Source organism: Oncorhynchus mykiss, unplaced genomic scaffold (genome assembly GCF_013265735.2).
Source record: "Oncorhynchus mykiss isolate Arlee unplaced genomic scaffold, USDA_OmykA_1.1 un_scaffold_189, whole genome shotgun sequence".
Lineage (NCBI taxonomy): Eukaryota > Metazoa > Chordata > Actinopteri > Salmoniformes > Salmonidae > Oncorhynchus > Oncorhynchus mykiss.
The window spans coordinates 445,517-507,880 of record NW_023493675.1 but is presented as its reverse complement, the minus strand read 5'-3'; the positions used below and the strand labels follow the sequence as shown (position 1 = coordinate 507,880).

The following is a 62,364-nucleotide window of genomic DNA, read 5'->3' as shown; positions in this document are numbered from 1 at the left end:
TGTATATAGCCTCCACATTGACTCTGTTCCGGTACCTCCTGTATATACCCTCCACATTGACTCTGTACCGGTACCTCCTGTATATACCCTCCACATCGATTCTGTTCCGGTACCTCCTGTATATAGCCTCCACATTGACTCTGTTCCGGTACCTCCTGTATATAGCCTCCACATTGACTCTGTACTGGTACCTCCTGTATATATCCTCCACATTGACTCTGTACTGGTAATACCTGTCTACAGCCTCCACATTGACTCTGTACTGGTAATACCTGCATACAGCCTCCACATTGACTCTGTACTGGTAATACCTGCATACAGCCTCCACATTGACTCTGTACTGGTAATACCTGCATACAGCCTCCACATTGACTCTGTACTGGTAATACCTGTCTACAGCCTCCACATTGACTCTGTACTGGTAATACCTTGTATACAGCCTCCACATTGACTCTGTACTGGTAATACCTGTATATAGCCTCCACATTGACTCTGTACTGGTAATACCTGTATATAGCCTCCACATTGACTCTGTACTGGTAATACCTGTATACAGCCTCCACATTGACTCTGTACTGGTAATACCTTGTATACAGCCTCCACATTGACTCTGTACTGGTAATACCTGTCTACAGCCTCCACATTGACTCTGTACTGGTAATACCTGTCTACAGCCTCCACATTGACTCTGTACTGGTAATACCTGTATATAGCCTCCACATTGACTCTGTACTGGTAATACCTGTCTACAGCCTCCACATTGACTCTGTACTGGTAATACCTGTCTACAGCCTCCACATTGACTCTGTACTGGTAATACCTGTCTACAGCCTCCACATTAACTCTGTACTGGTAATACCTGTCTACAGCCTCGCTACTGTTATTTTACTGCTGCTCTTTAATATTAATTATTTGTATTTTTATACATAACACTTATTTTTCTTAACTGCATTGTTGGTTAATTAAGGGCTTGTATGTAAGTATTTCATTTTTGATCGTTTGTTAACTTGGCTTTTGAAGATTTTAGAAATGTTGGGCAGGATGGATATAGGTCTATAACAGTTTGGGTCTAGAGTGTCTCCCCCTTTGAAGAGGGGGTTGACCACAGCAGCTTTCAAATCTTTGGGGATCTCAGACGATACGAAAGAGAGGTTGAACAGGCTGGTAATAGGGATTGGAACACTCGGCAGATAATATTTAGAAAGACAGGGTCCAGATTGTCTGGTCCTGCTGATTTGTAGGGATCCAGATTTGTAGGCATCCAAAAAATCTAATGTATGTACCAACGACAGATTGACAATTAAACAATTCCTACAGTACTGAACAACATATTCAAGTGTAGAACTTCAGTAGAATGCCCCTTTAAAACCCCACATTAGTTCCACATTAGTTCAACAACAGTTTGTGCCCTTGTTTAAGACAGTACTCACTGGTGTTAATCTGATATTCTGTATCCTCCTCTTGCACTCCCAAAACGTCTTCCTCCTTCACTTTTATTGAGACAGCATCCTCTTCCTCTCTAAAAGGTTCTTTCACGATAACAGCCACCTCTTCCATTCTGAAAGGTTCTTTCTCGTCTTTCACTGTAACACCGTATGGGAAAGGGAGAAGGAGGAAGGGGGGTTGGACCCCCACCACACCCCACCCCACTCCACTGGGTAGCACAGAGCAACACTTTAAGGGGCATTGCATTCATAATGGCGCTGACTAGGGAAACGCTCCCGCTGTTCTTAGAGCCTGTCTGCACGTTCAAACTAAAACAATGTAACTAATAATGGTGTGAAAAATGCCCCTTAGATAATAATTCGGAGGGCAGATATTATTCAATATTAAAGCAGTAGACCTCTCACTAAAGGCCTCAGTCAAAAGTTATACTTAAATTCGAACTGGATTTAACAAAAAATGATATGAAAAGTGCACATTTGTAAATCCCAAACTCTAAAAGCAATTGGAAAGGTAGATACAAATGATTTGTGACGTGGTTAAAATAAAGAATGTAAACAAGATGCTGGAGCGGCAGGGTAGCCTAGGTTAGAGCGTTGGACTAGTAACTGCAAGTTCAAACCCCCGAGCTGACAAGGTCGACAATCTGAATCTGTCGTTCTGCCCCTGAACAGGCAGTTAACCCACTGTTCCTAGGCCGTCATTGAAAATAAGAATTTGTTCTTAACTGACTTGCCTAGTTAAATAAAGGTAAAATAAAAAATGAAAATTACAGTAGTGGTGGCATTTTCAAAACAGGTTTTCAAACACTTGTAGCCCGATTAGCAGGACAATAGACTCTTTATATCCCGGCTACTGTAGGTGTGAACATCCCCCTACCTGCAATGCTTAAGTACTCTTAAGTGTTACATTTCTAACTCAAAACAGCAGTACAGTATATCTTCATCAACATATTTATGCTTTCTTTAATAAAGATAAAAATCCTCTTTCAAAATGCAGATGTTTATTTAGTTATGGATCCATAACGAATTACTATGGCAATAAATATCAATGAATGACAGAAATATTGGAACAAAGTTGTCTAATGAAGGTAAACAAATTGTTGCTAACTGGAAAACACTCTTTCAAAACACACACGGTCATGTCGTACAGCGCCATTATGGCTATTAGCAAGAAGCTGGACAATAGACTTGCCTAGAAAGAGGATAGGGGGAGACTTCTATCATCAAATGTATTTCTTAGTTAGGTTGGCTGTATCACAACCGGCCGTGATTGGTTGAAATTTCAGTTTAATCCACCAGAAAAGACCAAACAAATAATACAGCAAAAAGTATTGTTATGTATCACATCTGACTGTGATTGGGAGTCCCACAGGGCGGAGCACAACTGGCCCAGCGTTTCTCTCCCTCTAAAAACAGAAATACATGTTTTGGCCTTTATAAATATTATTTTGGCCTTTATTCAGATTACAATCACTCACTTTTGTTTTTTGAAAACAAAATAACCTCCAAAATATTGTTATATCCTATCAAGTTGATGGCACAGTCATATAGCCGCCACCTACAGTGCCTTGCGAAAGTATTCGGCCCCCTTGAACTTTGCGACCTTTTGCCACATTTCAGGCTTCAAACATAAAGATATAAAACTGTATTTTTTTGTGAAGAATCAACAACAAGTGGGACACAATCATGAAGTGGAACGACATTTATTGGATATTTCAAACTTTTTTAACAAATCAAAAACTGAAAAATTGGGCGTGCAAAATTATTCAGCCCCTTTACTTTCAGTGCAGCAAACTCTCTCCAGAAGTTCAGTGAGGATCGCTGAATGATCCAATGTTGACCTAAATGACTAATGATGATAAATACAATCCACCTGTGTGTAGTCAAGTCTCCGTATAAATGCACCTGCACTGTGATAGTCTCAGAGGTCCGTTAAAAGCGCAGAGAGCATCATGAAGAACAAGGAACACACCAGGAAGGTCCGAGATACTGTTGTGAAGAAGTTTAAAGCCGGATTTGGATACAAAAAGATTTCCCAAGCTTTAAACATCCCAAGGAGCACTGTGCAAGTGATTATATTGAAATGGAAGGAGTATCAGACCACTGCAAATCTACCAAGACCTGGCCGTCCCTCTAAACTTTCAGCTCATACAAGGAGAAGACTGATCAGAGATGCAGCCAAGAGGCCCATGATCACTCTGGATGAACTGCAGAGATCTACAGCTGAGGTGGGAGACTCTGTCCATAGGACAACAATCAGTCGTATATTGCACAAATCTGGCCTTTATGGAAGAGTGGCAAGAAGAAAGCCATTTAAAGATATCCATAAAAAGTGTTGTTTAAAGTTTGCCACAAGCCACCTGGGAGACACACCAAACATGTGGAAGAAGGTGCTCTGGTCAGATGAAACCAAAAATTGAACTTTTTGGCAACAATGCAAAACGTTATGTTTGGCGTAAAAGCAACACAGCTGAACACACCATCCCCACTGTCAAACATGGTGGTGGCAGCATCATGGTTTGGGCCTGCTTTTCTTCAGCAGGGACAGGGAAGATGGTTAAAATTGATGGGAAGATGGATGGAGCCAAATACAGGACCATTCTGGAAGAAAACCTGATGGAGTCTGCAAAAGACCTGAGACTGGGACGGAGATTTGTCTTCCAACAAGACAATGAATCAAAACATAAAGCAAAATCTACAATGGAATGGTTCAAAAATAAACATATCCAGGTGTTAGAATGGCCAAGTCAAAGTCCAGACCTGAATCCAATCGAGAATCTGTGGAAAGAACTGAAAACTGCTGTTCACAAATGCTCTCCATCCAACCTCACTGAGCTCGAGCTGTTTTGCAAGGAGGAATGGGAAATAATTTCAGTCTCTCGATGTGCAACACTGATAGAGACATACCCCAAGCGACTTACAGCTGTAATCGCAGCAAAAGGTGGCGCTACAAAGTATTAACTTAAGGGGGCTGAATAATTTTGCACGCCCAATTTTTCAGTTTTTGATTTGTTAAAAAATTTTGAAATATCCAATAAATGTCGTTCCACTTCATGATTGTGTCCCACTTGTTGTTGATTCTTCACAAAAAAATACAGTTTTATATCTTTATGTTTGAAGCCTGAAATGTGGCAAAAGGTCGCAAAGTTCAAGGGGGCCGAATACTTTCGCAAGGCACTGTACATATAGCTGAGTGACTCACTCATCCATGGCTTTGGATCAAAATAAATAAGTATCAACATTCTTTCTGATAGTCTTTAATAAAGAAATATTTTGGTTATCCTGACCTGGACACCACGTACAGTATTTTAATAGCCCATTATGTGCTATTATCAGGACAATATACCTTCACCAACACCTCTCTGATGCAGGTTCGATACCCGCGCCGGCCGTCACTGGGAGACCAATGCGGCGGCTTTTGGTTTTAATTTAGAATCCTCTATATGTAATTATTGGCGGAGAGTCAGGTCATATTTTTCAATTTACTGACATGAGTCTCACTAGTGTTGAGTAATGTGCTGTTTAAAGTGGTGTAGGTCTTATTTATTTAAAGAGCATATTGAAGCTAGAAGCAATAGGATTAGAACCAATAGGATTTGAAGCAAAAGCCTCCAACTATTTTAGCACTGTTTCGCGCTGCTCTGAGACAAGCATGGGGACTGGTCTTGATAAATGAATTAGATTGTTTTCTCCGTTTGGGTATTGGTTAGACTACAATTATACAATTATGGTGTAGAAATGTTATGTTCTTAGTGTAACCTTTATTTAACTAGGCAAGTCAGTTAAGAACAAATTCTTATTTACAAGAACAGCCTACTCCTTCCTCCCCGTCTGGGAATTGAACCTCGTTCTCCGGTGTGCCAGCACGACACAGGGATTCTTTAGTTAAATAGCCCAGTACTGTAGCCTACTCCAGACCGTCACGTTGTACAGGGCCATATTTTCCATCCTAACGGTAACCCAGAGGGTTTTTAGTTTTCTTTGTAATATAAACACCATAATATGAACTTCTTGGGATAGGGGGCAGCATTTTTCATTTTTGGATGAATAGAGTGAATAGAGTGCCCAGAGTGAACTGCCTCCTACTCAGTCCCAGATGCTAATATATGCATATTATTAGTATTGGATAGAAAACACTCTGAAGTTTCTAAAACTGTTTGAATGATGTCTGTGAGTATAACAGAACTCATATGGCAGGCAAAAACCTGAGAGAAAATCCAAACAGGAAGTGGGAAATCTGAGGTGTGTAGTTTTTGAACTCACCCCTATCGAATACACAGTGGGATATTGGTCATGTTGCTTCCACTAGATGTCAACCGCATCTAGAACCTTGTTTGATGCTTCTACTGTGAAGTGGGGCTGAATGAGAGGGGAATGAGTCAGAGGTCTGCCTGAGTCCCACGAGCTGACCACGCGCGTTCATGACAAAGTTAGCTTGCTTTCCATTGCTTTTCTACAGACAATGGAATTCTCCGGTTGGAACATTATTGAACATTTATGATAAAAACATCCTAAAGATTGATTCTGTACTTAGTTTGACAAGTTTCTTCGACCTGTAATATAACTTTTTGAACTTTTCGTCCGACTGGATTTGTTTACCAAACGCCCCAAGAAAAGAAGCTATTTGGTCATAAATGGACATAAATGATGGACATTAACAAACAAAGCATTTATTGTGGAACTGATCATCAAAGGTAAGTGAATATTTATAATGCTATTTATGACTAATGTTGACTACTCAACATGGCAGATATTTCTCTGGCTGGTTTGGGCTCTGAGCGCCGTTCTCAGATTATGCTTTTTCCGTAAAGTTTTTTTTAAATCTGACACAGCGGTTGCATTAAGAAGAAGTGTATCTAAAGTTCCATGCATTTTCATCAACATTTATAATGAGTATTTCTGTGAATTCATGTGTCTCTCTGTACAATCACCGCATGTTGGAACTACTGAACGTAACGCGCCAATGTAAAATGAGATTTTTTTAATAAATATGAACTTTATCAATCAAAACATACATATATTGTGTAACATAAAGTCCTATGATTGTCATCTGATGAAAATCATCAAAGGTTAGTGATTAATTTGTATCTCTATTTGTGCTTTTTGTGGCTCCTCTCTTTGGCTGGAAAAATGGCTGGGTTTTTCTGTTAGTTGGTGGTGACCTAACATAATCGTTTGTGGAGCTTTCGCTGTAAAGCATTTTTGAAATCAGACACTGTGGCTGGATTAACGAGAATTATATCTTACACTTGTATGTTTGAGAAATTTGATTTGTTGATTTTTATTTGGCTGAAATTTCATTGGCTGTTGGCGAGGGGTTCCGCTAGCGAAACTGGGTTCAGGTTAATCAAATTAATAAAGAAACATTTCTTGATATCAGTCCCATTTACATTGTTCTTACAAAAACAAGTTGTAAATTCTCTAGTACAGCCACTATTGAAGGCAATCAAATGCTTCTCAAAGATGCCCTCTGGTGGTCAAACTAGCACTTACTAGCATTATTGGTGACAGTGGTTGACACGTAAATAACATGCCATAGAATTCTGTGGCACCATGCAAGCTGTGCTGCAGTACGCTGCAACTTTTAAAGGACGAACCACTGTACTCCATATTCAATTCATGTTTTCTAATAAAAACACACAAATATATTTTTGAGTATACATTGTACAATTTAAATTCATATGGTATAAACAAGCAAACACATTCTCAGTCAACAATTAAAGACACTGGGAGCACTGTGTATGTTCTCTGATGCATTTTAAGAAGTCAAGGAGAAGTAATTATTCTCTCCTGTGTGAATTCTCACGTGCTTTTTCAGCTTTCCAGAATGGTTAAAACGCTTTCCACACTGGGAGCAGTGGTAAGGCTTCTCTCCTGTGTGTATTCGCTCATGAGCTTTCAGGGTTCCTACTTGGCCAAAACTCTTTCCACACTGGGAGCAGTGGTAAGGCTTCTCCCCTGTGTGTAGTCGCTGGTGAACTTTCAGGGTTCCTAAGTGACTAAAACTATTTCCACACTGGGAGCAGAGGTAAGGCTTCTCCCCTGTGTGGATTCTCACATGAATTTTAAGTGACTGTGAAGAGTAATAGGTCTTCCCACAGTCTGAGCATTTGTAAGGCTTCTCCCCTGTGTGCAGTCTCATGTGCTCTTTTAGGTTTCCTGAATAGTTAAAACTCTTTCCACACTGGGAGCAGTGGTAAGGCTTCTCCCCTGTGTGTATTCGCTCATGAGCTTTCATGTTTCCAAAGTGACTAAAACTCTTTCCACATAGGGAGCAGAGGTAAGGCTTCTCCCCTGTGTGAATTCTCATATGACTTTTAAGTGAGTGTGATGAGTAATATATCTTCCCACAGTCTGAGCATTTGTAAGGCTTCTCCCCTGTGTGTATACGCTCATGAGCTTTGAGGGTGTCTAACCGCTTAAAACTCTTCCCACACTGGGAGCAATGGAAAGGCTTCTCCCCTGTGTGTATACGCTCATGAGCTTTGAGGGTGAGTAACCGCTTAAAACTTTTCCCACATTGGGAGCAATGGAAAGGCTTCTCCACGGTGTGTATACGCTCATGAGCTTTGAGGGTGTCTAACCGCTTAAAACTCTTCTCACACTGAGAGCAGTGGAAAGGCTTCTCCCCTGTGTGAATTCTCATATGACTTTTAAGTGAGTGTGATGAGTAAAATGCCATCCCACAGTCTGAGCATTTGTAAGGCTTCTCCCCTGTGTGTATACGCTCATGAGCTTTGAGGGTGTCTAACCGCTTAAAACTCTTCTCACACTGGGAGCAATGGAAAGGCTTCTCCCCTGTGTGTATACGCTCATGAGCTTTGAGGGTGTCTAACCGCTTAAAACTCTTCCCACACTGGGAGCAAAGGAAGGGCTTCTGCCCTGTGTGTATTCCCTCATGTATTTTCAGGCTTCCTGACTTGGTAAAACTCTTTCCAATCTGGGAGTAGAGGTGTTGACTTGCTGGTTTGGACGTCTTTGGTTCGTCCAAGTTTGGTTTTCCTCCTGCCAAAGACAGAGTTTATTTTTAAGACAGAGCAGAATGAAATCTCCACATGATAAAACTGCCTTGCTATGAACTTTAAACCAAATCAGATCCCTCAATAACCTGAGGCCAGCTTTCAAACATTTCATCATTTAAAACCATTTTTGTGTGATTTTAAAACAAATGTTGTAGAGCATCCTGGTAATTACTGTTTACAAGACTTATTTGTATTTCTGTTTTACTAGTCAGAACACAAAACACTAGACAGTCCTATGACACTCAAGACACAGACATCGCTGGATTCCTATCAAGCAGGTGGTTGTAAATATATAACCTTCATAGCTGTATGATACAGAATGTGACCTACACACTTCCTTAAACATCAAATAACTAAAGAAGTAATTTTGTGTCCAAAACTTGTTTTTACGTCGAAGATACAAAGCACATCAGTAACATCTCCCCGTTGTTGAAAGGGTTCGACACATTCCTGTTAAAACCAATTTCTAATTTAGACGTTCACACATTTGAACTATCATTCATTTCATGATATTTTGGGAAAAGTAAAAAAGAATGTGAAATATTTGGGGTAGATGTTACAAAAACTATAAATATGTAAAGTGTTGGTCCCATGTTTCATGAGCTGAAATATCCCAGAATTCTTCCATACGCACTAAAGCTTATTTCTCTCAAATTCGGTGCAAAATGTGTTTATATCCCTGTTAGTTCAAATTTCTCCTTTGCCAAGATAATCCATTTACCTGACAGGTGTGGCCTAATGTTGAACACTTTTTAGGTTACTCTATGATTCCATAAGTGTTATTTCATAGATTTGATATATTCACTATTATTCTACAATGTAGAAAATAGTAAAAATAAAGAAAAACCCCTGAATGAGTAGTTTGACTGGTAGTGTATATGGTCGATTCCATGGGAAAGTCAACCTGAACATGTGTAACGGAGGTGAGAACGTGCCGTAAACTCACTCCACAGCTTGAAACGTCACAGATGGAGCTGTCCAACTGGTACCTTTTGTATCGCTCCAGCGGTTCATTGTCAAGGAGAACGGTCACATGTGATGAGAAGCAGATGATCACTAGTTTGAGTCCAGTATGGGGACAGTGGAGGAAACTAAACTGTAAGCAACAAAACTAAGTCATCAAAACTAGTTTTTCAACCACTCCACAAATGTCATATTTCACTTATAATTCACTGTATCACAACTCCAGTGGGTCAGGAGTTTACATACACTAAGTTGACTGTGCCTTTAAACAGCTTGGAAAATTCCCGAAAATTATTATGTTATGGCTTTAGAAGCTTCTGATAGGCTAATTGACATCAATTGAGCCAATTGGAGGTGTACCTGTGGATGTATTTCAAAGGCCTACCTTCAAACTCAGTGCCTCTTTGCTTGACATTATGGGAAAATCAAAAGAAATCAGCCAAGACATCAGAAAAGAAAATGTAGACCTCTACAAGTCTGGTTTATCCTTGGGAGCAATTTCCAAACGCCTGAAGGTACCATGTTTATCTGTACAAACAATAGTATGCAAGTATAAACACCATGGGACCACGCAGCTGTCATACCGCTCAGGAAGGAGACGCGTTCGGTCTCCTAGAGATGAAACGTTTGACCCAAGTTAAATCATTTAAAGGCAATGCTACCAAATACGAATTGAGTGTATGTAAACTTCTGACCCACTGGAAATGTGATGAAAGAAATAAAAGCTGAAATAAATCTCTCAACTATTATTCTGACATTTCACATTCTTAAAATAAAATGGTGAACTAACCTAAAACAGGGAAATTTTACTATGATTAAATGTCAGGAATTGTGAAACCGAGTATAAATGTATTTGGCTAAGGTGTATGTAAACGTCCGACTACAACTGTACATTTGCATGTTTAACACGTTCTGTAGATCAGACGTTAATGAAGCAATGCAGAACAAATTGAAGTGTCTGGAGTTTTGTCTGCCGCTTCAAAAGTCTTGGGGGGGGGGGGGGGGTTCACTGGGACAGGCAATGTCACATCCATAATGTTGTTAGGACAAGTTTTGTAAAATTTGCACCTTACATCAGATCATCTTGAGACTTTCCGTCTAAAGCTAACTTTTTATATGGTCTATTGGTTTCTCTCTTTTCATTGGCAGAATCCTTTTTCAGTGTTATGATATTCATAACATCCATATCCACCAGTCTATCTTCCTGTCAACTAACAGAACTCTGCTGGTTGTCCTGGTAACAGATACCAGTCTATCTTCCTGTCAACAAACAGAACTCTGCTGGTTGTCCTGGTAACAGATACCAGTGGGCAGATCTATTATATTTGTACAAACTAAACTACAGCACTTACTTCGGTGAGTCAAATCTGATCCTTTCTTCTCTTCTCCTCCTCCCACAGTTCCACTCAGCCCCGTTGTTTTCCTGCAGTCCACCAGCAGCACAGACAACCTCTTCATACCCAGCAGTAAGTTGCTACCGGGAGAGGCTCGACACGGGGACTCCGGGAGGGAGGAGGGGCTAGCGTTGTCCTGGTAACCATAAAGAGGGGACACAGACACATATCTTTATGGATGCTGATATCACTGTTGTCATAAAGTGTTTTACAGAAACCCAGCCCAGCCCTCGATAGAGCAAGCTGTATGCTAGACCAGACCAAGCTGTATGCTAGACCAGACCAAGCTGCATTCTAGACCAGACCAAGCTGTACCATCTGGTGTTCTGATCTGGAGAGACTCTTCTCTGCCTCGTCAGCATCAGGATATTGTTGAGGCTCCCCAGAGGATCCAGGATAGTCATGTCTCTCTCCTGTGTGGACGAGAACATCAAACCGATTGTAAACTTATGATCTTCTATTGCAATCATAGGGTCTTACAAGAGGCATTAATATGTCTAAAAGGACCTAAAATGGCCACTTTCATCATGATTTCCGAAAATATTGTTTGTGATGCAAATGTAAAAGGTTTGTTCCACAAATTGGTTGGCTTTTGCGTCCCATTGATCTTTTAAGTAGAAAATTTGCACCAATATTGAATTTTAAAAGACTGTTACATTAGATGAGGTGCACTTTAATGTAGACCACATGGAGAATTCAATACATCTAAATCTAAGTCCCCAAAATATATGTACCAAATGCAGATTTTACATTTAACAATTTATAGAGTACGAAACTTATTCAAGTGTAGAACTTCAGTAGAATGCCCTTAAAAACCCCACATTAGTTAAACAACGGCATAGTTTGTGCCCCTGTTTAAGACAGTACTCACTAGTGTTAATCTGATATTCTGTATCCTCCTCTTTCACTCCCAAAACGTCTTCCTCCTTCACCTTTACTGAGATAGAACCTTTTAGAGAGGAAGAGGATGCTATCTCTTCTTTCACTGTAACAGCCTCCTCTTCTTTTACTGTAACACACTCCTCTTCTTTCACTATAACAGCCTCCTCTTCTTTCACTATAACAGCCTCCTCTTCTTTCACTGTAACAGCCTCCTCTTCTTTCACTATAACAGCCTCCTCTTCTTTCACTATAACAGCCTCCTCTTCTTTCACTATAACAGCCTCCTCTTCTTTCACTGTAACAGCCTCCTCTTCTTTCACTGTAACAGCCTCCTCTTCTTTCACTATAACAGCCTCCTCTTCTTTCACTATAACAGCCTCCTCTTCTTTCACTGTAACACCCTCCTCTTCTTTCACTGTAACACCCTCCTCTTCTTTCACTGTAACACACTCCTCTTCTTTCACTGTAACACACTCCTCTTCTTTCACTGTAACACCCTCATCTTCCACGACAATGTTCAGTCCCAGAGCTTCTTTTTCCGTCCAGCAGACCACCTCTTCATTAGCAGGGGAGGAGTAGTTTAGTGAACTCATGGTCAGGGATGTTAGCTAGTTAGCATTAGCGACTAGCCTAGTGCTAACCTCAGTATCAATCTTTAACACGTTTTCAAATTTAACAAGAACATTAGGTTAAAAGTCATCAGATGATAAGTCAACAGAAATGCGTTTAAAACACTGAGATTAGCTAATGTACACAAACACGGTGTAAAGCGGCAATATATCGGTTTTATATTGGCTAGCAAGCTACCGAGGTGGTTGAAAGAGAAGCCGTTTTGTTGTTCCTGAAGAAGTGTCCCGTCCAGTCCATTATACGTCACACAAGAAGCATCACCTGAAAGACGTCCATCGCCATCTGCTGATTGGAGTGGGTAATGCAGTTTGGAAACAATAGTTACGACACGTTGTATTAGAAAGAACGTAATTTAACAATAAACTGATACATTTTCTCTTGCTTCTTACAAATGATACGTTCCTGTACACAGACGTAGATCTTAATATGAATATGTGGATGATGAATAAATACTTCTATGAATAGGTAGTGTGTTAATATACATTTTCTCTGTTCATTTTTCACATTCGTTTTTATTAGATGTGACCATACTTTTCCCTTAAAGCCACGCTCTATAAGATACAAATCGTCCTGTAAACAAAAGAACAAATGCATCACATGCAAATAGCACTTGATTATCTGTAGTGCTTTACACTGGGTAGACAAAACATTAAGAACACCTGCTCCTTCCATGACTTAGAAAGACTAGGTGAATCCAGGCTAAAGCTATGATCCCTTATTGATGTCACTACTTAAATCCACCTCAGTCAGTGTAGATGAAGGGGGGAGTCAGGTTAAATAAGGATTTTTAAGCCGTGAGACATGAGACATGGACTGTGCATGTGTGCCATTCAGAGGGTAAATGGGGAAGACAAAATATTTAAGTTACTTTGAACGGGGTATGGTAGTAGGTGCCAGGCGCCTCGGTTTGTGTCAAGAACTGCAACGCTGCTGGGTTTTTCAGCTCAACAGTTCCCATGTGTACCAAGAATGGTCCACCATCCAAACAGTGGTGGTCAGTGCCGTTTAAGATGAGGGAGGACGATTTGTTTTTTCATGGGCATGGCCTTATTTCTACTACAGCATGTTGGACGACTGTCATTCATATTCCGTTCACCCTGTTCAATGTAACAGTGGTAGGTTTAGGCTACAACATGATACTACCTAGCCTATGCCTACACCTAGCAACCTAGCTTATGAATGAAAGTTTAGAATGTAGGTTCACACAGGTCGAGAGAAAATTTTGAGGTGACAGACAGTGACACATTCAATATCGCCTTGCACACTCTCGCCTGCATCTAGCTGAAATAGAGGTTCTATTGGACAAATTCACGTATGTTTATCCTGGTTGTGTTCTGTTTAAGAAACGTTTGTCAACAGAATCGGCTGAATGAATACGCCCCTGATCATGCATAAACACAGTTCACTTTCATTACAGACACGTTCTATTCCTTCTTGCATCTATGTGCTCTCCTCTTATCACCTTCTCCCTTTGTTTCTGGACTTCAATTGCACAACACAACACAACACATTCCCTCAGAAGAGACTAATTGAGAGGCTCCTGCTGCCCTCAAGGGCACATTGACAGATTTTTCACCTAGTCCTCTCTAGGATTCAAACCAGGGATCTTTCAGTTACTGGCCCAACACCATTAACTGCTAGGCTACCTGCAGCAGGAGTCCCATGTTGACAGGAGAGCCCACCTTTATTTCTCCCTCATTATGAACATTCATATTGGTCAACAGTCCTACTGTGTGTATTGAACATTGATATTGGACTGTAGCAGCTAGCTAACTGGCTACTGATCAACCTATTGTGTGTATTGAACATTCATATTGGACTGTAGCAGCTAGCTAACTGGCTACTGATCAACCTATTGTGTGTATTGAACATTCATATTGGACAGCCTTACCTATAGAGTAGCACCACCACCCATCAGCCCGTTCTCTTCTTGATTTCAAAGCTGCAGTGTATTGTTGCTATAGGAGTTTTTGATGAATAATAATTCAAATTGTGAAAATAGAAGTGTACAATTTATATATATATTTTTAATCAACTTTAAAATACTGTTTGAGTCTATGCAGATGTATAATCTGAATAGGAAAATACATTATCAATAACTAGTTTACATCAACATACCGAGCCACAATCTGTAAAATGTGACCATACTATTCATTTAAAGCCCCTCTGTCAGATATAAATCATAAGAGTGGGAAACCAACTGACATGGAAACAATGGAGCAAATGTATCAATGCATCAAATGTATTATGACATCATATAGAACTACTCAGACATTCCAAATCAGGCTTCATCCATATCATGAAGGTGGATATTGATCCAACCATTTCCAAAGTAATGACCAGGCTGATGGAAACAGGATATGCTTTTACAATTTTATAAATGAAGACAGAGAATTTGTTGGTTTGTTTTACATGGTGGGTCTTTTTGTGTCAGTAAACATGAATGAGTGAGAAAAGGCAGTGGAAACTCCTTTATTTATATAATAACCATCATATCGAAGTTAACGTGGAGTCATGAGATGATATGTTGATTGGTCCTCCCACTATGACTTGGGAAACCATGCAGTTTATTAGGCTACAGATGAAATAAGTTATGAACTTCACAGGGTGGTGAAACTACATGTGATGAGCTTGATGCTCCTTCCAATACATTTTGATGGTCTTATTCTGGTGACATGATGATCGATGCTTGGTTGTCATTTGACAAATAAAATAATATCTCTCTTATCCATAATAATCTCATCATGTAGGTAGCCTACCAACACTGTACAGTTGTGGCCAAAAGTTTGGAGAATGACACAAATATACATTTTCACAAAGTCTGCTGCCTCAGTTTGTATGATGGCTATTTGCATATACTCCAGAATGTTATGAAGAGTGATCAGATGAATTGCAAATAATTGCAAAGTCCCTCTTTGCCATGCAATGAACTGAATCCCCAAAAAACATTTCCACTGCATTTCAGCCCTGCCACAAAAGGACCAGCTGACATCATGTCAGTGATTCTCTCGTTAACACAGGTGTGAGTGAGTTGACGAGGACAAGGCTGGAGATCACTCTGTCATGCTGATTGAGTTCGAATAACAGACTGGAAGCTTCAAAAGGAGGGTGGTGCTTGGAATCATTGTTCTTCCTCTGTCAACCATGGTTACCTGCAAGGAAACACGTGCTGTCATCATTACTTTGCACAAAAAGGGCTTCACAGGCAAGGATTTTGCTGCCAGTAAGATTGCAACTAAATCAACTGTTGTGTCTTTGGCTATGCCAGATTAAGTGATATGACATGCTATTCTATACTGTAGAGTTTATGTCATCTTATCATTGATGAGAATGTCTCAGATAACAACCGAACTGACATCATATTCATTAAGTACCACCACATATGTTCAACTGGTCGGATTACCAGAATATGGTTAATTTCCCCCCACCTTCTGATGTTCCCAGAATCTCTATGTTAACCAAGGGATTTACAAATGTCACATCAGTAGGGTAGAGAGAGGAAAAGGGGGGGGGGGGGGGGGGGTATTTATGACTGTCATAAACCTACCCCCAGGCCAGCGTCGTGACACAACCATATATCGGATCATCAAGAACTTCAAGGAGAGTGGTTCAATTGTTGTGAAGAAGGCTTCAGGGCGCCCAAGAAAGTCCAGCAAGCGCCAGGACCGTCTCCTAAAGTTGATTCAGCTGCGGGATCGGGGCACCACCAGTACAGAGCTTGCTCAGGAATGGTAGCAGGCAGGTGTGAGGGCATCTGCTCGTACAGTGATGCAAAGACTTTTGGAGGATGGCCTGGTGTCAAGAAGGGCAGCAAAGAAGCAACTTCTCTCCAGGAAAAACATCAGGGACAGACTGATATTCTGCAAAAGGTACAGGGATTGGACTACTGAGAACTGGGATAAAGTCATTTTCTCTGATGAATCCTCTTTCCGATTGTTTGGGGCATCCGGAAAAAAGCTTGTCCGGAGAAGACAAGGTGAGTGCTACCATCAGTCTTGTGTCATGCCAACAGTAAAGCATCCTGAGACCATTCATGTGTGAGTTGCTTCTCAGCCAAGGGAGTGGGCTCACTCACAGTTTTGCCTAAGAACACAGCCATGAATAAAGAATGGTACCAACACATCCTCCAAGAGCAACATCTCCCAACCATCCAGGAACAGTTTGGTGACGAACAATGCCTTTTCTAGCATGATGGAGCACCTTGCCATAAGGCAAAAGTGATAACTAAGTGGCTCGGGGAACAAAACATTGATATTTTGGGTCCATGGCCAGGAAACTGAGAGACGGGCCCAAGCCCACCCAAGCTATTTTATTAAAAGATAAAAAACAGAAATACCTTATTTACATAACAGTAATTATTCAGACCCCTTGCTATGAGACTGTCAGAGCAAAAACCAAGCCATGAGGTCGAAGGAATTGTCCGTAGAACTTCGAGACAGGATTACGTTGAGGCACAAATCTTGGGAAGGGTACCAAAACACTTCTGCAGCATTAAAGGACCCCAAGAACACACTGTGGTGAAGAAGGTGCAACAGAGCCTCTTCAACATCAGGAGGCACCTAAAACCCTCACACAGTTTTACAGATGCACAATGAAATGACCCCAAGAACACACTGTGGTGAAGAAGGTGCAACAGAGCCTCTTCAACATCAGGCTTGTCACCTAAAACCCTCACACAGTTTTACAGATGCACAATGAAAGCCATAGGAAGTTGGTTGCAATTTCAGTTTAATCCACCAGAAAAGACAGAACATTCTGGTTACTAATTGATAAAAATAATAATAATAATAAAACCCCCATTATTTATATTTCTACTTTGCACATTATTCCACTGCAAATCTACCATTCCAATGGTTTACTTGCTATATTGTATTTACATCGCCACCATGGCCTTTTTTGCCTTTACCTCCCTTATCTCACCTCATTTGCTCACATTGTATATAGACTTATTCTTCTCCTGTATTATTGACTGTATGTTTGTTTTACTCCATGTGTAACTCTGTGTTGTTGTATGTGTGGAACTGCTTTGCTTTATCTTGGACAGGTCGCAATTGTAAATGAGAACTTGCCTACCTTGTTAAATAAAGGTGAAAAAAATGTATAATAATTAAAGACCAAAATTGGTTAAAGAAAATTATGAACCTCTGCAGATCTAGCTACGAAGAGACAGAATCATTTGATCATTTTAGATAATTTGTTTTGGTACTGTCCATATGTAGCTTGTTTTTGGTCGCAGGTGAAGGAATGGCAACATTTACCTGGAGCTAACTCTGCAGACAGCACTACTGGGGGATTTGAAAAGTCAGTCAATTGATCAATAATATAATAATACTTTCAGCAAACATGTTTATTTTTAATTTACTATCTGCAGCAACTATGAGAATATAAAGGTCAAGAACTTTTGTGAAACAGCACAGTTAAAAATATATGGCAAATAGAAATCAAACGGGGTGGTCTTCAGAGATAGATGGGAGAAGTTTAGGGTAACTGAAGGATAGGACTGGATGGTCTTCAGAGATAGATGGGAGAGGTTTAGGGTAACTGAAGGATAGGACTGGATGGTCTTCAGAGATAGATGGGAGAAGTTTAGGGTAACTGAAGGATAGGACTGGATGGTCTTCAGAGATAGATGGGAGAGGTTTAGGGTAACTGAAGGATAGGACTGGATGGTCTTCAGAGATAGATGGGAGAGGTTTAGGGTAACTGAAGGATAGGACTGGATGGTCTTCAGAGATAGATGGGAGAGGTTTAGGGTAACTGAAGGATAGGACTGGATGGTCTTCAGAGATAGATGGGAGAGGTTTAGGGTAACTGAAGGATAGGACTGGATGGTCTTCAGAGATAGATGGGAGAGGTTTAGGGTAACTGAAGGATAGGACTGGATGGTCTTCAGAGATAGATGGGAGAGGTTTAGGGTAACTGAAGGATAGGACTGGATGGTCTTCAGAGATAGATGGGAGAGGTTTAGGGTAACTGAAGGATAGGACTGGATGGTCTTCAGAGATAGATGGGAGAGGTTTAGGGTAACTGAAGGATAGGACTGGATGGTCTTCAGAGATAGATGGGAGAGGTTTAGGGTAAGTGAAGGATAGGACTGGATGGTCTTCAGAGATAGATGGGAGAGGTTTAGGGTAACTGAAGGATAGGATTAAAAACAAACTAAATATAACTATTGTATAACACATTGTCTGTAAAATGTACATGGTACGTATAAGCTGGACATAGAAGCCTGAAAGTTGTTGTTCATTCGTTTCCTCCAATCAGGGAAGGGGTGATAGGGTTAGTGGAAAACAAAGGAAAATAGATGTTTATACATACAGTGCCTTTAGAAAGTATTACAAATGTATATGTATTTTTAAACAGAAATAACTTATTTACATAAGTATTCAGACCCTTTGCTATGAGAATCGAAATTGAGCTCAGGTGCATCTTGATTCCATTGATCATCCTTGAGATGTTTCTAGAACTTCATTGGAGTCCACCTGTGGTAAATTCAGTTGATTGGACATGATTTGGAAAGGCACACACCTGTCTATATAAGGTCCCATTGTTTACAGCGCAAGTCAGAGCAAAAACCAAGCCATGAAGTGGAAGGAATTGTCCGTAGAACGCCGGCACAGATATGGGGAAGGGAGACAACAACAAAAAATATGCCGCATTGAAGTTCCCAAAGAACACAGTGGCTACCATCGTTCTTAAAAGGAAAAGTTTGGAACCACCAAGGCTCTTCCTAGAGCTGGCCGCCTGGCCAAACTGCGCAATCAGGGGAGAAGGGCCTTGGTCTGGGAGGTTACCAAGAACCTGATTGTCACTCTGACAGAGATATAGAGTTCCTCTGTGGAGATGGGAGACACCAACACTTGCCTAAATAGCCCATATGCCACCATAGGAAGTGTTATGTGTTGTTCGCGATGAGCCTTTGTCAATTTAGCTCAGAGTATGCCACACTATTCTATCTGTCACCTTTTATTTTTTTTAAAATTTTTATTTCACCTTTATTTAACCAGGTAGGCTAGTTGAGAACAAGTTCTCATTTACAACTGCGACCTGGCCAAGATTAAGCATAGCAGTGTGAACAGACAACACAGAGTTACACATGGAGTAAACAATTAACAAGTCAATAACACAGTAGAAAAAAAAGAGAGTCTATATACATACCTAATCCTGCCTAATAGGCAGGCCAATCCTGGAGGAAAGTATTGGCTGTAAGAAGTAAGAACATAACATCTGGTTATTTTTAAATTACTTCTTATGACATTGCTTGCCAGACTGAACATTGTAGTTCATATTTTCCAGTCTGCGTTACCCACTCCAGTCAGCGGATAGCGATATGCATTTTTCAGGTGATGCTTCTTGCGTGACGTATAATCTAGTGGACGGAACAGGAGGCTTCTTCAACCGCGACAAAAGGCTTCTGATTTAACCACGCTGTGCTTTGCTAGCAAACCTAAAACCGAAACATTGGAGCTCTTTAGACCAATCTTGTGTATATTACTCTTAGTGTTTTTAACATAATTCTGTTTACATATCTACTGGTTCATTTAAACGTAATTTGCTTGTTAAATTAGCAAATGTGTTACATTGATACTGCACTAGGCTAATCTCCCGGAGCATAAACTCACTAATCTAGACGGAGAAAGAAACTGGTGAAAGGAGGCAAAGAAGCTTGAAGAATGAATATGGAGGCTATCACATTGAAACAAGAGGATGATATTACAGTGAAAGAGGAATATGGGAACGAGGTTGTCAAAGTGGAAAAAGAGGTAGAAGCTTTCAGAATCAAAAAGGAGGAAGATGCCGTAAAATTGAAAGAGGAGGAAGACCTTTTTGGAGTAAAAGAGGAGGATATCTCAATAAAAGAGGAAGACGTTTTGGGAGTGAAAAATGAGACTGAAGATCCGATTACCACCAGTGAGTACTGTCTTAAAAACGGGCACAAACTATGCAGTTGTTTTTAAAGAGGCATTATCCTGAAGTTCTACACTTGAATATGTTGTTCAGTACTGTAGGAATTGTTTATTAAGGGGCAATCTGCCATTGGTACATATATTTTTGGAACTTCAAAAATGGATTTATTGAATTCTCTATGTGGTCTATATTAAAGTGCACTTATTCTAGTATAGCCGGGTTTTAAAATATAATATACAGTGCATTTCTACTTAAAATATAAAGTGGACGCAAAATGCACCCATTTTGTGGAACGGCCCTTTTACATTTGCATCACGGTGGGAAAAGTACGCAAGTAAAAGTGAGCCACCCAGTAAAATACTACTTGAGTAAAAGTTAAAATATACTGAAGTATCAAAAGTATATAAATAATTTCAAATTCCTTATATTAAGCAAACCAGATGGTGCCATTTTCTTGTTTGTTTTTATTTTATTGACGGATAGCCAGGGACACACTCCAACTCTCTGACAATCTACAATTGAAACGTGTGTTTAGTGAGTCCGCCAGATCAGAGCCAGTAATGATTACCAGGGATGTTCTCTTGATTAGTGAGTGAATTGGACCATTTTCCTGTCCTGCTAAGCCTTCGAAATGTAATGAGTACTTTTGGGTGTCAGGGAAATGTATGGAGTAAAAAGTACATTTTCTTTATGTACGTAGTGAAGTAAAAGTACAATTAGTCAAAAATAGTAAAGTACAGATTCCCCGGAAAGCTACTTAAATAGTACTTTAAAATATTTTTTACTTAAGTACTTTACACCACTGATCACCAACAATATAAAAAACACAATTAAAGTGGCTAATTTAGTCCCCTTTTAGATATGTATTCATTCCTCCTGTAAGACTCTGTGATTGCAATAGAAGTTGATAAGTTTAACATCTGTTTGATGTTCTCATTCACACAGGAGACAGACATGACTATTGTGGATCCTCTGGGGAGCCTCAACAACATCCTGATGCTGACGAAGTAGAGAAGAGTCTCTCCAGATCAGAACACCAGATGGTACAGCTTGGTCTGGTCTAACATACAGCTTGCTCTCAGGGTCTGGTCTGGGCTTCTGTAAAGCACTTTTTCAACAGTGACTTCAGCATCCATAATGATATGCGTCTGTGTCCCCTCTTTATGGTTACCAGGACAACGCTAGCCCCTCCTCCCTCCCGGAGTCCCCGTTTCGTACCTCTTCCGGTAGCACCTTACTGCTGGGTATGAAGAGGTTGTCTGTGCTGCTGGTGGACTGCAGGAAAACAACAGGGCTGAGTGGAACTGTGAGAGAAGGAGAAGAGAAGAAAGGATCAGATTTGACTCATCAAAGTAAGTGCTGTAGTTTAGTTTGAACAAAAATAATAGATCTTCCCACTGGTATCTGTTACCAGGACAACCAGCAGAGTTCTGTTAGTTGACATGAAGATGGACTAGTATCTTTTACCAGTGGGGCTGTCCCCGACTAATTAAAATCTTGTTTGACTTTAGCCATCTGTTCTTTTCACCAATCAATTGATGCAAATTTTAAACCTGTATTTCTATATATACACTACTGTTGAAGAGTTTGGGGTCACTTAGAAATGTCCTTGTTTTTGAAAGAAAATCATTTTTTTGGTCCTTTAAAATAACATCAACAATCAAAGCCACAAATGCTGATGCTCCAGATACTCAACTAGTCTAAAGGAGGCCAGTTTTATTGCTTCTTTAATCAGAACAACAGTTTTCAGCTGTGCTAACATAATTGTAAAAGCGTTTTCTAATGTTCGATTCGCATTTTAAAATTATAAACTTGGATTAGCTAACACAACATGCCATTGGAACACAGGACTGATGGTTGCTGATAATGGGCCTCTGTAGATAATAATGGGCCTCTGTAGATAATAATGGGCCTCTATGTAGATAATAATGGGCCTCTGTAGATAATAATGGGCCTCTGTAGATAATAATGGGCCTCTATGTAGATAATAATGGGCCTCTATGTAGATAATAATGGGCCTCTGTAGATAATCAGCCATTTTCCGCTACAACATTAGCAATGTCTACACTGTATTTATGATAAATGTAATGTTATTTTAATTGACAAAAGGACATGTATATCCTAACACGATCCGTGTTGTAAACAGTATTCTGCATGAATTCCGACTCTTTCAACTTTTAACAAAACAATTTTTTTAAATCAAATTTTGTTAGCAATCAAACATAGCTTAACACGGTCAAGTTGGGTTTCTGTGCAATCCTCAGACACTCTAGAAGGCAACCAAACATGTTTCATGATTCTACATTACGTATTGGCTATACAAGACCTGAATTAGCCCATGAAGGTTCTTGAACCAATGACCACTTATCGTTTTGAAACCTAGCTAGATAGCCAATGAGCTGGGATTTCCAGCAGTATGTGAACGCTGTTTGTAGGACAAACAGGCATCATGCTAGAGCTGTGCACAACAGAGTTCATTCTCTGGTGAAAGGAAACCAGATGCACGGTAGTTTACGTTTCACAGCAGTTCGTTCTCTTCTACAGACTTCTCAAGTCTGAAAAAGTTAAACATGGTTACTAAGAGTGGAAAAGCTAAATCTCAGTCCAAGTATAATAATTTTGATGATATTATTGCAGAAATCGACCAACAGAGTGACACAGAAGGAATGGATGAGGACTCTGCGAGTGACCAGAGTTTTGAGTAAGTAAAACAAGTTTTTACTTCTCATGCTAATGCAGTTGTTTAAATGGTTGCATATTTATTTATATATACACACACACACACACACACATACACACACACACATACAGTCAAAGTTTACATACACTTAGTTTGGAGTCCTTAAAACTCGTTTTTCAACCACTCCACAAATTTCTTGTTAACCTCTCTGGTACAAGTGCGTCCCACCTCGACAACAGCCAGTGAAATTGCAGGGCGCCAGATTAAAAACAACAGAAATCCCATTATTAAAATTCCTCAAACATACAAGTATTATACACCATTTTAAAGATAAACTTGTTGTAAATCCAGCCATATTGTCCTGTTTCAAATAGGCTTTACGGCAAAAGCACACCAAACAATTGTTAGGTCAGCCCCTAGCCACAGAACCATACAGCCATTTTCCAACCAAGGAGAGGTGTCAGAAATAGCGATTAAAATTAATCACTTACCTCTGATCATCTGGTGTCACTCCCAGGTCTCCATGTTAAACAATAAATGTTTGTTTTGTTCGATAATGTAGTTTGTGAACAGCTGTGATCAAACTGTCGGTGGTTTCACTCTGCTCTTGTATATTAAACCTAGCTCTCTCAAAAATAATGTCGTGTCTCCCTACAAAATGTGTTTCAAAATAGTCTTTAACGGCACTGTAGTTAACCTGTTGAATCTAGGGGGCAGTATTTTCATTTTTGGAAAAATAACGTTCCCAAAGTAAACAGGCTATTTTGTCAGGACAAGATGCTAGAATATGCATATAATTGACAGCTTAGGATAGAACACACTCTACATTTTCAAACTGTAAAAATATTGTCTGAGTATAACAGAACTGATATTGCAGGAAGGGACTCTTATTTAGAAAGCTCTGCGTTCCTATGCGTCCCTATTGAGCAGTGAATGAGATATCAACCAGATTCCTTTTTCTATGGCTTCCCTAATGTGTCTAGTGTCACAATACATAGTTTCAGGCTTTTAGTTTGAAAAATGAGCCTGAACGTCAACATTGCGTCAGTGGTCAGCTGGAGTCTCTCAGTGTTTTGTGCGTAAAAGACAAATGCAGCCATTGTTTCTCTCTTTCCTACTAAGAAGCCATCTGTCCCGGTTGATATATTATCGAATAGATATTTGAAAAACACCTTGAGGATTGATTATAAACAACGTTTGCCATGTTTGTCGTGACCACAATTTCCGGTCGAATTCTCAGCCAAACGTGAAGAACTAACGGAGTTATTTCGGCTACAAAAATAGTATTTTTGGAAAAAAGGAACATTTGCTATCTAACTGGGAGTCTCGTGAGTGAAAACATCCGAAGCTCATCAAAGTGCCTGATCCATTTAATTCTCTGTCAGTACAAGCCACTGGCCTGTCCGTGTTTGCGCCAGAGCCCGTTGAACTTGGAGTCGCAAACCCTGAAATCCCGCCAGCTTCTTCCTCTTGCATGTTGCTTAGCAGTAACTTAGTCCTTGCTCGTTAGCTAGCAAAATAATGATATGCGCTGTTTTATCTCCAACACTGTCCCCTCCCTGCTTTGAAACAGCCTGAATGTATGATTTACTTGGTACGTCCTTCACGTTTATGTGAATTTTACAACCACTTCTGACACCATGTAGTATGATCTAAAATAAGGACGCGCAACAACGAGGTTCTAGCTCCAGCCTGTTTATTAACCTAACCCTCGCATGTCCTACATAGGTACGGATACCCCCAAGGGACATCTTCAATCCTCAGGTTGTTTTTGTCATAAATAATTAAATAATATTTCAACCGGAGAAAAGCTTCGTCAATAGAAAAGGAGAAACAAGAAAGACGCGCTTGGCTCATGTCTGGAAATTTCCACTGTCCTCTCATTGAAAGTGCTGTATCGCCCTCACTTTTCAGAGTAAAAGCCTGAAACAATGCCTAAACACTGGTCACATGTAGAGGAAGCCATAGAGCTCATGAATTGGGTCCTAAGTCTTTGTATGGTGGATAGGCTTTCAATGGAAAAACAGCCTTTCAAAATAATAGTACTTCCTGGTTGGATTTTCCTCGTTTTCACCTGCCATATCCATTCTGTTATACTCGCAGACATTATTTTAAGTTTTGGAAACTTTAGTTTTCTACCCAAATCTACTAATTATATGCATACCCTAGCTTATGGACCTGAGTAGCAGACAGTTTAAAAACCTGTCTAGGACAGGTGTTCCTCTAGGGAAACGTTTCAACAAAAATTGCCCGAAATGTCATTATTATAAATATTTAACTTCAATTAAATCATAAGTGCAATACACCAAATGAAAGCTAAACCTCTGGTTAATCTAGCCACCATGTCAGAATTCAAAAAGCTTTACTGCAAATGTGATTATTGATCAGAAATAGCAATAAAATTCATCAATTACCTTTTGAAGATCTTCTTCTTTTAGCAACACTAAAGGTCACGACAAAACAATAGTGTCGTTTTGTTCGATATAATCCATTTTTATAGCCTAACAGGAAACACTTGTCGTAAATTCCGTGTCCTTCAACTTTGGACGTAACGTTCGATGTAATTACTCAATCTAAACGGACGTTTATCGAGTCATGTTTGGTTTCATTGCATTCCTCTGTTTGTTAGTAAAACAACCACACTTCATGGTTCTTTTCCGGGACATATTGACCGAAAGGAACTGATTTGAACACGGCAAACAATGACCTAATTGCGCACCAATGATATGATCGGTTCTTCGTTGATTGACTGTATTTCGGACCAATGACCACTGATCGTCTTGAAATCTAGCTGGGTAGATAGCCAATGAGCTCAGGTAAACGACAACGTGATGATTCTATCCAGGAAGACTATTGTTTGTGGGAAACTCAAGCGTATAGACACAACCATTCACCATTGAAAACTCTACGAGGCCACGCTGGTTACGTGCAGCATTTCAGAGAATAATTATGGCAAGTAAATCTTTAAAATCGAAGGCAAAGACAAAGTATACAGATCTACACGATATCATTGATGAGATTGATAGAGATAGTGAGAGTGAATTACTACAAGATGAGTCAGACCAGACAGTGACTATTCTTTTGACTCTAAATGGAGAAGATTCTGTGTTGGATTGGTGAGTAACGTTGTTTGAAATGAATCATATTAAATATTATTCATTTGAGTTGTTTCAGATATTTTTATATTTTTTGCCAGATATAAAATATGACATGAAATATAAAGTACACATATGTATAAAGTACACATTGCTCTACATTGTGGGTGTATCTGTGTGTCTGTATATATTACATATATTTTTACATGTCCATTCCATGTTTAGATAAAATACAACACCTCACCTTAGTGGATGTTTACTTACTCTATATATAATCTGTGTCTGTTTTGTCTTTATTTCACAGTCCCAGCGATTCTGATTGGGAGCCCATACTGCCAAGGTGCAAATCCCCCACTGAAGCTGGTCCATCCGCCCGGCCATCAAGAGGTGTGGAGCCGGTGACAAAGAAGCGGAGGAAGGGAAGTGTGGAACCTGCTGGCAGTGCGGAGGAGGGTCGTTGGCACTCTGTGCTGGAGGAGGATGTGGCTCCACCGCCTCCAATTTTCAGACCAAAGAGGCCACCAGGTCCTCAGCTGGCCATGACCTCTAAGTACAGCCCCATGCAACTTTTTCAGTTGTTTTTCACCTCAGCAGTTGTTGATTCCCTGGTGTTGAACACTAATAAGTACGGAGCTAAGAAGCAGGAACGCAAGAAAGAGACATGGAAGCCCATTTCCAGGTCAGATCTTTTTTGTTACTTTTCTATGGTCATTTACATGGGTGTTGTGAAGCTAAAAACCCTGAAGGACTACTGGAAATCTGCACCCCTCTATCAACTGCCTTTCCCATCCACTGTCATATCATGCAAAAGGTTTCTGACAATCTCAGGGGCGCTTCATATCAGTGACCCAGAAGTTGATAAGGACAACGAGACGAAACGAGGCACGGCAAGGTTTGATAAGCTCTGCAAAATTAAACCTCTCTACCTCGACATCATTGAGGCCTGCAAAACCTATTTTCAGCCTGCCCAGAACCTTTCCATAGATGAGAGGATGGTAGCCTCAAAGGCCAGAAATGGCCTAAAACACTACATGCATAACAAACCGACTAAATGGGGTTACAAACTGTTTGTTTTGGCCGATTCTGCGTGTGCATACACGTGCAATTTTTTTGTCTATGAGGGGAAGAACAGTTGTGCGACCGGTAAGAGACTGAGCTATGACTCCGTTATGCAGTTATTAGATTTTCAGCTGCTAGGGAAGGGCTACAAACTGTTTGTGAATAACTTTTACACAAGCCCTACCCTGTTCACAGACCTGAGGAAGCTGGATGTGTGGGCCTGTGGCACCATTCGGACCAACAGAGTGGGCTTTCCGAAAACCAGGGTGAACGACATGCCTAAGCAGGCTGAGCGGGGTACCATGAGATGGATCCGTGAAGATGGCCTGCTGTTTGTGAAGTGGATGGACACCAGAGAGGTGGCGATGTGCTCCACTATCCACAAGTCCTTCAGTGGTGATCACGTCGTCAGGCGTGTGAAGGACGCTTCAGGGGCATGGACCACCAAAAATGTCCCCATTCCTGCAGCCATCAAGGACTACAACAAGAGCATGGGAGGTGTGGACCTGTCAGATGCGCTGATAGGATACTACAATGTTCTCCACAAGACAATGAAATGGTACAAGACATTTTTCTATCATTTCATTGACATTGCTGTGGTGAATGCCTTCATCCTCCAGAAGGAAATGGCTAAGAGCTGTGGACAGCCCCCCATCTCACAGCTAGCCTTCAGAGAGCTGCTCATCCAGGAGCTTGCTAGCTACAGCAAGTCCACTGTAGCACCTTCTGTCCCCTCTGCTCCAACTAGTAGTGTTCACCTGCCCAGATTCATCTCTGCAGACATGAATGTGCCTCGGGGCAAAAAGGGCACAGTAGGGAGACGTCGTTGTGTTCTGTGTCACAGGAAATGCCCCATCACCTGCACCAGCTGTTCAGTAACCCTCTGCTTTACAGCAGAAAGAGACTGCTATTGGGCATGGCATCAGAAGAACAATATTGTGTAGAGGACTGAGGGTCTTCACAATATTGTACATTATACATTGAATGTGCGTAAATAGTTACCCTTGTTATTTGACATTTTTTCAAATGTTCATATTTTTTTTTGGGGGGGGTGGTATGTTAGAATGGCATTCAAGTGTTTTGTATATAGTAATTTACTTCAAAATGTATCACTGTACCAATTCGGCCACTTGGGTACATTTGGGCAACTTGTGTGGGACACCTAGGTGACTATATACTCAATGTCATGTAGCTCACTCATTCCTGAAGATATCTTTCTGAAACTTTTTTCAAATACTGTTGCCATCTTATGTTCTCCATTCAAACCACCCCCAGCATCCTATCTGTATGTTTGGATGTTCTTGTTTCAGTTGAAAGATGATGCAAAAAACTATAAAAACAGAAAACGTATGTTTATTTCCTTGTATTTTCTTCTACCAGATCTATGGTGTTATATTCTCCTGCATTCAATTCACATTTACACAAACTTCAGAGTGTTTTCTTTCAAATGGTACCAAGACTATGCATATCCTTGCTTCTGGGCCAGAGCTACAGGCTGTTAGATTAGGGTATGTCTTCAGGCGGAAATTGCACAAAGTAACCCGAAAAGGATTTTAATAAGGTAAGGTAGGTTGAAAGGTTGGTCAGTTGTTTGATCGGTCAGTTGGTTGGTAGGGTCTGTCAGCTGGTTGGTAGGGTCTGTCAGTTGGTTGGTAGGGTCTGTCAGCTGGTTGGTAGGGTCTGTCAGCTGGTTGGTAGGGTCTGTCAGTTGGTTGGTAGGGTCTGTCAGTTGGTTGGTAGGGTCTGTCAGTTGGTTGGTAGGGTCTGTCAGTTGGTTGGTAGGGTCTGTCAGCTGGTTGGTAGGGTCTGTCAGTTGGTTGGTAGGGTCTGTCAGCTGACAGACAGAAGATACATAATAAAGGAGAGACTATGAGTAAGAAAGTGATCAGAGTAACCATAGCAACAGAGGACATGGTGTCAGCAGCAGCTCTCTACAAAACCTCAAATGTTGCATCACTTCCGGTGGGCCTCAGAGAGACACATCTAGATGGCCTCAAATCTTCCCTTGGACAGATGTAAATGAGCTGTTGGCTAAATCTGGTGCTACGCATCACTTCTGAGACTTCTGACACCATTGAAATCAGTAGACATGAAAATTACCAGCACTCTGACTCTGTCCTGCACCAGGAGAGTCTAATGGAGGACAATCTAGAGAGAGAAAGATTTGTCCATTGCATGAACAGTTACAATTGATTTCCTCCAACATTACAGCATTTAATCTCACAGCACATTAGTTGTAATGTCTGAGATGAGAGATTCATCATACCTGCTCTTGATGAAGAGTGACCACTGATATCTTCAGATGTCAGGATGTTGTAGAGACGTTTGTGGAGGTGTTTGGGGATTTTGTGAGGGTTGTGGAGGTGTTTGGGGATGTTGTAGAGAGGTTTGGGAGGGTTGTGAAGGTGTTTGTTGGGAATGTTGTAGAGAGGTTTAGGAGGGTTGTGAAGGTGTTTGTTGGGGATGTTGTAGAGAGGTTTGGGAGGGTTGTGAAGGTGTTTGTTGGGGATGTTGTAGAGAGGTTTGGGAGGGTTGTGAAGGTGTTTGTTGGGGATGTTGTAGAGAGGTTTGGGAGGGTTGTGAAAGTGTGTTCTCTATGTTGATCATCGGAACTCATTTGAAGGTAACCTATACACACACATGGAAGCACGGAGGTAGTTTTGTGCCCCCAAAAATAAGGGGTTAAATATATGTAAAACAATATAAAATATTACCTGAGCTTTCTTATATCACCTAGATATAGGACAGACACTTCAAAACCTTATTACTTAAAACAAATATATGTATTTTTTTCCAGTTATTAAATGTGTTTTTCAATGCATTTCTATGGGCAATATTAGTAAAGCCCAAATTCAATATTTGATTTAAATATATCTATATAAATATATATTCAGTACCAGTCAGAAGTTTGGACACACCAACTCATTGTAGGGTTTTTCTTTATTTTAACTTTTCTCTACATTACCAAGAGTGCAAAGCTGTCATCAAGGCAAAGGGTGGCTACTTTGAAGACTCTCAAACATCAAATATATTTACATTTGTTTAACACTTTTTTGGTTACTACGTGATTCTATATATGTTATTTCATAGTTTTGATGTCTTCACTATTATTCTACAAAGCAGAAAAAAGTAAAAATAATGAAAATATCTGGAATGAGTAGGTGTGTCCAAACTTTTGACTGGTACTGTATATACATATAAATAAATAAATTAAATATTTAATTTGGGCTTTACTAATATTGCCCATAGAAATGCATTGAAAACACGTTTATAACTGGATTTTTCTTTTCAAGGTTTTTAAGTGTCCAAACTTTTGACTGGTATTACACATATATATATATATATATTTATACCTAAAGGGGTCCTAGAATTAAACATCAAACAGCTAAATAATCCACAGTATGGCCATCTTAAAACAATTCCAACCAATAAAATACAGCTACATTTGGAGAGGACAGCATTCGGAAATCCAGATTTTGTTACGTTACAGCCTTATTCTAAAATAGATTCAATTAAGTTTTTCCGTCATCACAATAACCCATAATGACATCACAATAACCCATAATGACATCACAATAACCCATAATGACAAAGCAAAAACATGTTTTTAGGAATTTCCTCACAGCATAATTCTGCAATCACAGGTGGTTGTCCTGGAAGGTTCTCCCATCTTCACAGAGATGACCAGCCTTTCAAAGCACTTCATGGCTACATACGTGAGTGACATGGGTCGGTAGTCATTTAGGTAGGTTACCTTGGTGTTCTTGGGCACAGGGACTATGGTGGTCTGCTTGAAACATGTTGGTATTACAGACAGGGAGAGGTTGAACATGTCAGTGAAGACAGTTGCCAGTTGGTCAGCGCATGCTTGGAGTACACGTCCTGGTAATCCGTCTGGCCCTGCGTTGTGATCTGAGGACCCATGCCAAACCTTTTCAGTCTCCTGAGGGGGAATAGGGTTTGTCGTGCCCTCTTTATATAGCCAAATTATTTTTCACTCAGGAAGCTCCGGTAAACAGTGGTTGTATTTGCACTACTGCCACCACCAGGCCTGGAGTCCATTTTGACTTTGTTGATAGCTAGCCGTGTTAGCTAGCTGTCCGGCTAAAGACGTAGCAGCTAGCTGGCTACCGATCAACCTATTGTGTGTATTGAACATTCATATTGGACAGCCTTACCTATAGAGTAGCACCACCACCCATCAGCCCATTCTCTTCTTGAAGTCAAAGCCACAGTGTGTTTTGATCAAATCAAATGTTATTGGTCACATACACATGGTTAGCAGATGTTATTGGTGACATGCAGATGTTATTGGTCACATACACATGGTTAGCAGATGTTACTGGTCACATACACATGGTTAGCAGATGTTATTGGTCACATACACATGTTTAGCAGATGTTATCGGTCACATACACATGGTTAGCAGATGTTATTGGTCACATACACATGGTTAGCAGATGTTATTGTGAGTGTAGCGAAATGCTTATGCTTCTAGATCCGACAGTGCAGCAGTATCAAACAGATAATATCTAACAAATTCCACAACTAAACCTAATACACATAATCCAATAAAGGAATGGGAAATATAGAAGTATAAAACATGGATGAGCAGAAACACAGCAGCTAAGATGCAATAGATAGTGAAGAATAGATAGTGAAGGATACATTATTTACAGTTGAAGCTAAAGATTACATACACTTAGGTTGGAGTCATTATAACTCATTTTCAACCACTCCACCAATGTCTTGTTAACAAACAATAGTTTTGGCAAGTCGGTTAGGACATCTGTGTTAATGACACAAGTCATTTTTCCAACAATTGTTTACAGACAGATTATTACACAATCCCAGTGGGTCAGAAGTTTACATACACTAGATTGACTGTGACTTTAAACAGCCTTGGAAAATTCCAGAAGATTATGTCTATAGCTTCTGATAGGCTAATTGACATCATTTGAGTTAATTGGAAGAGCACCTGTGAATGTATTTCAAGACCTACCTTGAAACTCAGTGCCTCTTTACATGATATCATGGGAAAATAAATACAAATCTGCCAAGATCTCAGGAAAAAATGGTAGACCTCCACAAGTCTGGTTCATCCTTGGGAGTGATTTCCAAACGCCTGAAGGCGTCCTCTGGTCTGATGAAACAAAAATAGAACTGTTTGGACATAATGATCATCGTTATGTTTGGAGGAAAAAGGGGGATGCTTGCAAGCCGAAGAACACCATCCCCACCGTGAAGCACACAGGTGGCAGCATCACGTTGTGGGGGTGCTTCGCTGCAGGAAGGATTGGGGCACTTCACAAATTAAATGGCATCATGGGAGAGGAAATGTACGTGAATATATTGAAGCAACATCTCAAGACATCAGTCAGGAAGTTGAAGCTTGGTCGAAAATGGGTCTTCTTAATGGACAATGACGCCAAGCATACTTCCAAAGTTGTGGCAAAATGGCTTAAGGACAACAAAGTCCAGGTATTGGAGTGGGCATCACCACGCCCTGACCTTAATGCTATAGAAAACAGATCATTTTACCCTTTTAAAAATAGTTATAGGGGGAGGTCCGGGGGATGTCTGTCTTTGAAAGGGTCATTGTAATATTTAAGATGTCCCCTTTATTGATGACCTAAACCTAAAAGTCAAGGGGTCTGAATACTTTCCAAAGAAACTGTAAGTGATTGAGGAGAGAGCATAATTGCTATATTCTAATTAAAATCATTGACCCATAAGGGAACACATGACCAAAGCAATGCGTGACCCATGCAGAATTAAAACAATATTCATCTTAATGAGAAATATAATCTAGTAAACAAATGTTTGCATAACCAAAGACATGAAAACTGGTGGGAACATTGTATTTAGCTAGGATTTCATAAGGCCAGGAAGGTCATTGAGAATAACTATAGACAATAGTTAATGTTGCTAGTTTAGGGATGAAGATAGTGAAGGTTCATCAATGTTAAGCATGTTTTTTAATTTGACGTGGAAACAATGTTTATTCAACCAGTGGGAGGCTTGTAAAAGCCCACAGGAAAGTGGAATGAGGAACTCTTCATTGAGACAATCATGAAACAGCAATCTGTGGGTGAGTTGTAGTGGATATAATAATATAAGGATCTGCTGGAGTCCAAGTCAAACCAAGATTCTTTATTTCTGAGCTCAGAGAGAACAACAGAGTTTAGTATTTGGTATTTTACTAGGATCCCCATTAGCTGTTGCAAAAGCAGCAGCTACCCCTCCTGCGGTCAACACAAAACATGACACATAATTGTCACGTCTCTCGTTGGAAGGCATGGACCAAAGCGCAGCGTGGTAAAGTGTTCATGATTTTTATTTAATCAAAAAACATTAGAACAAAATAACAAAGAGAAGAATGAACAGTTCTGTAAGACAAATCAACTATACAGAAAACAACTACCCAAAAAACACAGGTGGAAAAAGGCTGCCTAAGTATGATTCACAATTAGAGACAACGATAGACAGCTGTCCCTGATTGGGAACCACACTGGCCAAAAAACAAAGAAATAGAAAACATAGAAATAAATAAACTGGAATTCCCAACCGAGTCACACCCTGGCCCAACCAAAATAGAGAATAAAAACCTCTATGGCGTGACAATAATACAGAACATCAATAGACAAGAACAGATCAAGGACAGAACTACATACATTTTGTAAAAGGCACACGTAGCCTCCATATCAATGCATACACACAAACTACCTAGGTCAAATAGGGGAGAGGTGTTGCTTTATCTGTTTTTTTTAAACCAGGTTTGCTATTTATTTGAGCAATATGAGATGGAAGGAAGTTCCATGCAATAAGGGCCCTATATAATACTGTATGCTTTCTTGAATTCGTTCTGGAATCTTGTGAACTGTGAAAAGACCCCGGTGGCATGTCTGGTGGGATAAGTGTGTCAGAGATGTGTGTCATTTGACTTGTAAGAACTTTGATGATATCTGTACATTACAGGAACACCTGTGATGACAAAAGTACAATGATTCATGTTTTGCTTTAGCTTGAGATAAAGAATCAGTGGTAGACACCTTGCAAGTGCATGAAAAGGTCAACTGTACAAAGTCAGATGTCTGTGTGTTGAAACTATATTTTAGGTAACAGATGGATAAAGGGAACTAAGAGTTCTTGTTGATACTATGTTCCAGTCTTACTTCCAGTCTTACATGACTAGGTAGTGGATTCATTTGGCTTCCCTCCAGGCCTGAGGACAAAGACTTTCCTCTCGGCTCATGTTAAAAATATGACAGATAGGAGTGGCTATAGAGTCAGCTACTGTCCTCAGTAGCTTTCCATCTAAGTTGTCAATGCCAGGAGGTTTGTCATTATTGATCGATAACAATTGTTCCACCTCTCCCACACTAACTTTACAACATTCAATACTTGCACTGCTTTTCTTTCATGATGTTTTTTTCCATCATTCTTTATATCATTGATCTTGGCTTCCTAATAAAACATATTATTTTTGTTGAGTTTGGTCACATAATTTCTCAATTTGCAGTATGTAAGCCAGCCAGACTTATTAGCCACTCCTTTTGCCCCAACTCTTTCAAACATAGTTTTTAAATTCCTCATCAATCCATGGAGCCTTAACAGTTCTAACAGTCAGTTTCTTAACATGTACATGTTTATCAATAACTGGAAGAAGCAATTTCATCTGGTAAAAACAGGTCAACACATTATCAGTCAACAATATAAGACAATGGGAGCACTGTGTATGTTCTCTGATGAGTTGTGAGTCAATGAGATGTGAAATATCAATATACATGCTAAGAGAAGTAATTTCTCTCTCCTGTGTAGATTCTCTAATGATGTTTACGTGACTGTTATGAGTAATATGTTTTCCCAAAATCGAATCTTCTGTAAAGCCTTCTCCTCTGTGTCTCATGTTCTTTCAGGCTTCCTAAATGGGCAAATGCTTTGCGCCCTGGGAGGAGTGGTAATGCATCTCCCCTGTGTGTATGATCTTGTGCTGTTTCAGGGTCCCTAACTGGTTAAAACACTTGCCACACTGGGAGCAGTGGTAAAGCTTCTCCCCTGTGTGTATTCTCTTGTGCTGTTTCAGGGCCCCTAACTGGTTAAAACACTTGCCACAATGGGAGCAGGGGTAAGGCTTCTCCCCTGTGTGTATTCTTTCGTGTTTTTTCAGATCCCCTGTCTCATTGAAACACTTGCCACACTGGGAGCAGGGGTAAGGCTTTTCCCCTGTGTGTATTCTTTCGTGTTTTTTCAGATACCCTGCCCAGGTGAAACACTTTCCACACTGGGAGCATTGGTAAGGCTTCTCCCCTGTATGAATTTTCTCATGAGCTTGTAGGTGTCCTTTCTGCCTATACATCTTTTCACATTGCGAGCAGTGGTAAGGCTTCTCCCCTGTGTGTATTCTCTCATGTCGTTTCAGCTCCCCTGACTGGACGAAACACTTTCCACAGTGGGAGCAGTGGTAAGGCTTCTCCCCTGTGTGCATAGGCTTCTCCCCTGTGTGTATTCTCTCGTGTCGTTTCAGCGTCCCCAAATCGCTACAACCCTTTCCACACTGGGAGCAGTGGTAAGGCTTCTCCCCTCTGTGTATTCTCTCGTGCCGTTCCAGCTTCCCCAAATCGTTAAAACGCTTTCCACACTGGGAGCAGTGGTAAGGCTTCTCCCCTGTGTGTATTCTCTCGTGCCGTTCCAGCTTTCCCAAATCGTTAAAAATCTTTCCACACTGCATGCAGCGGTAAGGCTTCCCCCTTGTGTGTATTCTCTCATGAGTTTTCAGGTTTCCTTTCTGGTTAAAACTCTTTCCACACTGGGAGCAGTGGTAAGGCTTCTCCCCAGTGTGTATTCTCTCATGTTGTTTCAGCTCAAATAAGTGGTTACAACCCTTTCCACAGTGGGAACACTGGTGTCGTCTTGCTGGTTTGGACGTCCCTGGCTCTGGTTCCTCTGAATCTGGTCTTTCTCCTGCCAAAGACAGTGTTTTTTTAAAATAGAGACCCGAATGAAACCTCCACATGATAAAACGGCCTTGCTACGAGGGTAAATCCTAATCAGATCCCTCAATAACCTAAGGCCCGTTTTAACAATCTCAGTGTGATTTTAAAACAAATGTTGTAAAGTTTCCTGGTAATTACTGACAATGTTTACACTACTTATTTATTCATTCTATTTTCGTCAGAACACAAAAAACTAAACAGTTCTAGGACACTCAAGACACAGACGTCACTGGATTCCAATCGAGCAGGTAGTTCTAAATATATAACTTTAATAGCTGTATGATACAGAATGCGACCTACAGTCGTGGCCAAAAGTTTTGAGAATGAAAAATATTAATTTCCACAAAGTTTGCTGCTTCAGTGTCTTTAGATATTTTAGTCAGATGTTACTATGAATACTGAAGTATAATTACAAGCATTTCATAAGTGTCAAAGGTTTATATTTACAATGACATTAAGTTGATGCAGTGTATATATTTGCAGTGTTGACCCTTCTTTTTCAAGACCTCTGCAATCTGCCCTGGCATGCTGTCAATTAACTTCTGGGCCACATCCTGACTAACGGCAGCCCATTCTTGCATAATCAATGCTTGGATTTTGTCAGAATTGTGTTTTTTTTTATGTTTGTCCACCCGCCTCTTGATGATTGACCACAAGTTCTCAATGGGATTAAGGTCTGGGGAGTTTCCTGGCCATGGACCCAAAATACTGATGTTTTGTTACCCGAGCCACTTAGTTATCACTTTTGCCTTATGGCAAGGTGCTCCATCATGCTGGAAAAGGCATTGTTCGTCACCGAACTGTTCCTGGATGGTTGGGAGAAGTTGCACTCGGAGGATGTGTTGGTACCATTCTTTATTCATGGCTGTGTTCTTAGGCAACATTGTGAGTGAACCCACACCCTTGGCTGAGAAGCAACTCACACATGAATGTTGGTACCATTCTTTATTCATGGCTGTGTTCTTAGGCAACATTGTGAGTGAGCCCACACCCTTGGCTGAGAAGCAACTCACACATGAATGGTCTCAGGATGCTTTACTGTTGGCATGACACAGGACTGATGGTAGCGCTCACCTTGCCTTCTCCGGACAAGCTTTTTTCCGGATGCCCCAAACATTCGGAAAGGGGATTCATCAGAGAAAATGACTTTACCCCAGTCCTCAGCAGTCTCACCAATCCCTGTAACTTTTGCAGAATATCAGTATGTCCCTGATGTTTTTCCTGGAGAGAAGTGGTTTCTTTGCTGTCCTTCTTGACACCAAAAGTCTTCGCTTCACTGTGCGTGCAGATGCACTCACACCTGCCTGCTGCCATTCCTGAGCAAGCTCTGTACTGTTGGTACCTCGATCCCGCAGCTGAATCAACAAGCCTTCTTCACAACAATTGAACCGCTCTCCTTGAAGTTCTTGATGATCCGATAAATGGTTGATTTTGGTGCAATCTTACTGGCAGCTATATCCTTGCCTGTGAAGCCCTTTTTGTGCAAAGCAATGAGGACGGCACGTGTTTCCTTGCAGGTAACCGTGGGTGACATATGAAGAACAATGATTCCAAGCACCACCCTCCTTTTGAAGCTTCCAGTTTTGGGGGAGATTCAGTTAATTTGCATAGAAAATAGGGACTTTGCAATTAATTGCAACTCATCTGAACACTCTTCATAACATTCTGGAGTATATGCAAATTGCCATCATACAAACTGAGGCAGCAGATTTGGTGAAAATTAACATTTGTGTCATTCTCAAAACTTTTGGCCACGACTGTACACACTTCCTTAAACATAAAATAAGTAAATAAGTAATTTTAAGTGGAAGTCCAAAACTTGTTTTTAAGTTGAAGACACAAAGCACATCAGTAAAATCTCCCCGTTGTTGAAAGGGTTCGACACCTGCTGTTTTAGTGGCCCAATTTATTATTTAGACGTTCACAGGTTTTCAACATTTTGACTATCGCTGATGTGATATTTTGGGTAAAGTAAAAAATAAAGTGAAATATTTGGAAAGATGTTCCTAAAACTGATAGAAACTACAATAATCTTTTACATCCCTGTTAGTTAACATTAGTTAGTTAACATGTATTCTCTGCCAAGATAATCCATCCACCTGACAGGTGTGGCATATCAAGAAGCTGATTGACCAGCTTGATTATTACACAGGTGCACCTTGTGCCGGGGAAAATAAAAGTCACTAGTCACGTTTTGCAGCTGTTTCAGGACAGCACTACAGGGATTCTATTCAACTAACTTTAATAACTAGGGTTAATAAATGCCTGGCGCACCAACAAAACTTTATCTTTACCCCCCCTCTAACAATACCGCTACAGAATTAGCATAGTAGGCCATGTAACTTAAGGTAATCTGAAATATTATTATTATTCCTTGACACCCATTCTGAAACTCACTGCAGCTCTTTGTAAGTGTTGCAGTCATTTCAGTTTCCGTGGTAGCTGACGTGTACGGTGTTGAGTCATCCGCATACAGACACACACTGGCTTTACTCAAATGTCGTTGGCATGTCGTTGGTAAAGATTGAAAAAGGTAAGTGCCAAACAGCTGCCCTGGGAATTCCTGATTCTACCTGGATTTTGTTGTACAGGCTTCCATTAAAGAACACTCTTTGTGTTCTGTTAGACAGGTAGCTCTGGGGCAGCAGGTAGCCTAGTGGTTAGAGCGGTAGGCTAGTAACCGAGAGATTGCTGGATCGAATCCCTGAGTTGACAAGGTAAAACTCTGTCGTTCTGCCCCTGAACAAGGCAGTCCTAGGTCGTCATTGAAAATAAGAATTTGTTCTTAACTGACTTGCCTAGTTAAATAAAGGTCACATTTTAAAAGAAAAACTCTTCATCCACAGTATAGCAGGGGGTGTAAAGCCATAGGTTTTTTCAGCAGCAGACTACGATCGATAATGTCAAAAGCCGCACTGAAGTCTAACACAACAGCCCAAGCAATATTTTTATCATCATCAATTTCTCTCAGCCAATCAGTCATTTTAAGTGCTGTGTTTATTGAATGTCCTTCCCTATAAGCCTGATCATGGCTTTCCTCAGTATTAGTTAATTAATTAACAGTGTCTAGAGTTTAGTTTGCCTGTTCAACAGTCTTGTAAAGATAGGGGGGTTGACTGGGACAGGCAATGTAATATCCATAATGTTTTAAGGATAAGTTTTTGTAAAACAAGCACCTTACATTGGATCATCTTGAAATTCTCTCTCTAAAGCTAACTTTCATCAAGGTTTTATATGGTCTATTGGTTTCTCTCTTTTCATTGGCAGAATCCTTTTTCAGTGTTATGATATTCATAACATCCATATCCACCAGTCTATCTTCCTGTCAACTAACAGAACTCCACTGGTTGTCCTGGTAACAGATACCTATGGGCAGATCTGTTGTATTTGTTCAAACTAAACTACAGCACTTACTTTGATGAGTCAAATCTGATCCTTTCATCTCTTCTCCTCCCCTCACAGTTCCACTCAGCCCCGTTGTTTTCCTGAAGTCCACCAGCAGCACAGACAACCTCTTCATACCCAGCAGTAAGGTGCGACTGGGAGAGGCACGACACATGGACTCCGGGAGGCTGGAAGGGCTAGCGTTGTCCTAGTAACCATAAAGAGGGGACACAGATACACATCATTATGGATGCTAATGTCACTGTTGTCATAAAGTGCTCTACAGAAACCCAGCCCAAGCCGATAAAGCAAGCTGTATGCTAGACCAGACCAAGCTGTACCATCTGGTGTTCTGATCTGGAGAGACTCTTCTCTGCCTTGTCAGCATCAGGATGTTGTTGAGGCTCCCCAGAGGATCCACCATAGTCATGTCTCTCTCCTGTGTGAATGAGAACATCAAACAGATGGTAAACTTATGATCTTCTATTGCAATCACAGAGTCTTACAAGAGGCATGACTATGTCTAAAAAGGGCCTAAAATGGCCACTTGCATCTTGATTTCCTAAAAAAATATTTGTGATGCAAATGTAAAAGGGTTGTTCCACAAAATGGGTGCCTTTTTTATATTTTAAGTAGAACATACGCAGCAATATTGAATTTTAAGACTGTTATACTAGATGAGGGGAACTTTAATGCCGACCACATGGAGAATTCAATACATCTAATTGAAAAGTCGCAAAAGTATATGAACCAATGGCAGATCGACCATTTAACAATTCCTACAGTAAGAATGCCCATTAAAAACCCCACATTAGTTCAACAACTGCATAGTTTGTCCCTGTTTTTAAGACAGAACTCACTGGTGTCAATCGGATCTTCTGTCTCCTCCTTTTTCACTCTCAAAACGTCTTTCTCCTTCACGTATATTAAGATAGCATCCTCTTCCTCTCTAAAGGGTTCGTTCTCTTCTTTCACTATAACAGCCTCCTCTTCCTCCTTTTTCATTCTGAAAGATTCTTTCTCCATACAGCAGACCTCCGCTTCATTAGCAAGGGAGGAGTAGTTCAGTGAGCTCATGGTCAGGGATGTTAGCTAGCTAGCTAGCTAGCATTAGCGACTAGCCTAGTGCTAACCTCAGTATCAATCTTTAACAAGTTTGCAAATTGAACAAGCACATTAGGTTAAAGTTCACCAGTAGATACGTCAACCGAAATTTGTTTAAAACACTGAGATTAGCTCATGTACAATAACATGGTCTAAAGAATCAATATTTTAGTTTTATGTTGTCTAGCAAGCTACCGAGGTGGTTGAAAGAGTTTGCGCCTTGTTGTTCCTGAAGAAGCGTCCCGTCCAGTCCATTATACGTCATCAAGAAGCATCACCTGAAAGACGCCCATCGCCATCTGCTGACTGGAGTGGGTAACGCAGTTTGGAAACAATAGTTACGACACTTATTGTATTGGAAAGAACGTCATAATAATTTAACAATTAGCTGATATATTTTCTCTTACGTCTTTCAAATTATACTTTCCTGTACACAGACGTAGAAGCTTAATATGAATATGTGGATGATGAATAAATACTTATACGAATAGGTAGTGTGTTAAAACACATTTGTGTTATTACTCTGTTAATTTTTCACATTTGTTTTTATTAGATGTGACCATACTTTTCCCTTAAAGCCACGCTCTATACGATACAAATCATACTGTAAACAACAGAGCAAATGCATCACATGCAAATAGCACTTGATTATCTGTAGTGCTTTACACTGGGTAGACAAAACATTAAGAACAGCTGCTCCTTCCATGACTTAGAAAGACTAGGTGAATCCAGGCTAAAGCTATGATCCCTTACTGATGTCACTAGTTAAATCCACTTCAATCAGTGTAGATGAAGGGGGGAGTCAGGTTAAATCAGGAATTTTAAGCCTTGAGACATGAGACATGGATTGTGCATGTGTGCCATTTAGAGAGTGAATGGGGAAGACAAAATATTTAAGTGCCTTTGAACGGGGGATGGTAGTAGGTGCCAGGCGTCCCGGTTTGTGTCAAGAACTGCAACGCTGCTGGGTTTTTCAGCTCAACAGTTCCCATGTGTACCAAGAATGGTCCACCACCCAAACAGTGGTGGTCAGTGCCGTTTAAGATGAGGGAGGACCATTTGGTTTTTCATGGCCTTATTTCTATTACAGCATATTAGATGACTGTCATTCATATTCCGTTCACCCTGTTCAATGTAACAGCGGTAGGTTTAGGCTACTACATGATACTAACATTTCCCCTATACCCATCATGTAACAGCGATAGGTTTAGGCTGCTACATGATACTAACATTTCCCCTATACCCATCATGTAACAGCGATAGGTTTAGGCTACTACATGATACTAACATTTCCCCTATACCCATCATGTAACAGCGATAGGTTTAGGCTACTACATGATACTAACATTTCGCCTATACCCATCATGTAACAGTGATAGGTTTAGGCTACTACATGATACTAGCATTTCCCCTATACTCATCATGTAACAGTGATAGGTTTAGGCTACTACATGATACTAACATTTCCCCTATACCCATCATGAGGTAGCAACGTAGCCTATGAATGAAAGTTTAGAATGTAGTGGTCAAGTTCCTCAGTGCTCTGTTCCTCTCCTTGCTTCTTTTGTATGCTGTTCTCCACTGTTTACGCTTCTCATTTTAATATTAATTAGTAAAAATGAATTGTAATAACAAGGTTTAAATTAATTCTATATTTATTTCAATTCATTATACTGGACATTTCAATTTATATACAAAATCAGTCAGTGGGACTGAAATATTACCAGAGCTCAAGAATGACCCAAATACTGTTAGAATAGAAATGGTTTTCTCTGTCTGTTATTTTTTCACATCTAAATGTGGCCATTCAACTCCCTTAAAGTGAAGGTAGCTAAATGTAACCACATGTAACATATGGATCTGCATTAGTATAGCATCATAAGTCCCAATGCAAAGTTACACCTCTCTTTTCTATTTTTCCAGTACATAAAACCGATCAGAATTCCAAAGAATGCTGAAGTCATGTCAGAATTGTTTTTTTTACAGGCTATGAAGTAATATGGAGGACCCGGCTAGCCAGCCTATCCCCTACAATGTCAACTCTGACAGAAATATCTTCAAATAGATCACTTCAAATGAAACCAAATCGTGTGCACTCATGACTAGTGGTTGTCTGTCATAGTTGAAGTGTACCTATGATGACGCAATTTTGTTCGATCTGTATGTCGCAATTTTGTTTCTGGTGTCCTTTGACACCTCTTTGGTCTTGGCCATAGTGGAGTTTGGAGTGTGACTGTTTGAGGTTGTGGACAGGTGTATTTTATACTGATAACAAGTTCAAACAGGTGCCATTAATACAGGTAACGAGTGGAGGACAGAGGAGCCTCTTAAAGAAGAAGTTACAGGTCTGTGAGAGCCAGAAATCTTGCTTGTTTGTAGGTGACCAAATACTTATTTTCCACCATAATTTGCAAATAAATTCATAAAAAAAACCCTACAATGTAATTTTCTGGATTTTTTCCCTCATTTTGTCTGTAATAGTTGAAGTGTACCTATGATGTAAATTACAGGCCTCTCTCATCTTTTTAAGTGGGAGAACTTGTACAATTGTACAAATGTACAATACAGTCCGTTTGACTCTCCTGCGCCTGACTTCCCTGCCACCTATACACATATTTCTGACAGAATCTCTGACCACTATATATGAAGTCAGCAGGAGAGGACACTACGCTCATGGAGGTGGAGGAACGCGTTCGGGAACAAGCGGAGGAGATTGACTGTTTAAGCTCTGTCATGGATCGCATTGTCCAGAATATGGATCGCTGGGAGAGACAGGGAGTTTCTCCAGCGCCACCACCACCACAACCGGAATCTCCCTTGAACGATTTTTCCTCTCCGGAACCGAAGATCCATTTAGCCCTACCCACGGGATACAACGGAGATACTGCCGGCTGCCAGGGTTTCCTCCTTAAGCTGAACTTGTATCTGGCCACGGCCTCCCCAGTACCATCTGACCGTGAGAAGAGTTACGCCCTCGTCTCATGACTCACCGGGAAAGCCCTGGAATGGGCCAGCGCTGTGTGTAGAAGGGAGGATGCGGCGTTGGACCATTTTGAGGAGTTCACCCGCCAATTCCGGATAGTATTCGACCATCCACCTGAAGGCAAAGCAGCTCCTCTATCATCTGAGGCAGGAGACGAGGAGTGCACAGAGTTTGCTTTGGAGTTTAGGACCTGTTTAGGCTGCCGGCGCTGGATGGAGCGACAGGGCCCTGATCGACCATTACCGTTGTAGTCTACGCGAGGACGTCCGTCGGGAGCTGGCCTGTAGAGACACCACCCTCACCTTCGACCAGCTGGTGGACATGTCCATCAAGCTGGACAACATGCTGGCTACTCGTGGACATCTAGATCGGGGTCTGGTTGTTCCATCCTCCCGCACCCTCTCTCCCGAATCTATGGAATTGGGAGGGATGGTGCGCAGGGAGACCGGAGGGGGTTCCCGCTCGAGCACCATTCATGGTCGCAGAGGGCACACTGCTGGTCGGTGCCGGGTTGGTTCCTCTGGGAATAGAGAAGGCAGGCAGGGCATTCTGGCATCACCCCAGGTGAGTAGGAACCATTCTCATCTAGAGCCCTCTGTTGCACTAATGTTTGTCTCGGTCTCTTTTCCTGATTTTTCCCTGCATTCCCAGTATAAGGCGCTAGTAGATTCAGGTGCGGCTGGGAATTTTATTAATAAAGGTTTAGCTCATAGTTTAGGGATCCCTGTTGTTCCTGTGGATATGCCTTTCCCTATTCATGCCTTAGATAGTCGACCATTAGGGTCAGGGTTTATCAGGGAGGTAACCGCACCTTTGTGTATGATAACGCAGGAGGGTCACAAGGAGAATATTAGTATTTTCCTTATTGATTCTCCTGCGTATTCTGTGGTGCTAGGCCTACCCTGGTTAGCTTGCCATAACCCCACTGTTTCTTGGCCACAGAGGGCTCTCACGGGGTGGTCGCGAGAGTGCTCAGGTAGGTGTTTTAGGGGTTTCCGTTGGTGCTACTACGGTGGAAAGTCCAAACCAGGTCTCCACCGTGCGCATTCCCCCCGAATATGCCGATTTGGCTCTCGCCTTCTGTAAAAAGAAGGCGACTCAATTACCACCCCATCGACGGGGGGATTGTGCGATAGATCTCCTGGTAGACGCTGCATATCCCAAGAGTCACGTGTATCCCCTGTCGCAAGCGGAAACGGGGGCTATGAAGACATGTGTCTCTGAATCCCTGCATCAGGGGTTCATTCAGCCATCCATTTCACCCGTCTCTTCGAGTTTATTTTTTGTGAAAAAAAGGATGGCGGTTTACGCCCGTGCATTGATTATCGAGGTCTTAATAAAATCACAGTGAAATATAGTTACCCGCTACCTCTGATCAATACAGTTATTGAGTTAATGCACGTTTTTTCACAAAATTGGATCTCAGGAGTGCGTACAATCTGGTGCGTATTCGGAAGGGTGATGAGTGGAAGACGGCATTTAGCACCACCTCAGGTCATTATGAGTACCTTGTCATGCCATATGGGTTGATGAATGCTCCATCAGTTTTCCAATCATTTGTAGATGAGATCTTCAGGGACCTGCACGGGCAGGGTGTAGTGGTGTATATCGATGATATTCTGATATACTCCGCTACTCGCGCCGAGCATGTGTCCCTGGTGCGCAGGGTGCTTGGTTGCCTGTTAGAGCATGATCTATATGTCAAGGCTGAGAAATGCTTGTTCTTCCAACAATCCATCTCCTTCCTAGGGCATCGGATTTCCACTTCAGGAGTGGAGATGGAGAGCGACCGCATTACAGCCGTGCGTAATTGGCCGACTCCAACCACGGTAAAGGAGGTGCAGCGTTTTTTGGAGTTTGCCAATTACTACCGGAGGTTAATCCGGGGTTTTGGTCAGGTGGCTGCTCCCATTACCTCACTGCTAAAGGGGGCCCCGGTGCGCTTGCAGTGGTCGGCTGAGGCGAACAGGGCTTTTGGGCACCTGAAGACTCTGTTTACCTCGGTGCCTGTGTTGGCTCATCCGGATCCCTCTTTGCCATTCATAGTGGAGGTGGACGCATCCGAAGCTGGGATAGGAGCAGTGCTCTCTCAGCGTTCGGGTACGCCACTGAAGCTTCGCCCCTGTGCTTTCTTTTCGAAGAAGCTCAGCCCGGCGGAGCGAAACTGTGATGTGGGGAACCGAGAGCTGTTAGCTGTCGTAGAAGCCTTGAAGGTGTGAAGGCATTGGCTTGAGGGGGCTAAACACCCTTTTCTCATCTGGACTGACCACCGCAATCTGGAGTACATCCGGCAGGCAAAGAGATTGAATCCTCGACAGGCAAGGTGGGCCATGTTTTTCACTCGTTTTGTGTTTACTCTTTCTTACAGACCAGGCTCCCAGAACGTTAAGGCAGACGCATTGTCTCGGCTGTATGACACAGAGGAGCGATCCATGGATCCCACTCCCATACTCCCAGCTTCGTGTCTGGTGGCGCCTGTAGTGTGGGAGCTGGACGCGGACATTGAGCGGGCGCCACATGCAGAGCCCTCTCCCCCTGAGTGTCCAGCTGGTCGTCTGTACGTTCCGTCTGCTGTCCGCGACCGATTGATCTATTGGGCTCACACGTCACCCTCCTCTGGTCATCCTGGGATAGGTCAGATGATGCGCTGTCTTGATGGGAGGTACTGGTGGCCCACTTTAGCTAAGGACGTGAGGATTTATGTTTCTTCCTGCTCAGTGTGCAAGGCTCCTAGACACCTGCCCAGAGGTAAGCTACAACCTCTACCAGTTCCTCAACGGCCGTGGTCGCACCTGTCGGTGGATTTTTTGACTGATCTTCCACCTTCACAGGGTTACACCACAATCCTGGTCATTGTGGATCGGTTTTCAAAGTCCTGTCGTCTCCTCCCTTTGCCCGGTCTCCCTACGGCCTTACAAACTGCAGAGGCCCTGTTTACACACGTTTTCCGGCACTATGGGGTGCCTGAGGATATAGTGTCTGATCGGGGTCCTCAGTTCACATCAAGGGTCTGGAAGGCGTTCATGGAGCGTCTGGGGATCTCGGTTAGTCTTACCTCAGGTTTTCACCCCTAGAGTAATGGGCAGGTGGAGAGAGTTAACCAGGATGTGGGTAGGTTTCTGCGGTCTTATTGCCAGGATCGGCCGGGGGAGTGGGCAAAGTTCGTGCCCTGGGCAGAGATGGCTTAGAACTCGCTACGTCACTCCTCCACTAACCTTACTCCTTTTCAATGTGTATTAGGGTATCAGCCAGTTCTGGATCCTTGGCATCAGAGCCAGACCGAGGCCCCTGCGGTGGACAATTGGTTTCGGTGCGCTGAGGAAACCTGGGAGGCAGCCCACGTCCACCTTCAAATCAAATCAAATCAAATTGTATTTGTCACATACACATGGTTAGCAGATGTTAATGCGAGTGTAGCGAAATGCTTGTGCTTCTAGTTCCAACAATGCAGTAATAACGAACAAGTAATCTAACTAACAATTCCAAAAAACTACTGTCTTATACACAGTGTAAGGGGATAAAGAATATGTGCATAAGGATATATGAATGAGTGATGGTACAGAGCAGCATAGGCAAGATACAGTAGATGATATCGAGTACAGTATAACATATGAGATGAGTATGTAAACAAAGTGGCATAGTTAAAGTGGCTAGTGATACATGTATTACATAAGGATGCAGTCGATGATATAGAGTACAGTATATACGTATGCATATGAGATGAATAATGTAGGGTAAGTAACATTATATAAGGTAGCATTGGTTAAAGTGGCTAGTGATATATTTACATCATTTCCCATCAATTCCCATTATTAAAGTGGCTGGAGTTGAGTCAGTGTCATTGACAGTGTGTTGGCAGCAGCCACTCAATGTTAGTGGTGGCTGTTTAACAGTCTGATGGCCTTGAGATAGAAGCTGTTTTTCAGTCTCTCGGTCCCAGCTTTGAAGCACCTGTACTGACCTCGCCTTCTGGATGCTGCGCCTTCTTCACGATGCTGTCTGTGTGAGTGGACCAATTCAGTTTGTCTGTGATGTGTATGCCGAGGAACTTAAAACTTGCTACCCTCTCCACTACTGTTCCATCGATGTGGATAGGGGGGTGTTCCCTCTGCTGTTTCCTGAAGTCCACAATCATCTCCTTAGTTTTGTTGACGTTGAGTGTGAGGTTATTTTCCTGACACCACACTCCGAGGGCCCTCACCTCCTCCCTGTAGGCCGTCTCGTCGTTGTTGGTAATCAAGCCTACCACTGTTGTGTCGTCCGCAAACTTGATGATTGAGTTGGAGGCGTGCGTGGCCACGCAGTCGTGGGTGAACAGGGAGTACAGGAGTGCCATAAGGCGCCAGAAAATTGGCGCAGACCGTCGCCGCAGTGAGGCCCCAGTGTTCGCACCAGGGGACAGGGTCTGGCTCTCGACCCGAAACCTGCCCCTCCGCCTGCTCTGCCGGAAGCTGGGTCCGCGGTTTGTGGGGCCGTTTAAAGTCCTGAGGAGAGTGAACGAGGTATGTTATAGGTTACAACTGCCCACTAATTACCGTATTAACCCCTCGTTACATGTGTCTCTCCTCAGGCCGGTGGTGGCTGGCCCGCTCCAGGAGGCTGAAGTGCGAGATGTTCCTCCGCCTCCTCTAGACATCGAGGGGGTCCCGGCATACTCTGTTCGATCCATTTTGGATTCGAGATGTCGGGCGAGGGGCCTTCAGTACCTCGTGGACTGGGAGGGTTACGGGCCGGAGGAGAGATGCTGGGTTCCGGTGGAGGACGTGTTAGATCCTTCCATGTTATCAGAATTCCACCGTCTCCATCCGGATCGCCCTGCACCTCGCCCTCCGGGTCATCCCCGAGGCCGGTGTCGACGCGCGGCTTGAGCCGCGCGTCAGAGGGGGGGGAGGGGTACTGTCACGACTCGTTGCCTCTCCTTGTTCGGGCGGTGCTCGGCGTTCGACGTCACCGGTCTTCTAGCCATCATTGATCAATTTTTCATTTTCCATTGGTTTTGTCTTGTCTTCCCACACACCTGTTTTCAATCCCATTCATTACCTGTTGTGTATTTAACCCTCTGTTTCCCCTCATGTCTTTGTCAGAGATTGTTTATTGTCAGTGTAGTGTTTTTTGTTGTATAGGTGCGCGACGGGTCTTCGTACCCATATTTGTTTATATTCATGTTTCTATTTAGTGTTATGGAGCATGTTACTTGGACATTATTAAAAGACTCCATTTTACACTCCGTTTGACTCTCCTGCGCCTGACTTCCCTGTCACCTATACACATATTTCTGACAGCGATTTCCAAACGCCTGAAGGCGTCCTCTGGTCTGATGAAACAAAAATAGAACTGTTTGGCCATCATGACCATCGTTATGATCGGAGGAAAAAGGGGGATGCTTGCAAGCCGAAGAACACCATCCCAACCGTGAAGCACACAGGTGGCAGCATCACGTTGTGGGGGTGCTTCGCTGCAGGAAGGACTGGGGCTTCACAAAATAGATGGTATCATGGGGTTGGAAAATTATGTGAATATATTGAAGCAACATCTCAAGACATCAGTCAGGAAGTTAAAGCTTGGTCGCAAATGGGTCTTCCAAATGGACAATGACGCCAAGCATACTTCCAAAGTTGTGGCAAAATGGCTTAAGGACAACAAAGTTAAGTTATTGGAATGGGCATCACAACGCCCTCACCTTAATGCTATAGAAAACAGATTTTTACCCTTTTAAAAATAGTTATAGGGGGTGGTCCGGGGGATGTCTGTCTTTGAAAGGGTCATTGTAATATTTAAGATGTCCCCTTTACTGATGACCTAAACCTACAAGTCAAGAGGTCTGAATACTTTCCAAAGAAACTGTAAGTGATTGAGGAGAGAGCATAATTGCTATATTCTAATTAAAATCATTGACCCATAAGGGACCACATGACCAAAGCAATGCGTGACCCATGCAGAATTAAAACTATATTCATCTTAATGAGAAATATAATCTAATAAACAAATGTTTGCATAACCAAAGACATGAAAACGGGTGGGAACATTGTATTTAGCTAGGATTTCATAAGGCCAGGAATGTCATTGAGAATAACTATAGACAATAGTTAATGTTGCTAGTTAAGGGATGAAGATAGTGAAGGTTCATCAATGTTAAGGATGTTTTTTAATTTGACGTGGAAACAACGTTTATTCAACCAGTGGGAGGCTTGTAAATACCCACAAGAAAGTGGAATGAGGAACTCTTCATTGAGACAATCATGAAATAGCAATCTGTGGGTGAGTTGTAGTGGATATTATAATATAAGGATCTGCTGGAGTCCAAGTCAAACCAAGATTCTTTATTTCTGAGCTCAGAGAGAACAACAGAGTTTGGTATTTGGTATTTTACTAGGATCCCCATTAGCTGTAGCAAAAGCAGCAGCTACCCCTCCCGCGGTCAACACAAAATATGACATAATTGTCACGTCTCTCGTTGGAAGGCATGGACCAAAGCGCAGCGTGGTAAGTGTTCATGATTTTTATTTAATCAAAAAACATTAGAACAAAATAACAAAGAGAAGAATGAACAGTTCTGTAAGACAAATCAACTATACAGAAAACAACTACCCAAAAAACACAGGTGGAAAAAGGCTGCCTAAGTATGATTCACAATTAGAGACAACGATAGACAGCTGTCCCTGATTGGGAACCACACTGGCCAAAAAAACAAAGAAATAGAAAACATAGAAATAAATAAACTGGAATTCCCACCCGAGTCACACCCTGGCCCAACCCAAATAGAGAATAAAAACCTCTATGGCGTGACAATAATACAGAACATCAATAGACAAGAACAGCTCAAGGACAGAACTACATACATTTTGCAAAAGGCACACGTAGCCTCCATATCAATGCATACACACAAACTACCTAGGTCAAATAGGGGAGAGGTGTTGCTTTATCTGTTTTTTTTAAACCAGGTTTGCTATTTATTTGAGCAATATGAGATGGAAGGAAGTTCCATGCAATAAGGGCCCTATATAATACTGTACGCTTTCTTGAATTTGTTCTGGAATCTTGTGAACTGTGAAAAGACCCCCGGTGGCATGTCTGGTGGGATAAGTGTGTGTGTCAGAGATGTGTGTCATTTGACTTGTAAGAACTGTGATGATATCTGTACATTATAGGAACACCTGTGATGACAAAAGTACAATGATTCATGTTTTGCTTTAGCTTGAGATAAAGAATCAGTGGTAGACACCTTGCAAGTGCATGAAAAGGTCAACTGTACAAAGTCAGATGTCTGTGTGTTAAAACTATATTTTAGGTAACAGATGGATAAAGGGAACTAAGAGTTCTTGTTGATACTATGTTCCAGTCTTACTTCCAGTCTTACATGACTAGGTAGTGGATTAATTTGGCTTCCCTCCAGGCCTGAAAACAAAGACTTTCCTCTAGGCTCATGTTAAAAATATGTCAGATAGGAGTGGCTATAGAGTCAGCTACTGTCCTCAGTAGCTTTCCATCTAAGTTGTCAATGCCAGGAGGTTTGTCATTATTGATCGATACCAATTGTTCCACCTCTCCCACACTAACTTTACAACATTCAATACTTGCACTGCTTTTCTTTCATGATGTTTTTTTCCATCATTCTTTATATCATTGATCTTGGCTTCTTAATGAGTTGATTATTTTTGTTGAGTTTAGTCACATCATTTCTCAATTTGCAGTACAGATGTGCAGCCAGACTTATTAGCCACTCCTTTTGCCCCAACTCTTTCAAACATACAGTTTTTAAATTCCTCATCAATCCATGGAGCCTTTACATATTTAACAGTCAGTTTCTTAACATGTACATGTTTATCAATAATTGGAAGAAGCAATTTCATCTGGTAAAAACAGGTCAACACATTATCAGTCAACAATATAAGACAATGGGAGCACTGTGTATGTTCTCTGATGAGTTGTGAGTCAATGAGATGTGAAATATCAATATACATGCTAAGAGAAGTAATTTCTCTCTCCTGTGTAGATTCTCTAATGATGTTTACGTGACTGTTATGAGTAATATGTTTTCCCAAAATCTAATCTTCTGTAAAGCCTTCTCCTCTGTGTCTCATGTTCTTTCAGGCTTCCTAAATGGGCAAATGCTTTGCGCCCTGGGAGGAGTGGTAATGCATCTCCCCTGTGTGTATGATCTTGTGCTGTTTCAGGGTCCCTAACTGGTTAAAACACTTGCCACACTGGGAGCAGTGGTAAAGCTTCTCCCCTGTGTGTATTCTCTTGTGCTGTTTCAGGGCCCCTAACTGGTTAAAACACTTGCCACAATGGGAGCAGGGGTAAGGCTTCTCCCCTGTGTGTATTCTTTCGTGTTTTTTCAGATCCCCTGTCTCATTGAAACACTTGCCACACTGGGAGCAGGGGTAAGGCTTTTCCCCTGTGTGTATTCTTTCGTGTTTTTTCAGATACCCTGCCCAGGTGAAACACTTTCCACACTGGGAGCATTGGTAAGGCTTCTCCCCAGTATGAATTTTCTCATGAGCTTTTAGGTGTCCTTTCTGCCTATACATCTTTTCACATTGCGAGCAGTGGTAAGGCTTCTCCCCTGTGTGTATTCTCTCATGTCGTTTCAGCTCCCCTGACTGGACAAAACACTTTCCACAGTGGGAGCAGTGGTAAGGCTTCTCCCCTGTGTGCATAGGCTTCTCCCCTGTGTGTATTCTCTCATGTCGTTTCAGCTCCCCTGACTGGTTGAAACACTTTCCACAGTGGGAGCAGTGGTAAGGCTTCTCCCCTGTGTGTATTCTCTCATGTCGTTTCACCTTCCACAAATCGTTAAAACGCTTTCCACAGTGGGAGCAGTGGTAAGGCTTCTCCCCTGTGTGTATTCTCTCGTGTCGTTTCAGCGTCCCCAAATTGTTACAACCCTTTCCACACTGGGAGCAGTGGTAAGGCTTCTCCCCTCTGTGTATTCTCTCGTGCCGTTCCAGCTTCCCCAAATCGTTAAAACGCTTTCCACACTGGGAGCAGTGGTAAGGCTTCTCCCCTCTGTGTATTCTCTCGTGCCGTTCCAGCTTCCCCAAATCGTTAAAACTCTTTCCACACTGCATGCAGCGGTAAGGCTTCCCTTCCCTTGTGTGTATTCTCTCATGAGTTTTCAGGTTTCCTTTCTGGTTAAAACTCTTTCCACACTGGGAGCAGTGGTAAGGCTTCTCCCCGGTGTGTATTCTCTCATGTTGTTTCAGCTCACATAAGTGGTTACAACCCTTTCCACAGTGGGAACACTGGTGTCGTCTTGCTGGTTTGGACGTCCCTGGCTCTGGTTCCTCTGAATCTGGTCTTTCTCCTGCCAAAGACAGTGTTTTTTTTAAATAGAGACCCGAATGAAACCTCCACATGATAAAACGGCCTTGCTACGAGGGTAAATCCTAATCAGATCCCTCAATAACCTAAGGCCCGTTTTAACAATCTCAGTGTGATTTTAAAACAAATGTTGTAAAGTTTCCTGGTAATTACTGACAATGTTTACACTACTTATTTATTCATTCTATTTTCGTCAGAACACAAAAAACTAAACAGTTCTAGGACACTCAAGACACAGACGTCACTGGATTCCAATCGAGCAGGTAGTTCTAAATATATAACTTTCATAGCTGTATGATACAGAATGCGACCTACAGTCGTGGTCAAAAGTTTTGAGAATGAAAAATATGAATTTCCACAAAGTTTGCTGCTTCAGTGTCTTTAGATATTTTTGTCAGATGTTACTATGGAATGCTGAAGTATAATTACAAGCATTTCATAAGTGTCAAAGGTTTTTATTTACAATGACATTAAGTTGATGCAGTGTATATATTTGCAGTGTTGACCCTTCTTTTTCAAGACCTCTGCAATCTGCCCTGGCATGCTGTCAATTAACTTCTGGGCCACATCCTGACTAACGGCAGCCCATTCTTGCATAATCAATGCTTGGATTTTGTCAGAATTGTGTTTTTTTCATGTTTGTCCACCCGCCTCTTGATGATTGACCACAAGTTCTCAATGGGATTAAGGTCTGGGGAGTTTCCTGGCCATGGACCCAAAATACTGATGTGTTGTTACCCGAGCCACTTAGTTATCACTTTTGCCTTATGGCAAGGTGCTCCATCATGCTGGAAAAGGCATTGTTCGTCACCGAACTGTTCCTGGATGGTTGGGAGAAGTTGCACTCGGAGGATGTGTTGGTACCATTCTTTATTCATGGCTGTGTTCTTAGGCAACATTGTGAGTGAACCCACACCCTTGGCTGAGAAGCAACTCACACATGAATGTTGGTACCATTCTTTATTCATGGCTGTGTTCTTAGGCAACATTGTGAGTGAGCCCACACCCTTGGCTGAGAAGCAACTCACACATGAATGGTCTCAGGATGCTTTACTGTTGGCATGACACAGGACTGATGGTAGCGCTCACCTTGCCTTCTCCGGACAAGCTTTTTTCCGGATGCCCCAAACATTCGGAAAGGGGATTCAGAGAAAATGACTTTACCCCAGTCCTCAGCAGTCTCACCAATCCCTGTAACTTTTGCAGAATATCAGTATGTCCCTGATGTTTTTCCTGGAGAGAAGTGCTTTCTTTGCTGTCCTTCTTGACACCAAAAGTCTTCGCTTCACTGTGCGTGCAGATGCACTCACACCTGCCTGCTGCCATTCCTGAGCAAGCTCTGTACTGTTGGTGCCCCGATCCCGCAGCTGAATCAACAAGCCTTCTTCACAACAATTGAACCGCTCTCCTTGAAGTTCTTGATGATCCGATAAATGGTTGATTTTGGTGCAATCTTACTGGCAGCTATATCCTTGCCTGTGAAGCCCTTTTTGTGCAAAGCAATGAGGACGGCACGTGTTTCCTTGCAGGTAACCGTGGGTGACATATGAAGAACAATGATTCCAAGCACCACCCTCCTTTTGAAGCTTCCAGTTTTGGGGGAGATTCAGTTAATTTGCATAGAAAATAGGGACTTTGCAATTAATTGCAACTCATCTGAACACTCTTCATAACATTCTGGAGTATATGCAAATTGCCATCATACAAACTGAGGCAGCAGATTTGGTGAAAATTAACATGTGTGTCATTCTCAAAACTTTTGGCCACGACTGTACACACTTCCTTAAACATAAAATAAGTAAATAAGTAATTTTAAGTGGAAGTCCAAAACTTGTTTTTAAGTTGAAGACACAAAGCACATCAGTAAAATCTCCCCGTTGTTGAAAGGGTTCGACACTTGCTGTTTTAGTGGCCCAATTTATTATTTAGACGTTCACAGGTTTTCAACATTTTGACTATCGCTGATGTGATATTTTGGGTAAAGTAAAAAATAAAGTGAAATATTTGGAAAGATGTTCCTAAAACTGATAGAAACTACAATAATCTTTTACATCCCTGTTAGTTAACATTAGTTAGTTAACATGTATTCTCTGCCAAGATAATCCATCCACCTGACAGGTGTGGCATATCAAGAAGCTGATTGACCAGCTTGATTATTACACAGGTGCACCTTGTGCCGGGGAAAATAAAAGTGACTAGTCACGTTTTGCAGCTGTTTCAGGACAGCACTACAGGGATTCTATTCAACTAACTTTAATAACTAGGGTTAATACCTGCCTGGCGCACCAACAAAACTTTATCTTTACCCCCCTCTAACAATACCGCTACAGAATTAGCATAGTAGGCCATGTAACTTAAGGTAATCTGAAATATTATTATTATTCCTTGACACCCATTCTGAAACTCACTGCAGCTCTTTGTAAGTGTTGCAGTCATTTCAGTTTCCGTGGTAGCTGACGTGTACGGTGTTGAGTCATCCGCATACAGACACACACTGGCTTTACTCAAATGTCGTTGGCATGTCGTTGGTAAAGATTGAAAAAGGTAGGTGCCAAACAGCTGCCCTGGGAATTCCTGATTCTACCTTGATTTTGTTGTACAGGCTTCCATTAAAGAACACTCTTTGTGTTCTGTTAGACAGGTAGCTCTGGGGCGGCAGGTAGCCTAGTGGTTAGAGCGGTAGGCTAGTAACCGAGAGATTGCTGGATCGAATCCCTGAGTTGACAAGGTAAAACTCTGTCGTTCTGCCCCTGAACAAGGCAGTCCTAGGTCGTCATTGAAAATAAGAATTTGTTCTTAACCGACTTGCCTAGTTAAATAAAGGTCACATTTTAAAAGAAAAACTCTTCATCCACAATATAGCAGGGGGTGTAAGGCCATACGTTTTTTCAGCAGCAGACTACGATCGATAATGTCAAAAGCCGCACTGAAGTCTAACAAAACAGCCCAAACAATATTTTTATCGTCATCAATTTCTCTCAGCCAATCAGTCATTTTTAAGTGCTGTGTTTATTGAATGTCCTTCCCTATAAACCTGATCACAGCTTTCCTCAGTATTAGTTAATTAATTAACAGTGTCTAGAGTTTAGTTTGCCTGTTCAACAGTCTTATAAAGATAGGGGGGTTGACTGGGACAGGCAATGTAATATCCATGTTTTAAGGATAAGTTTTTGTAAAACAAGCCCCTTCCATTGGATCATCTTGAAATTTTCTCTCTAAAGCTAACTTTCATCAAGGTTTCATATGGTCTATTGGTTTCTCTCTTTTCATTGGCAGAATAATTTTTCAGTGTTATGATATTCATAACATCCATATCCACCAGTCTATCTTCCTGTCAACTAACAGAACTCCACTGGTTGTCCTGGTAACAGATACCGGTGGGCAGATCTATTGTATTTGTTCAAACTAAACTACAGCACTTACTTTGATGAGTCAAATCTGATCCTTTCATCTCTTCTCCTCCCCTCACAGTTCCACTCAGCCCCGTTGTTTTCCTGAAGTCCACCAGCAGCACAGACAACCTCTTCATACCCAGCAGTAAGGTGCGACCGGGAGAGGCACGACACATGGACTCCGGGAGGCTGGAAGGGCTAGCGTTGTCCTAGTAACCATAAAGAGGGGACACAGATACACATCATTATGGATGGTGATGTCACTGTGGTCATAAAGTGCTCTACAGAAACCCAGCCCAAGCCGATAAAGCAAGCTGTATGCTAGACCAGACCAAGCTGTACCATCTGGTGTTCTGATCTGGAGAGACTCTTCTCTGCCTCGTCAGCATCAGGATGTTGTTGAGGCTCCGCAGAGGATCCACCATAGTCATGTCTCTCTCCTGTGTGAATGAGAACATCAAACAGATGGTAAACTTATGATCTTCTATTGCAATCACAGAGTCTTACAAGAGGCATGAATGTCTAAAAGGGGCCTAAAATGGCCACTTTCATCTTGATTTCCTAAAAAAAATATTTGTGATGCAAATGTAAAAGGGTTGTTCCACAAAATGGGTGCCTTTTTAATATTTTAAGTAGAACATACGCAGCAATATTGAATTTTAAAAGACTGTTATACTAGATGAGGGGAACTTTAATGTTGACCACATGGAGAATTCAATACATCTAATTGAAAAGTCCCAAAAGTATATGAACCAATGGCAGATCGACCATTTAACAATTCCTACAGTAAGAATGGCCATTAAAAACCCCACATTAGTTCAACAACTGCATAGTTTGTGTCCCTGTTTTTAAGACAGTACTCACTGGTGCCAATCGGATCTTCTGTCTCCTCCTTTTTCACTCTCAAAACGTCTTCACCCTTCACGTTTATTAAGATAGCATCCTCTTCCTCTCTAAAAGGTTCTTTCTCTTCTTTCACTATAACAGCCTCCTCTTCCTCCTTTTTCATTCTGAAAGATTCTTTCTCCGTAAAGCAGACCTCTTCATTAGCAAGGGAGGAGTAGTTCAGTGAGCTCATGGTCAGGGATGTTAGCTAGCTAGCATTAGCGACTAGCCTAGTGCTAACCTCAGGATCAATCTTTAACAAGTTTGCAAATTGAACCAGCACATTATGTTAAAGTTCACCAGTAGATACGTCAACCGAAATTTTTCTAAAACACTGAGATTAGCTAATGTACAATAACATGGTCTAAAGAATCAATATTTTAGTTTTATGTTGTCTAGCAGGCTACCGAGGTGGTTGAAAGAGTTGGCGCCTTGTTGTTCCTGAAGAAGCGTCCCGTCCAGTCCATTATACGTCACGCAAGAAGCATCACCTGAAAGACGCCCATCGCCATCTGCTGGCTGGAGTGGGTAACGCAGTTTGGAAACAATAGGTACTACACTTTTTGTGTTGGAAAGAGCGTCATAATAATTTAACAATAAACTGATATATTTTCTCTTACGTCTTACAAATGATACTTTCCTGTACACCGACGTAGAAGCTTAATATGAATATGTGGATAATAAATAAATACTTATACGAATAGGTAGTGTGTTAAAACACATTTCTGTTAATACTCTTAATTTTTCACATTTGTTTTTATCAGATGTGACCATACTTTCCCCTTAAAGCCACACTCTATACGATACAAATCATACTGTAAATAACAGAGCAAATGCATCACATGCAAATAGCACTTGATTATCTGTAGTGCTTTACACTGGGTAGACAAAACATTAAGAACAGCTGCTCCTTCCATGACTTAGACTGACTAGGTGAATCCAGGCTAAAGCTATGATCCCTTACTGATGTCACTAGTTAAATCCACTTCAATCCGTGTAGATGAAGGGGGGAGACAGGTTAAATAAGGAATTTTAAGTCTTGAGACATGAGACATGGATTGTGCATGTGTGCCATTTAGAGAGTTAATGGGGAAGACAAAATATTTAAGTTACTTTGAACGGGGTATGGTAGTAGGTGCCAGGCGCCCCGGTTTGTGTCAAGAACTGCAACGCTGCTGGGTTTTTCAGCTCAACAGTTTCCCATGTGTACCAAGAGTGGTCCACCACCCAAACAGTGGTGGTCAGTGCCGTTTAAGATGAGGCAGGACGATTTGTTTATTCATGGCCTTATTTCTATTACAGCATATTAGATGACTGTCATTCATATTCCGTTCATGTAACAGCGATAGGTTTAGACTACTACATGATACTAACATTTCCCCTATACCCATCATGTAACAGCGATAGGTTTAGGCTGCTACATGATACTAACATTTCCCCTATACCCATCATGTAACAGCGATAGGTTTAGGCTACTACATGATACTAACATTTCCCCTATACCCATCATGTAACAGTGGTAGGTTTAGGCTACTACATGATACTAACATTTCCCCTATACCCATCATGAGGTAGCAACGTAGCCTATGAATGAAAGTTTAGAATGTAGTGGTCAAGTTCCTCAGTGCTCTGTTCCTCTCCTTGCTTCTTTTGTATGCTGTTCTCCACTGTTTATGCTTCTCATTTTAATATTAATTAGTAAAAATGAATTGTTAAATACAAGGTTTAAATTCATTCTATATTTATTTCAATTCATTATACCGGACATTTCAATTTATATACAGAATCAGTCAGTGGGACTGAAATATTACCAGAGCTCAAGAATGACCCAAATACTGTTAGAATAGAAATGGTTTTCTCTGTCTGTTATTTTTTCACATCTAAATGTGGCCATACAACTCCCTTAAAGTGAAGGTAACTAAATGTAACCACATGTAACATATGGATCTGCATTAGTATAGCATCACAAGTCCCAATGCAAAGTTACACCTCTCTTTTCTATTTTTCCAGTACATAAAACCGATCAGAATTCCAAAGAATGCCGAAGTCATGTCAGAATATTTTTTTTTACAGGCTGTGAAGTAATATGGAGGACCCGGCTAGCCAGCCTATCCTCTACAATGTCAACTCTGACAGAAATATCTTCAAATAGATCACTTCAAATGAAACCAAATCGTGTGCACTCATGACTAGTGGTTGTCTGTCATAGTTGAAGTGTACCTATGATGAAAATGACAGGCCTCTCTCATCTTTTTAAGTGGGAGAACTTGCACAATTTGTGGCTGACTAAATACTTTTTTGCCCCACTGTATATATATTTATACACAGTGGGGAGAACAAGTATATGATACACTGTCGATTTGGAGGTTTTCCTACTTACAAAGCATGTAGAAAAGTATGTAGAAAAGCATGTAGGGTTCTGTAATTTTTATCATAGGTACACTTCAACTGTGAGAGACGGAATCTAAAACAAAAATAAAAAAAATCACATTGTATGATTTTGTGAGTACACCCCTCACATTTTTGTATATATTTGAGTATATCTTTTCATGTGACAACACTGAAGAAATTACACTTTGCTACAATGTGAAGTAGTGAGTGTACAGCTTGTATAACAGTGTACATTTGCTGTCCCCTCAAAATAACTCCACACACAGCCATTAATGTCTAAACCACTGGCAACAAAAGTGAGTACACCCCTAAGTGAAAATGTCCAAATTGGGCCCAAAGTGTCAATATTTTGTGTGGCCACCATCATTTTCCAGCATGGAGTACACGTCCTGGTAATCCGTCTGGCCCTGCGTTGTGATCGGAGGACCCATGCCAAACATTTTCAGTCTCCTGAGGGGGAATAGGTTTTGTCGTGCCCTCTTTATATAGCCAAATTATTTTTCACCCAGGAAGCTCGGGTAAACAGTGGTTGTTGTGCACTGCTGCCACTACCATGCCTGGAGTCCATTTTGACTTTGTTGATAGCGAGCTGTGAGCTGTGTTAGCGAGCTGTGTTAGCGAGCTGTGTTAGCGAGCTGTGTTAGCGAGCTGTGTTAGCGAGCTGTGTTAGCGAGCTGTGTTAGCGAGCTGTGTTAGCGAGCTGTGTTAGCGAGCTGTGTTAGCGAGCTGTGTTAGCGAGCTGTGTTAGCGAGCTGTGTTTTAGCGAGCTGTGTTAGCGAGCTGTGCGGCTAAGCAGCTAACTGAGAAACGAGAAATGGCGGCATTAATCCTTTATGCGCAAATATTGATTAATAACGATCATATCTTAGTTAACTTGGAGTCGTGCGATGATATATTGTGTGGTCCTCCCACAACGACTTGGGAAACCATGCAGTTTATTAGGCTACAGATTAAATAAATGATGAACTTCACAGGGTGGTGAAAGTTCATGTGTTGAGCTTGATGCTCCTTTCCAATACATTTTGATGGTCTTCTTCTGGTGACATGATGATGATTGATGCTTGGTTGCCATTTCACAAATAAAATAATGTCGCTCTTATCCATAATAATCTCATCATGTAGGTAGCCTACCAGAACTGTATCTTTGAGCTGTTGGCTACAGTGCACGGGACAAGAGGACTTTTGCTATATAACTCAACGATTTTTCAAAACCCTCAGTAGAGTTGAAAATGCAATGGAAACCCATTGAACTTGCATTTTTCATTCAGTTCATGGGAATTCAATAGGAAAACATTTTTTCCGTGCACTACGTCATCACGCTGACTTTTACCCGCAATAAATCTGTTTGATGCAAACATTTCCGGTGGGCAAATGCGTATATTGTTTTATGCAGATTTGAGAATATTCACATGAAAATCTGTCGCAAATTACATGGAAATTTAGCTACTAATGTGGATATTGATCCAACACCTGCCGCGTATTCAAACCAGCCCACTTGTCAAATACCTCAGTTCAACATTCAGTTTCTCGTTAAATTTCTTTGAAACGGATTTAGGTTGCCAGTTGTGTGAAAATTAATAAAAATACCTTATATAAATCCAATCCGTTTTCCACATTGAATAAACATCATCACATGGATTTGTTTTGTTGAAATCAAATCAAATGTTATTGGTCAAATACACATGGTTAGCAGATGTTATTGGTCACATACACATGGTTATCAGATGTTATTGGTCACATACACATGGTTAGCAGATGTTATTGGTCACATACACATGGTTAGCAGATGTTATTGGTCACATACACATGGTTAGCAGATGTTATTGGTCACGTACACATGGTTAGCAGATGTTATTGGTCACATACACATGGTTAGCAGATGTTATTGGTCAGGTACACATGGTTAGCAGATGTTATTGGTCACGTACACATGGTTAGCAGATGTTATTGTGAGTGTAGTGAAATGCTTCTGAAACACAGCAGCTAAGATGCAATATATAGTGAAGAATAGATAGTGAAGGATACATTATTTACAGTTGAAGCTAAAGATTACATACACTTAGGTTGGAGTCATTAAAACTCATTTTTCAACCACTCCACACATTTCTTGTTAACAAACTATAGTTTTGGCAAGTCGGTTAGGACATCTGTGTTAATGACACAAGTCATTTTTTCAACAATTGTTTACAGACAGATTATTTCACAATCCCAATGGGTCAGATGTTTACATACACTAAATTGACTGTGCCTTGAAACAGCCTTGGAAAATTCCAGAAAATTATGTCATAGCTTTCGTAGCTTCTGATAGGCTAATTGACATCATTTGAGTCAATTGGAAGAGCACCTGTGTATGTATTTCAAGACCTACCTTGAAACTCAGTGCCTCTTTACTTGATATCATGGGAAAATAAATACAAATCTGCCAAGATCTCAGAAAAGAATGGTAGACCTCCACAAGTCTGGTTCATCCTTGGGAGCGATTTCCAAACGCCTGAAGGCGTCCTCTGGTCTGATGAAACAAAAATAGTATAGTTTGGCCATAATGACCATCGTTATGTTCGGAGGAAAAAGGGGGATGCTTGCAAGCCGAAGAACACCATCCCCACCGTGAAGCACACAGATGGCAGCATCATGTTGTGGTGGTGCTTCGCTGGAGGAAGGACTGGGGCACTTCGCAAAATAGATGGCATCATGAGGCTGGAAAATTATGTGGATATATTGGAAAGTGGAATGAGGAACTCTTCATTGAGACAATCATGAAACAGCAATCTGTGGGTGAGTTGTAGTGGATATTATAATATAAGGATCTGCTGGAGTCCAAGTCAAA

At 41.4% G+C, this 62,364-nt stretch overlaps 3 protein-coding genes across 3 annotated transcripts; 1 reads left to right on the top strand and 2 right to left on the bottom strand.

Annotated features, from left to right (window-relative positions):
- Window positions 1–6,719: 6,719 nt before the first annotated feature.
- Window positions 6,720–11,341, bottom strand: LOC118947685 (zinc finger protein OZF-like). The gene is made up of 3 exons (XM_036972661.1): window positions 11,140–11,341; window positions 10,783–10,960; window positions 6,720–8,450 (listed from the first exon to the last, which is right to left on the bottom strand). Exons 1-3 carry the CDS (start codon window positions 11,140–11,142, stop codon window positions 7,204–7,206), a joined length of 1,428 nt encoding a protein of 475 aa, XP_036828556.1. The 5' UTR covers window positions 11,143–11,341; the 3' UTR covers window positions 6,720–7,203.
- A 10,203-nt stretch (window positions 11,342–21,544) lies between these two features.
- Window positions 21,545–27,957, top strand: LOC118947696 (piggyBac transposable element-derived protein 4-like). Its single transcript, XM_036972682.1, has 4 exons — window positions 21,545–21,596; window positions 22,882–22,945; window positions 26,324–27,567; window positions 27,923–27,957. Exons 2-4 carry the CDS (start codon window positions 22,911–22,913, stop codon window positions 27,955–27,957), a joined length of 1,314 nt encoding a protein of 437 aa, XP_036828577.1. The 5' UTR covers window positions 21,545–21,596; window positions 22,882–22,910.
- Window positions 27,958–34,633: 6,676 nt separating this feature from the next.
- Window positions 34,634–52,762, bottom strand: LOC118947695 (zinc finger protein 850-like). Its single transcript, XM_036972681.1, has 2 exons — window positions 51,645–52,762; window positions 34,634–35,962 (listed from the first exon to the last, which is right to left on the bottom strand). The coding sequence occupies exons 1-2, from the start codon at window positions 52,614–52,616 to the stop codon at window positions 35,003–35,005; spliced, it is 1,932 nt and encodes a 643-aa protein (XP_036828576.1). The 5' UTR covers window positions 52,617–52,762; the 3' UTR covers window positions 34,634–35,002.
- Window positions 52,763–62,364: the final 9,602 nt, after the last annotated feature.

Coding starts and splice junctions, on each gene's coding strand:
- LOC118947695 (XM_036972681.1), bottom strand. CDS start 52,616: ATGCAGTGTGGAAAGAGTTTTAACGATTTGGGGAAGCTGGAACGGCAC. Junction 35,963..51,644: donor GCGCAAAGCATTTGCCCATT/TAGGAAGCCTGA, acceptor CACTGTGGAAAG/GGTTGTAACCACTTATTTGA.
- LOC118947685 (XM_036972661.1), bottom strand. Junction 8,451..10,782: donor ATCAGATTTGACTCACCGAA/GTAAGTGCTGTA, acceptor TGTCTTTGGCAG/GAGGAAAACCAAACTTGGAC.
- LOC118947696 (XM_036972682.1), top strand. CDS start 22,911: ATGGATGAGGACTCTGCGAGTGACCAGAGTTTTGA. Junction 22,946..26,323: donor GCGAGTGACCAGAGTTTTGA/GTAAGTAAAACA, acceptor TTTATTTCACAG/TCCCAGCGATTCTGATTGGG. Junction 27,568..27,922: donor CATCAAGGACTACAACAAGA/GCATGGGAGGTG, acceptor TCTGTGTCACAG/GAAATGCCCCATCACCTGCA.